The sequence below is a fragment of the Capra hircus genome, chromosome 21 (genome assembly GCF_001704415.2).
Source record: "Capra hircus breed San Clemente chromosome 21, ASM170441v1, whole genome shotgun sequence".
NCBI classification, from domain to species: domain Eukaryota; kingdom Metazoa; phylum Chordata; class Mammalia; order Artiodactyla; family Bovidae; genus Capra; species Capra hircus.
The window spans coordinates 32622610-32691777 of NC_030828.1; the positions used below are offsets into that span (position 1 = coordinate 32622610).

At 57.8% G+C, this 69168-nt stretch overlaps 3 protein-coding genes across 3 annotated transcripts in view; 2 read left to right on the forward strand and 1 right to left on the reverse strand.

Moving 5' to 3' along the window:
* On the forward strand, positions 4021 to 39537 carry CSPG4 (chondroitin sulfate proteoglycan 4). The gene is made up of 10 exons (XM_018066268.1): positions 4021 to 4226; positions 23037 to 23200; positions 24867 to 28394; positions 29532 to 30014; positions 30336 to 30512; positions 32107 to 32305; positions 32385 to 32519; positions 32619 to 32785; positions 36328 to 36511; positions 36781 to 39537. The coding sequence occupies exons 1-10, from the start codon at positions 4139 to 4141 to the stop codon at positions 38613 to 38615; spliced, it is 6960 nt and encodes a 2319-aa protein (XP_017921757.1). The 5' UTR covers positions 4021 to 4138; the 3' UTR covers positions 38616 to 39537.
* SNX33 (sorting nexin 33) lies at positions 50247 to 63178 on the reverse strand. Its single transcript, XM_005695119.3, has 2 exons — positions 61470 to 63178; positions 50247 to 54984 (listed from the first exon to the last, which is right to left on the reverse strand). The coding sequence occupies exons 1-2, from the start codon at positions 62929 to 62931 to the stop codon at positions 54731 to 54733; spliced, it is 1716 nt and encodes a 571-aa protein (XP_005695176.1). The 5' UTR covers positions 62932 to 63178; the 3' UTR covers positions 50247 to 54730.
* SNUPN (snurportin 1) overlaps positions 63760 to 69168 on the forward strand; it is a 43361-nt gene continuing 37952 nt past the window's right edge. The window contains exon 1 of the mRNA XM_018066122.1: positions 63760 to 63840. The gene's annotated coding sequence lies outside the window, so the exon portion shown is untranslated. The remainder of the gene's footprint in view (positions 63841 to 69168) is intronic.

The following is a 69168-nucleotide window of genomic DNA, read 5'->3' on the forward strand; positions in this document are numbered from 1 at the left end:
TATTTAGAAATAGCACAACCCCAGGAGGAGTCAGCTGCGGCCAGCTGGTCACAGCCACTGAAGCCACAAGCCTCTGTGGACGTGGTGCGGAAGATGAGTGCCGCTCCTGGGAACAGAGGCCCTGAGAGGGTCCTCGACCTCCCCCAACCCCCATCTCCCCAGGACAGCTTGGACCCGGGGAGAGCCTGCGCCTGGCCAGGAGAAACCCTGCCACAGGCCTCCCATCCACAGCCCACAGCCAGCTCCCAAGGGCAGCAAACAACTTTTCAGCTCCTGAACTGTGTAATTGTTGGGAATAGCAGGCCCCACCCCTCCCGTCCTGGCTGCCTTGCGCTTGGAGGAGCCCCATGGATGCCTCCAGCCAGGAGCGGGAGCAAGGCCACTCCTAGCCGAGGCCCCGGGTCAGGGGCCCAGGCCTGGGGCCCACCATCATGGAGCTTCTGGCCACGTGACTGCAGGGTCACGGAATTGAGGGCAAAAGCCCCGACTGCACAGTAGTGCCCTGGGTTCTAGATCCTTCATGGTGGAAGGCAACTTCCCTGAGGTGAGGATCTGGGCAACGGGAGCTGAGGCTCTGCCCCACTGGGGCACAAGCACCCGCCATTTACCCCCAATCTGGCTTTGGCCACAGGCTCCCTGGGTGGGGCCCAGGCAGTCAGGGTACAAAACACAGAGGCACCCAGAGTGCCAAGCCCCACCCAAGGCATGGAATGGCCACGGCCCCGGCCACAGCCAGAGCGGGCACTCTTCATCCAAGCAGCCTAAGGATGGGAGTGACCGGGAGGACCTGGCCAGCACGCCTGACTGAACTCTGCAGTGGAGAAGCCCGTGATGCGAGGCTCTATCGTCTGTCCTCCCGGAGGCCCATCATTTGGAGAAACTAAGGCAGCAGTTTGACTTCTTCAGCCCTCAGCCGTGGGCATCCTTCTTCATTCAAGTGTGTCCTAGGTCTTCCTCTTCCCCCCATCCTGGGTGTCCTGTCCTGTGCTTTGCTGGGAAGAAATCTACTGAGAAGATGGGAAGTATTGTCTCAACTCGGCGTGCCCCGGGGAGGAGGCGGGGAGGCCGCGGCACTAGGAGAATACAGAGGGCGTCTGTGAAAAGGGAGGTCAGGGTGGGAAGGAAGGCTGGGAGGACTTCCTGGAGGATGGTGAGATATGGCCAGAGAGGCAGGGGCGGTCAGGGATGGCCACCAGGGACACCTGGCGAACACAAGCCAGAGAAAAGTCAGAAGGCAGAGGAAGAAGTTTGAGGATGCTAGGGAGGTCCTAGTGGGCTCTACTCAAGATGAGGATGTAGGGGCCTTAGTGGGGGGCACGCTGAGGAGGCTGGCGGGGAGGGGGGGACAATTGAGGAGCAGGCACTGCTCAACAATGGCCTTTGTTCTGAGATGATAAGAGGCAGTCAGGGATCAGTTTCAAGACAAAAGGCCTCAACTTTCCGCCAGTCTCCCTGGTATGATGCTGCTCAGCACCAATCCGGGGCTCAAGTCCCAGGCTACAGGGTAAACAAAAGCCCGGCAGGTATGCTCCAGTGCCCCAGCATCCCTTTACCGCTAAAGCCTCAGTTGTCTCATCAGTGAAAAGGGAACACTGTCCCCCAACACACACATTTCCCAGGGTTGTCAAGAGACCAGGTGAATGTTTTGTAAACTGAGACGCCCGAGCAGGGAAGTGACAGTGGGTTATTACTGCCCTGCCAGTTGCCATTATTTTTCCAGGCCTGTGTTTCTCTCCCCAGCTAGCAACCAGGCAGGGGGAGGCTGCAAGCTAATCCCGACTTGAATCTAAGATGTGGGTGGGAGGCTCCACAGACAGACTAATAATTCCTGGTAGTTGTGGGTAAATCTGAGTGGGTGGGGATTGGGGAGGAAATGGGAGAAGATGGGGAGGGGGAAGGATGGGCAGATGGGGTGGCTGGAAATCTCCACCCATAATTTTGATTCATAAAGAAGCAAAAGTCTTCTCCTCCTTTCTTTTTTTTCATTCCTAAGAAGAAAGCTCTTTTCCTCCAAATGTTGTCTTCTCAGCAGCCCCGGCAACTTGGGGCCCACACTCGGCCAGTAATTAGTCCCTAACAAGGACCAGGTGCCTTGCTGACTTGGAGAGAAGGAAAAACAAGGGACAAGTATGGAACTGATGGCTTTACTGCCACCAAGACCAGCTGAGAACAGCCCGACCACCCCAGGCCTCCAAGGGTAAACTGGAGGGGAGTTGTTAGGTTTGCCAAAATTCCCCCAGAACAGCAGCAACTGGCTTCTAAGTCAATCCCAGCGTGCATTTTTTGGGTACCTACTGTGTACAGCTGCCTCTGGAAGTTATATGCAAACTGTGAGACCCAGGGAGGATGTGCAGCAGGCCTACAGGGCAAGGAGGGAAAAAAAGACAAGCATTCGTTGAGCACCTGCTGTATACCCCAGGCTAGGCACTTGAGGTACGTTAAAGCCTTTAATCCTCACAAAGCCAGTTTTACAAAGAAGTAAACCACAGAGAAGTGAAGTGATTTGCTCAAGTTGGACAGCTAAGCAGGAGAGCTTGGATTTGAACCCAGAGCCCCAGTTACCACTGTGCTGTGGGCGTGGGGCCAAAGACCTGGCTCTACCTCCTAGCAGCTGTGTTTCAGTTAAAGTGTTTATCACTCAGCTGTGTTCAACTCTTTGTGACCCCATGGACTGTAGCCCACCAGGCTCCTCTAGCCATGGTATTCTTCAGGCAAGAATACTGGAGTGGGTTGCCATGTCCTTCTATAGGGAACCCTCCCAACCCAGGAATGAAAACTGGGTCTGAGCCACCAGGGAAGCTGTGTAGACTTGCTCAAGTCCCTTAACCTCCCTCAGCCTCAGTTTCTTCATTTGCAGAATGCGGCACAATTTTGTTGCAAACTTTGAAGGGCCATACACACATGGTAGGACTGTCACTGGGCAAGGGGAGGGGTTGAGGACAGAGTGAGTGGTGGAATGGGGTTGGGGTGGGCTAAAGCAGGCAAGGGTAACAGATTCTGATGGAGGAAGAGAGGGGAGACACTCCAGGGGTTCTCTTCCACCCATTTGCTGGACAAAGAAACCGAGGCCAGGCGATGCCAATGCTGGGATTAGACAGAGGGCAAGCAGAGCCTCTTGATGCCAGAAGCTCTACAGTAACATTGCCCTTTCTCCTGTTTGGGACAAGGCTGAGATTGTTGCCTGGGAGGGAGCCAAGAGGAGCAGGGCCCCAGCCTGAAACTGTTAGGTAGGTGCTAAATCCAGGGCCAGATTTCCAGGAGGCAGCCCCAGAGAAAGTTGAAACACCAGATTCAGGAGCCCTTGGGTTCTGGTCCCATAAGACCAGGTATCTACTATCCATCTGGGGGCCTCTCGAGAACCACTTCCAGCTCTGAGCCAGTCTCCTCCTCCATGAAATGAGGGCAGGAGTGGTTGACAGCCACTTGGCAGGGTCCATTTGAGGCAAATGATCCCACGGAGTTGAGAATCCCTCCTGCCTTGTGGGAGAATCTAAAACATCTCTCCTCTACAGTCTCAGTCATTGAGGCAGAAAAGGTCAAAGAGGCAATGCCAGTGGGCACAGAGCTGTACAGAACCTCAGGCTGGTGCTTGGAAATGGCCAAAAGGCATTCTGAAGACCCCTCAGAGGCAAAGCAGCCCCAGAGCAGTCCGTGCAGTGGAGAGCGTCTGTCCTTCCTTCCGGGCCTGGCGTGAGGACGCCCCCCACCCACAGTCCTTGCAAGAGCAGAGGGCAGAGAAGCGAGGGGACCAGCCCAGCTCACATCTCCTCCCAGAGGAGTTCTCCCGGGAGCCCTTGAGTCGGAGCCCTGGGGAATCCGGGCTCCTCTGGGATTTCGTTCTGAATCTTTAAGCTGGAGCCTGGGTCTGACCGAGCTGTAAGGATCCTCTCACCCTCGACGGGGAGGAGAACCTGCACGGGCCCTTTAAGACGGCTGGGGGTGGGGGGGCCGCCGGGAGAGCCCCAGCGTGAAACTGGAGCGCTGGTCGGCGCCTGCCCCGCCCCGGCGTTAAGTAGGCGGCGGGACGCCCGGGAGCCCCAGCCCGCGCCAGTTCTCTCAACTCGAAGACTCTGGCGTCCAAGCTCCAGGCTCCGGACTCCGCTCCTCGCAAGTTCCCGCTGCCCAGCCCGCCGCCGCGATGCGCTGGGGTCCCCGGGTCCCGCTTCCAGCCCTCGACCTGGCCCTGGCTCTGACCTTCGCTGTGTTGGTGGGACCAGCATCCACAGGTGAGTGAGGGGCCGGAGACCCCGACCCAGACTGGCGGAGTGGTGAAGGGTTTCTTAGGCAGAGAAAAGGGACAGGGGGACCCAGGAGTGGCCTCCAGATGGGGAAACGAGGGGGCTACACTTCTGCCATCCCCGGCTGGGGTCTCTGGCAGCACCACCCCCCACCCAGGGAAGGCAGGATGCCCAGCGACACCTCTCCATCTGGGGGCCAAGTGGACTCTGGTTATCTGAGGTTGGCCCCTGGGTTGCTTGCCTAGGGCGTGGCTCTGTGCAGGCCTGTCCTCTAGACCCAGAGGGGACGCCCCGGTGCCACCTGGGCTCCCCGTGTCGAGCAGGCTCTCTGTGACCGAGTCAGTGCCCAAAGGACACCTGGTGACAGGGCGTCCCCCACCTCCAACACCCAGGCTAAGAACGGGGAGTGCTGCAAGGTGGGTGGCAGGGAGGAAGCCACCCTCCCCACCCTGTGTGGGGCCCCGAATGCACCCCAGCTGCCACCTCCTCCAGCATCCTTGGGTCTCCTCCAGCTGCGCCCCACTCTGCTCCTGCTCCCCTTCGCCGGGTGCATTCTCTGTCTTCACCACCACCCCCTCCTCCCCTCCCTGTCTTCTCTTTCCTCACTGAGAAAGCCTAGCTGGTGACAGACAAGACCACCCACTCTTCAGCCTCCTAGAGGCAGGGCTGGCGCCCCTCAGATAGCCCTGGGCGACCCCCTGCACACCTCTCTGTCCCAGCCATTGGTGCTTGACTCCAGCAGAAATGGAATGCCATCTGAGAGGTGCTAGGACTTATCCAGTCTCTATTCCAATGCCAGAAATCCCACCATTATGGCATTCTTCCCTTAGTGAAGGCATGGTCTAGTTATGCCTTAAGAACTGTGGCCTCAGGGCCCATCAGTCATTAATACCCATGTACGTATGAATCAGTGCTTCAGCCTACATCTTTCGGGACCATTCCCAAGAACAACTTTGAGCCCAAGAAGGGCCTGAGTCTACCTTCCAAGGACCTAGGCCACACCCCTCTCCCCATCAGATGGGGAAGCCGGTTCAAATGGATAGTAATCACATGGTACCCAAAAGGGAAATGAGTCAGGGGAGAGCCCCCCACTGGAGTGAGTCAGAGCTGATCCCCAGGCTCCCTGTTCCCATCCCCAAGGAGCCCATCCTTCAAGGTCTCAGAGGGTGGGTGATAGGCTGAGCCTCTAGAGAGATGGGAAAGGGGCATCTGAGCTGCTAGAGAGATGGGTACACACCCAGCCCCCAGCCTCTAGCCAAAGGAGCAACTCCAGGACCCACCTCCTTGGGCTTCAACTGAGAGCCGTTCCCAAATACCTTCCCAGCATCAACAACGTGCAGACATCGTGCTGGGCAGTCGGGAGTGCACAGTAATACAGACTGGACTTGGACTCATTCAGAAGGCAGAAAAGCAAATTAAAACTCAAACAGCAACTCCTACCGTGTCTGCAAAGATCCAGACGAGGAGTGTGGTGAAAAGAAATTCAGAGGCAAACTAAGGCGGGACAGAGGGTGATCCTTGAGCTAAACCTTGGAGGATGGGAAGGGGGTCAGTGAGCTCAGGCTTTGAGATGGGTATGAGCGGAGATAAGGAGGCCAGTAGCCTGGATGGAAGGCATGTATATTTTGAGCACAAGCCAGTAAGAGCCACTGGGGTGGGGCACAGAAACCTGAAATGGCAAAATGCAGCTCACAGCCTAAGCCCTGCTGGCAGTAGGGAGCCAGTGCAGGTTTTAGAGAGGAGAGCAGCCAGTGGGGCTAAAAACATCCAGCAACCCCTTCCTTTAGGAGGGATTTGGAAGTGGTGAGGGGGTGGGTGAGCTAGTACCCTGGCCTCCTCCCAGTCTGAGCTCCCCTCCAGCAGCCCACCTCTGTCCCCAGGCCTGGCTTAGCTCCCTGTCCTGGTCTCTGCAATAGGGGCAGCCCCTAAGCGCGGAATGTATCACTCCCACCCATCTTGGACACCAGAAGCCTACCCCAAAAGCCTGAGTCTCAGGTACCAGAGTGAGGCACACTGGGATGCGTTCCCCACACTCGTCAACATTCCAGAGCATCCAGGTCATGGGGCCTGAGAGTCAAGCACCTTTGGAGACCACCTGGGCCAACCTTCCAGTTGTACACACAGGGAAACTGAGGGCCCAGGGAGAAAGCAAAGTGGTCTAACCCGCAGAGAAGCCCAGCTGCCCAGGAGGAACCCCCCAGTCACACTTTGTGGGAGCTCCCCACCTGCGTAGTCAGCTAGGCTTGGGCCCCTATGCCGGTGCGCATGTAAGTGTGGTCTCCATTCCCTTCTAAGCCCTGTGGGAGTCCCGGCAGAGCCACAAGCATCGGGGAGATTGAGTTGGAGCTGATGTGGTTCCAGGAGGCGGGTGTAGCAGAAGCAAAACTGGGAGGTCCGAGTGGCTACAGAGCGTACGGGCTAGCGGCTCTGCACCTCTTGCCTGCCTCGCATGACTTTGAAAGGCAGAAGAGGAGGGGCACAAGTGGGACTCAGGAGGGAGTGCCAGGTGGAGAGGGTTCTTGTGTCATCTGGATGGGGGCCCTGAACTGATGGGGGTGTCTTAGAGAGCAGGGCTAGGGTGGGGGCAGGGGAGCATCAGAAGCACGGAACTGAGCCAGGGTAGACTGTTGCCTCTAAGGATGGTCTGGGGGACCATCTCTGACTGGAGACAGAGACAGCCTCTGAGTCGTGTGTGTGTGTCTGTGTGTGTGTACACTGGGGCTCTAGTGCTCTAGAGCGGGGCAGGGGCCAGTGCCCTCGGCCCAGCCCACCCGGACTCTGAAAGTGCTGTTCCAAAACCAAGTATAACTGAGCCCCCCTTCCCAACATTCACCCTCCTGCCTGCCCAGCCAAGACAAGAAGAGCCTTTCAGTGCTGCCCGCCTGGGGGGCCCAAGGAGGGGGCTGCGCCAGGTGGGCCAAGCCGCCAACGAAGGGCGGGAGGGGAGTAGGGTGTGCAGAGCGCTCAGAGGAAGTGTATAGGGAACTGGGCGTGCTGCCCAGGAGGGGGCGGGTGGGGGCGGGGGAACTGGAAACAGCCCTGACACACACTGGCGTACACAGCTGTGGGCCTGCGCAACTGTGTACAAAACCAGCTCCCAGACCTGGGCTGGGTGGAGCTTTCAGGGAAAGAGGTGAGGACAGGATGGGGGGCAGGCGGTGCTGAGCTGCACTGGGGCTCCTATTCAGTGCCAGGAGCAAGTAAACAAGGGGGCCTTTGGGTCTGGGGCCTGAGTCTCCTCCCTTCCAGGTCCCTCAGCATTTTCACTACCTCTCCCCGACTCCCGCCCCATCCAGCTGCCCTTTTGCTTCTAACATGCCCTGACCCAGCATGTGCCCTGTACTATAGAGCCTTTAAGAGTTAAGATTCCTTCTCCAGGGACCTCCCTGGTGGTCCAGTGGTTAGGAGTCTGCACTTGCAATGAAAAAGGCACAGGTTTGATCCCTGGTTGGGGAACTAAGATCCCACATGCTTTGAGATGAGACCAAGAAAATATAATAATAAAAGACTCCTTCTCCAGGTACAGGTTTAGGGTGTGTTTCAAAAGAACTGTAGTACCATTATTACTGAATATATGTGAGTAATTTTTGAATGAACTGAATTCATATGAACAATTTTGAACTTGGATTCTCCCTAGGGTAGGGCTTCGTGGCTCTTTCTGCTTCTCAGAAGGGTCCATAACTCCAAACAGGGTCCATAACTCCAGAGAAAGCCCCGGAATGGGCACTGGCCATGTTGTCCTGCAGCCTTATGGCAGCTCTGCAAGTCACAAAACATTCCCATTTTACAGATATGGAAACAGACTCTGAGAACCTCAGGAACTAGCCTCCGGCCACTCTTTGGGCACACGGGCTGTGGTGTTCTCACTCACCCCAACAACAGCTCAGGCCAGGTGGGCAGCCCCCCACCAGGGGAGAGAGACAGTCCCCTAAGAACCCCAGATCTCTGTGTCCATCTCCGCAGACTCCTCCAACAACTGCCCCTCACCTTTCTAAACCCTCTCCACTTCCTCACGGCCCAAGCAGATCCTCTTCAAGAATGCCTACCACCCCACCCCTAACAGCTAGGATGGCAAATGAAGCCACATTTGCCTCAGATGCAGGGGAGTGCCCTGGGGCTGCCGTCACGGGGGCTTGGTGGCATGGCTCACCCATGTTCTGGACAGCTTTTCTCCTGTTGACCATTCCTTCTTCCCGCTCAGCTCCTGCCCACACCCCTGCCGCTCCCAGCCTGCCAGAGAGCCAGCTCTGCCAGTGCTGATGGGTATCAGCCAGGCGTCCCACCACTGCTCAGGCTAAACTGTTTCAGTGTGTCTCTCATGGTTTAAGTGTCCTGGTGGTCAGTGAGGTGGCTTCCCTTCCCAGACTTCACTGCAGGGACTCCCCAGCCCAGGCCAGCTCCCCCAGGATATTTGTAGGGAAATCAGGACCCAGAGGGGGCTGCTATTTTCTCAGAGTCAGACAGCAAGTCCTTAGCAGGATGGGTGGTAGGCCTCTCGGCTCCTTGTCCTTGTATCCTGGTTTGGGTGTGGCCTCCCCCATATGGCCAGCAGCTTCCAGAGGGCAGACCTCCCCTCTGCTTTTCTCTGAGGTCACCCCAATCTCACGGAGCCCAGGACGGGGCCCACAAGGGGCATAGAGATCACTGAGCCAACCAGGGATTTTCAGACTGTGTCCGAGGTGCTCCAGGACTTTACATTCCCATATCTGGGAATACAGGATGCTTATGCCACCCTGATTCATGCATAGCAGTCCCATGAACATGTGTTTATAGATGGAGGTTTTGATAAAGCATTCTGTGGCTTTGTAAAAAAGGCTTGCTGCTGCTGCTAAGTCACGTCAGTCGTGTCCAACTCTGTGCGACCCATAGATGGCAGCCCACTGGGCTCCCCCATCGCTGGGATTCTCCAGGCAAGAACACTGAAGTGGGTTGCCATTTCCTTCTCCAATGCATGAAAGGGAAAAGTGAAAGCAAAGTCGCTCAGTTGTGTCCGACTCTTAGCGACCCCATGGACTGCAGCCTACCAGGCTCCTCCGTCCATGGGATTTTCCGGGGAAGTATACTGGAGTCGGGTGCCATTTGCCTTCTCCGTAGAAACTAATTAATTGCTTTGAGTTAAAACATTCTGAGAGCAGGGGAGAGCCAGGTCAGATACAAGAGAGGACTTCCTGGCTTACAAAGAATCCAAATCAAGATTACAGCACCCGCTGTGGTGCCACCTGCCTGCAGGACCCAGAGCTGTGGCTGGGCCCTCTCTCTCCCCGGTAGATCAGCTGGGATCCACGTTCAAGGATTATGCTGTGTCCCATCGTCTGGCTGGTGCACTAGACCATCAGATAACAATCCGTAATCCCTGGGACCCTTCCACCACTGCCCACGCTGTTGCCTACAGCTGGTCTCTCTTTTTCTCTCCATCCTTCAAGGTTCAGTTCCAGCACCACCCCCTGCTTGGGCTGCCGTTTCTAGCCACTGATTATTGCGGGCTGCAGTCTGGTCCACCGCCCTGCTGGGGCCCTACCCTCCATCTCTGCCGGGTTACAGGCCTTTCTCCCCCTACTCTTACCTGGACCCTGCCCTTGTTCTGTGACCTCCATCAATGTGACACTTAGTAGGTATGTGTGCACATGTGTGTGTGCATGCTTGCACACACGTGCACACACACACACAGACTGCTTTCAACAGCCTGGCTAAGGAGCTTGTTAGGACACTCTCCTAACAAGGAGAGTGTCCAGCCCCCAAGCAAGAAGGCTGGGAGAAGCCCCCAGCTCAGGATACAGTCCCCAGCTCCACCACCCAGCCAGGGCCCCTAGCCTGGGCCATCCTGCTCTCTGAGAAGATCGAGGGGGCAGAGAGAAGGAGACCAACTTCCGTTCCCACCTAAGAGCAGCCCCTCCTCCCCATATTTCAAGAGGGGGCAGCTATAAATATCAGTGGGCCCAGGATGTTGATTCCCACGACTCCAGCCCCTCCCTGCCCCTTCCCTGTGTACAGCGAGTGGGGCCAGCGCAGCTCTCCTACAGCTGGAGGTCAGCCAGGCCAGCCTCAGGCCCAGACACACTAACACACACACACGCACACACACACACACACACACACACACACTTCTCACCATCGTGAGGGAAGGAACGAATCACCCTTTTTGGGCGTCTTGGGGCAGCTCAGAGTAAGCTTCTTCCCTCCCGCCCCGCATCCTGACTCAGGCCCCACCTCTCCCTCCTCTGAGTCCTCAGCTCTGCAGGGCTGGGGGAGGCAGGAGGCCAGGCTCACCTGGTCAAGAACACGGTAGAAGACAGCTCAGAATTCAGTTCCCACCCAGCCACTCGATGCAAGAGACCAGGCCTTTCTGAGCCTCAGTTTTCTCCTCTCTAAAATAGGATAAATAATTCCTACCTCCTGTGTGTTTAGGATTTGTCTGGAGTAAATACTCAGTAGGTGCCTGCTCCTGAGGTTGCTAATATTCCATTATTACTATCTTCTTCTGGAGGTGGGAAGGCCCATCATGGGAGCAAGGTGGGAGTGCAGGGTTCCTGCTTAGGAATCTTTGAGAAAGTTTCCAAAGCAGGGGACTGGATGAGGTGGCCCTAAAAGACAGTCTGTCTGGAGCAAAGTGATGTGGAAAATGGAGCTGTCAAGCCAGCCTCTGCCTGCCAGCCAGCCCAGGACCCTTCAAAAGGAACAGGGTGGGTGAGGGGAAGGCTACGTTTGATTGACTCACTGGGCTGAGGTCCACACACCTGTCCTGTGTGAGGAGAAGCAGAGTAGCCCCTCCGAGCCCCACCCCAAAGCCTAATGGCCCTTTGGATAGAGACAGTTGAGCCAAGATGCAGCACAACCAATCTGGTGAATGAGTGACCAATGACTCCTGTCCCAGGAGTAGATGGATGGGGATGGAGAGAAGGAGCGGGCAGCAAGACCTTTATAGGGTGGGGAGCCTGGAAGCCTGTCTTCTCCCTGCTCTCTGCCCACCCTTCTCGGGCTCCTGTGATGGTAGGGGCTGGAGGCCAGGGCCCCGTGATGTGAGATGATTCCCCCGGAGCTCCTGTGGGGTTATTACTGCCACTCAGCAAGCAGCAGTGGCTGCATCTGTGTCAAGAGGATCTCGAATGGAGAACTGAGGATTCTCTCTGCCCTGCCTGGGCTGCTTGGACCCACCAGAGGTATAGGTGATGCCTGAGTCTGTGGATGTGTGAGATCAGAGTTGGTAGAGATGAGGGAGGGTCTCAGGAAATGGCTGCAGATGGGGGTGAGCAGCCTAGGGGAGTGCCAACTGGACAGACTCTCTGGGTAAAGAGCCTTGGCCCCACAAGCCATGATCCCAGTGTGGGGGCATCCTCTGCCTTCATCCCCTGAACAGACTGTTGGGCAAAGACTGGCCAGCTCCCTGGTGGTACGTTAATAGAGTCCAGGGTCCTGTCCCCAGCTCAGGTTCCACCTCTGAGCATCTGGCCCTTATGCTTCCAGACGCCCATCTGGAGCCCAGCTTGAACCCTTCCAAGGAGAAGGTACTCGAACAGAGGCCTGCCCCTCCAACTGTTGACAGCCCTGGGATAGGAGAGATGTTGCAGGGACTTGAGCCAAATGTGTAATGTCAGCCCTTGGGATACCTGGCTCTGCTGTGTGGCCTTGAGCAGACCTCTGTCCGTCTGGGTCTCTGGGTCAGATGTCCATTCTCCAAGGTCAGCTCTAAAATTCTGAGCTCAAGCCTCTTCAGAGCAGGAGAAAGATCTCTGCTTCTTTCCAGAGAGAGCCAGCTGCTTGTCTGGGTCCACACAGCAAGGCAGGCTGGGCTTAGAACAGGACTGAGAGGCGGCCCGGGCTGCCAGAGCTCCCTAGCATGGAGAAACCATTTTTCTAAGTTGGCACAGAGCCCTGGGGTTCTCCTGGGATGAGAGCAACGGCTCCTCTCCACCCCCGGTTCCCATCTTCCAGCCCCCTGGCCCTAGCCCCACCCCACCAAAAATAAACCCAGACCACCCCATCGTGTACCAGCTAGACCCACCCAGCCCCTCCAGAGCCAATTGACTCATTGCTCAGAGCTGCTCCTTTTTTAACTGTCTGAGTCACCGGTTGTGGCTATAACTCCATGACACATGACCGGGACTATAGACACCCCTACCCCCCAACGGCCCAACCAAGGCAGGGGCCTGAATAGAAGCCGGCGGCAGGTGTGAGCCCGGGCCACCGCCTCAGCTTGGAACCCCTCCAGGCCCAGGGAACTCCCCACCCAGCACGTCAGAACCCAGACCTGTCCCCAGCAGTCCTGGAACAACCCCGCCCCCCTGTTCAGGACAGCCCTTCAGAGACCTTGGCAACAAAGCCCTTCAACATCAGCTCTGCCCCCACAGCTTTGCTTTGCCTCCAAAGAGGCCCCGGGGCCTCTCAGCCGTGCACTGCCTGGCACACTGCAGCCTTGGGTGTGGTGGGAGCAGGCAGAGGCCTGGCCTTCCGGGGTACAGGCCACAGAGACGCCTGATTCCTGCCCTTCCTCACCTGGAGCCGACATGCACTGGCCAGTCTGCGCAGAGCACCATGAAGACTTTCTGTGGTACAGAACCCCCACTTTCCCCTGCTCCCCCCACTCCCCTCTGTTCACCATGTCAGCTGGGCTGCAGCTCGGCCCCAAACCCCCGCCTCTCCCCATCTCTCCCCAAGGCTGTCTCTCCATCTCTCTCCCCACCGCTGCTGGCCCTCTCTGGCTGTCCCATCTCTCTGGCCCTGGCCTGTTCTCCTTCCATCACCCAGTCGCAATGGCAGATGGCACCCGCACTCTCCACAGGCCCTTCTCCACCTCCTAGACTCCTAGACATCACACACCCTCACCTCCAGCCATTCCCACCATGGACTCTGGGCCCCAGGGACCCATTCTGCGAGAAAATTTCCATCCTCGTCACCCAAGCCCCCTCCTTCCCGCCCCCAGAGCGCAGGCTGCATCCTGTCCCAGGGAACGTTAGGATCCCTCAGACAGTTTGCTTGGAGGCTGAGAAAGGGGGGCAGGGGGCCTGGGAATGGCTCCACCCCCGGCCCCTGCCTGCGCAAGGGCCTGCACAGCCTCAAACGCCATCCATCTCCTGTCTGCGGCTGTGGCCTCCAGCTATAAATAGGGGCTCAGAGTCTATTTTCTTTCAAAACAAGCACCAGACTGTCACCACAGGCCCAGAAAAGCACTCCCCGGCTGGGGCAGTGCCTTGCTGCACCAGCCATTGTGTCCCACCCCTCCCCACCCTGCCCCAACCTGCAGGCACTGGGGCCCCGGAGGGCAGAGGGGGACTGGAAGCAAGCCCGGAGGTAAGACAAGTTGGAGGGGCAGAACTGGGGCAAGCCTGTCAGGTGCAACCCCTCCCGGCTGGGTCAGCCAGGGAACACGGCCCCCTCCTGCCCGGCCAGGCCTTCTCCTCCCTTTCTCGCCACCTCCCATCACCAGTCTTGTCCCTGAGACTCACAGTGTTAACAGAGGTGACAGTCACACAACTCCTCAAGCTGTGGTGGAGTCTCTTTGCACCCCAAATGCGGGAGAAGGAGCCAAGGGCTGGGGAAGGGTGGGGAGCCTGTCTTTCCTGAAGGAGCACGAGGGCATTTCACAGCCAAAAGGGAAAGGAGAGCTTGCTGGGCAGAAGGCCCAGCCTGAGCAAAGGCCGGAGTGCAGACCTGTCAGGTGTGGAGGGAAAACAGCCGAGGTCTGGTGAGCCTGGTACTTTTGGGTGTTTGGAGGAGTGAACAGGAGAGCCTGGCAGGGTGGGAACAGGGTCACCCAGCATCTTCAATGCCACACCAGAAGACTGGGGGCTCGGTGGGAGGCACTGGGGAGCCATAGAAGGCATCCAGGCGAGCAAGGATGATGGAGCGACTCAGTTTAGGCTAACTGTGGCTGCGATTAACAAAGGGAGGCAGGAAATTCATTAAGCCAGGCGAGGGATGGTGACCATCTGTCTTGCGGAATGGCACAGGGAGGCAGGATGGGAGACACATTTGAAGGACTGTGAAGGGGCTGAATGGATGGGAAGTTCATTCAAGGTCAGGAGGAGGGAGAGGGTCAGAGTGACTTTTGGATTTCTGCCCAGCAGTGGGTGCCTATGGGCCCTTCACTGGGTGGTGAGCAAGTTGGAGGATAGATGATGCTGAGTCTGGCTTGAACAAGTGGACTTGGGTTTGGGGGGCTCCCCATGGGTGTTCCTGGTGTAAATGTCCAGAGGGCATTGGCAGGCAGGCCCAGAGCCCTGGAGACTTGGTGCTGGGGACACAGATAGGTGTACCAGAGCAAAGAGTCAGTGCCTGAACCCCGGGGAGAAGTAGGGGGCTGGAGAGAGGGGGCCAGGGATGGGGCACAGCTCAGTGGGTGCTGACAGGCTGGAGGGGTCTACAGAGCTGGCAGGTGAGAGTGCTAGGCTAGGAACTATTCCAAGAGGAGTCAGGCCTGCCCAGCAGTGGGGCAGGGGGTGTCAGTCTGGGGATCTTGGTGGATCCTGGTTAGCACAGAGGCCCCCAGCCAGGGCACTGAGGTTTCCTGGTCCACCCTCTGAGGCCACACACTCCTGTGGGCACAACACCGGCGCCAGGGACTTGCTTCTCGGCCTGTCTGCTGTCAGACAGCAGTGCTGATGGGAAAGCCATGCTGCGGGCACGTCACCATCGTTGTCCCTGCATCCCCTTGGGTGCCGATGTTTCCCTGCTGGCGCATGTGTGTGGGCCTCCAGGATGGCATATGAGCTCACCTGCGGATATAGGCACTGGGTCCTGCCCTCCAGAGCCTCCAGTCTAGCCAGGCCTGTGGCCACTCGGGCCGGAGGCAGCCATGCTCTGCCTGCTGTAGCGATCACACCTCTCCACCAGCCACTTTCTGCTGGCCTGGGCTGGCCAGAGGCCAAGGGTGTGTGTATAGGTTGGTTGGTGATCCCTGATCCAAGCCTCTGCTTCCCCCAGTCTCCTGGATGTGGGACTTTTGTCTGTGGGGTCACCCCACCCCTCTATCGTATATTTCAGGTGGGGGAACTGAGGCACAGATGGTGGTGGCTTCTCTGAGGCACTCAGCCTGTTGAGCACAATCTGAGCCAAATGGGGCCAGGCCTCTGTCCAAACCCACAGTCACTGCTTCCAGTATCCCCATCCCAGCTTGCACACTCACTGTCTCCAAGATCTGCCTGCCAGGCTGGGGGAAGCCCTGAGACATCTCTCCGGCAGCCCTGCCCTCAGCGGTTTCTCAGCCCAGAACGATGGGGAGACTTGGAGATGAGCAACAGGCGTCTGGGCTCTGGCTTCTGGCCACAACAGGGGCTGGCCCGCCAGAGAGCCCCATCTCACCCTGGGCAGAGCCCACACCCCTGCCTCTCCACCCTCTTCTCTGACCTCCAAGACCCCAGTGGGCATGAGTAGCACTTATCACTGGTTTCTGGAACGTGCCGCCTTCAGCCAGCCTTGAAGAAGGTCCTTCCCTGGTCCAGCCGGCCCCAAGCCAGCCACACTGGGAAAGGCCGGCTGCCAAACCACCCATGGCAAGCAGATGCTCCCCCGCCCCGCTCACTCCCTCCCACCTCCACCCCCAACCCTGAGAGAGGGAGCCCCCAAGGACAGGAAGGGAAGGGAAAAATTGTGTCTTGCCCAGGCAGGGGGCCAGCTCTCACACCCTCCTCCTGCTGGGGCCAGAAGCAGATGCTCCACTTCCGATTCACAGACAGTAACTAACCCCACTCCCCTCCGTGCTTCCATGTGCACACACCCCTCCCTGAATCCGCAGCACCCAGCTCTGGAACCACATGCATGGGGGCTTGAATCCCAGCCTGGCCGCAGCCCATCTTGACACCCTAACACAGAGGACTGCCGTCGAGCCTCGGTTTCCTCACCTGTAAAATGGGAGCAACCTCACAAGGACCCTGATGGGGGCTGGGGGCTGCAGGCCCGACGCCAGGCAAGGGTCCTTCCCTATCTTTCTTCTCAGCTCGGGCCCACTGAGATGAGGATCCCACCTTGCTTCTGTGGCCAAGAAAGCCGGAGGGAAGGGGATGTGGAAAAGGGCATGGAAATCCACCCAGCCGCCCTAGAACGAGGCAAATTACAAGGCAAGGAAAAGCCGCTGGGAATTGCTCCGCACCGCGGCCGCCCCACCCCAGGGAGCAGCAGAGTCTCCACAAAGACTTCATTGAGGGCCCTGCTTCCTCCCCACCCCAGCCCTCCAGCCTGGGTGGACGCTGGGCTGCTGCTTCCAGCAAAACCTCTCATTTTCCCTCCCACTTCCTCTGTGCCCCACGTGGCCCCAGGGATGGAACACGTGACTGGGTGCCCAGGGCACCAGCCCTGCCCCTGTTGGTGCCTGTGGACCAGGCTCGGCATCTCCCACCCCCACCCATCCCTCTTCAGGGTGCTCACCTTCCACAGGGGGTCTGTGAATTGGAAATGCTCCCCAGCGTATGCCGCTCAGCACAGGTGGCCTCCGGATGCTTGATTAGATGATAGCCAAGGCCAGCGACCAGGGTCAGAGATCAGCCAATAGCTAAGGAAACTGTTGTCCTGCTTTGGCCTTTTGGGCCTTGCAAGGAGCCAGAAAGGCAACTGAAGAGATTAAGTACCCCAAGAGGGAGTCTCAGAGCTCAAGAGTTCTTGGAGTGAGGAAGGGCGGGGTCGTCTTGACCCCAGTGAGGTCTCTGTTGTGTTGAGATGGGGAGGTGGGCAGGAGGACCCAGCATTCCTGCACTCTGTGGAGACAGCTATTGTCTCCCAAGAAGAAGGCTGCTTTTTTAGCTCCCATGAAAGTGAAAGTGAAAGTTGCTCCATTGTGCCTGACTCTGCCACCCCATAGACTGCAGCCCACCAGGCTCCTCTGTCCATGGGATTCTCGAGGCAAGATTACTGGGAGCAGATAGCCGTTCCCTTCTCCAGGGGATCTTCCCAACCCAGGGACAGCACCCAGGCCTCCCGCATTCCAGGTGGGTTCTTTACCATGAGCCACGAGGGAAGCCACGCAGAAGTTGACTCCCATAAGCTATTGTTCCTACAGCCATGGCTTGCGGGGCAGGAGAGGTGTGGGTGGTTGGCGGGCCACTGGGATGGCTCTGGTCACTCTCTGGTCTGGAATCAGGGCAGCAGAGCCAGTGCCGTGAGCGCTGTGGGTCTGCAGGTGTGTGAGCATCTTCTAGGCGCCAGCCCTGGCAGGTGCTAAGCCACCTAGCCTTGGCTTTACGACCCCAGTGTCATCACCATGGGCAGGTTACACTGTCCTCTTGGTCTGACCTGAAGTCATTGCTCTAACTTTCCTCCTTGTTATCTTCAGTGGAAACAGCCTGGGTGGAAGGTCATAGCTTGGTTTGGGAAGGCTGAGGCTTGGGGGACTATGGGATGTGATGAGGGAAGGTCAGGCACCTGAGTAGATGCGGTGGCAGCTTCCCCCTCACCTGGGGGCCCTGGGAGCAGGTGTAGCCAGGGAGTTATGGTCCAGTGTCCAGAGCCAGACTGGGCCCACGGTGCCGAATCCTCACCTGCCCTCAGCCCGCCGTGATGCATGGCGCTGACGTGCACTCAGGCACACTAATGCCCACATGCAGCCCACTGAGGTCGTTCGGGGGTCTGCTGTGCTTTGTGGGGTCGAGTTCTCATCCCCACACTTTCGCTTTCCCAGCTCCGAAATGGTAGGGGTGAGGGGCGGTGGCGGGAACATGAGCCTCGCTGGCAATCCTGGGGGCGGAAACTCTGGTTCTGAATCAGAGGGAACTTTCCACCCAACCCGGGCCTCCCCAGAGGTTCCCTGGCTTGGGAACAGTGCTGGTAAAGAAAAAATGAGCCCCTTGGAGGTGCGAGAGGAGGGGATGAGGCATGAGGTCCAGGGAGCCTGGGTGACGGGGCAGAGCACCCAGCCCATCCCTGCTCGCACACAGGGCCACATTCAGCCCGCAGGTGGGCCCCACACACACCCCAACGAGGGGAGACAGAGAGCCCTTCAGCCCTGCCTTGGCGCTCTCTGCAGCCCCTCGGATTCCCTCAGAGGGACTCTCCCAGCCTCACCACTGCCTACCCAGGATCTGGTTAGAAACAGGATCTGTCATCCCTGGGGCCAAACCCTGAGAGGCCCTGGAGGAGAAGCCCAGCTTCACCGCAGAGCGGGACCCCTCCTCCCCCAGCTGGCTGGCGGGTCTCCCTGCTCCTGTCCCACATCCTGCCTGCTCGCTCTTGGTTTTTCTTCCTCCATCTCCTACCTCAGGCCTCCGTCTGGATTCCTGAATTCAGTCTTTGTGGAGGAGAGGGGGTCTTTATTTTTTAAGCTCACTTTTACTACCTTTCTCAGGCTTTCTGTGTCTCTCGACTTAGTTCCCCGTTTCCATTCCCATCGCTGCGTTATTATTTTGGTGAATGAATGATGAGCGAGTGAATGTATGGGCTCCCACTTTTCTCCCCGCCCACCTCTCACCTCCTGCTCCATCTCAGCGCCACTAGCTGAACCCCGCCCACATCCCCTGGTCCAGGCCCCCCACCGCTCACCCTTGACTGCAGGGCCAGGCATTCCCCACCGGCCATCCTGCCCAGCAGCTCTGGGCTCCCGAACTTTCTCCCTTATAAAGTCAGGCGGCAGCAGACACCCAGGAATGCTGCTGCTGCCCATGACGCATGCCAGCTGCAGGGCTGCCTGGCTGCCCCCAGGCAACCAGGAATGTGATGGAAGCGGGGCACGCAGAAATTGATTGCCCGGGGTGGGTGGGGTGGGGTGCCTAGCAGGCAGGGCTGTGAAAGGCGGCAAGGCCCGGAGCTATAGGCTTTCAGCTTCTGTCAAATTGCTTCTCCTCTGAAGCCTCAGTTGTCTGTCTGGTAAGTGGAAGCCAAGTGCCTTCCTCCAGGCAAGGGCCACAGAGAGCCTTGATATTGTACAACCATCACCAAGCGATGGGGGTCCCAGGGCTGGGCGGGGGAGCAGGTCTGGCTCTCTGGACTGTCCTAGGGCGAGGGTGGTGCCCTGAGTTACAGCCGGGATGGGAAGGGGAAGAGGGGGCTGAAGACCAAGAGAAGGAGAGAAGTAGATGAGCAGAGGCAGAGGCAAGGGAGTCGTGGGACAGAGACAGGGAGAGACAAACTTTGCCAGCCCCAGGGGTTCCGAGGACCTGGAAGGAGCTGGGTCTGTAGCAGCCCCAGGACTGGAAAGGCACCTTTGCTTGAGCCCCTGGCCCTGGCCTGGGGGGTTATTGGGGAGCCTGAGAGAGACTGAGAGGCCAAAATCCTGCTGCCAAGTAGAGGGCTGAACGCCACGATGCAAGTAAGCCTCATGTTTGGGGTCCCCCAGGGACAGGGACCCGGTCCTCACTCAAACATCCTAGGAGTGGCCCAGGGAGCCAGGAGATGCCAGCATAGCCAATGCTCTGCCAGGGGGTGGCTTGTTGGGGGACCTGGGCCTAGGCTTCATCTCCGTGTGTAAGGAGGGGGTGCGGCGGGGATGGAGACAGACTCCTTCTGTGCCCCCAGCCCTCGTCTCAGGAAGAGGGATGGAGGCACCCGCCCTGAACCCAGACAGCAGCGCCCTGTTCGTGGGCAGGAAGGGCGGGGAGCTGTGGGATTCTCCACCTTCAGCAAACCTCTTGGGCGGATGGGTGCCGGGCGGGAGGGGTGGCATCCCTCCAGGAATACACTGCCCCTTTCATGGAACCCAGAGCAGGAAGGCAGGCAGGCACCGAGGGGCAAGACAGGCCTGGGCACAATCATTGCTCTGTCCTGGCAGCTCCCGGCCCACACGCGCACACATGCACAAACACACAGCCTTACGCAAACCCAAAACATACTCCCAGCAGCCACCCACACACTCACATACACAGGCGAGTACACATCTGCGCCGCCCAGGACACCCGCCTGGTGTGCCTTCTTCCAGGCAGAGAAACTCATACCTGGGGCACTCGTCCTGCCCCTCCTGCTTGTCCCTCAGGCCCTCTGAGGCATCCTGATCCCCCCATGCCAAAAGCTTGGAGCTGCCCAAGCAGCCCACACCATTGACCTTCTGCACACTCACCTTTGAGAGCAGACCTCAGGCCAGAAAGGGACTTCCAGGACTAATCCCTACAGACAGGAGTGGGAGAGAGTGGGGAGGGGTGCCATTTTACAGAATGGTGACACTGAGGCCTGAATTGGGCCCCTTCTGGCCCAGAGGAGAGCCCACATAGCTGCTGCATGCCTGAACTGGTGTTTTAATGAATCATGGGCCTTCTTGACCCAGGAGAGTCAAGGCCAGGCCTCCAGGCTGTAATGAGGCCTCCTCTCTCCCCCGCGCTGCCCTAGCATCCCTATCAGGCTGCCGAGCCTGGTGTGGCCCCTGCTGCTTTCCTCTCTACTCCTCTGTCTTCAGCATTTCCAGAACCTGTACATCCCCGCCAGCCTCTTGGCCTTGCTTCCCTCTGAGATTGCCCATTTCCCCCCTTCTCCGCTCCTGTACATAACCCTCACCTCCCCCAGGAAGCCCTCCAGGATTGATTCCTAGCTCATGCCATCTTTATCCTGCCTGCCTTCTCCATTTGAAGGCCCTCTCCAACTGTTCCCCCGGCCTACCGCCCAGGACAGGGACTCTTGGTTCTTACCACTGCCACCCATCAGAGACAGAGAGGCGGCAGAAGACCAGGGGATGGGGGGGAATGGCACTATCAGAGTTTCCAAAACCCCAGCCAGCAAGGCCTCAGAGGCCTCTGTTGGGGTGAGGGGGCTTCCCAGCCTGTGTGCTCCCGGCTGCACAAGGCAGCCTGTGTGAGCCCTTCCTGCGTGGCCCCACAGGAAACAGCAGGGCCCAGCCCCTCAATGGGCCCATTCAGACCCCAGCTCTCTCTGGAAAGCACCTCTGCTTCCTGTCGCCCTCCCACTCTGGCCTGGAGAACCAGACCAAACAGGCTGGTACTCCCCCGTGCCAGGAGGGCGCTGTAGGCAGGTGGTTCAACGGTTAGAGCCAGCCAGCTGCTTCAGTTCCTGCCTGGTCCCCAGCTGGACCACGCCCTGGCAGGTTGACATCCACCTTTAGTGAAAGGGAGTGTGAGTGAGGGTCTGTGCTCACTCACACACAGTTGGGAAGCAAAGGGACCCCCAGCCAGTGCACGTTAGCCAGTGAGGGTTTAACAACAGGCACTCCGGAAGACAGGGAGCCCTGATCGGTGTGTTTTGCCTCTTTCCATGGTATAAATAAGCTCACTGGGCAGCATCACCTGGCTTACAACATTCCTGAAAATGTGACGGTCATCTCTTGCCAGCCATTCTGAGCTTCGCTGTGATGGTGGCTCCATCCCACGGGGGCCACCTGCCTCCGCTCCTTGCGCTGCGGCTGCCCCCAGCTTAGTCTGCTGCATTTTGTCCCTCGGAATCCGTGACCTTGCAGCTAAAACACCCCTGTAGGTGCCTGCCAGCTGCCAGTCCCCTGGTCTGTCCCTCGTGGACACCGAGATGTGTTGGGCCCACCGGGCTGTGTCCACGTAGATGGCTTTGCACTTTTGCTTTGATTTTTTTTTAGCTTCCTAGAGAAGGCTCTGGTGTGGCCAGCAAGTGCTGGCAAGAGGGGATAAGTAGAAGGGATTTCAGCTCAGCCTGAAGGGGAGAACTTCATCTTTCTTGGGCATCCCTCCATCTCTACAGGCTGTGTTGACTACCCTTAGGGCACACAAGTCTGGGACTCCTCCAGTGGCTGATGCAGCTTCCTCAGGTGCATGTTAGCTGGCTCAGACCCACCCCCCCCACCCCCACCCCCCCAGGGAACAACGTGTAGAAGGCTGGTTTCAGATCATCCCTAATGAGGCCAACAGCCTTCACTGACTCACAGAGGATTTAAGAGAAGATCAAGGAGGATGAATCATCTTTTTAACCCCCTCCTGTCTCCCCTTACCCCACCCCAGCCCTGGACATCAAGGAGGCAGAGTCAGTATTATATTTGGCACTAGTCTCCATGAAAGGAATGGACCAGAAATTGTGGCAGCAGGCTAGAGGCCAAGGGAAGCTCATTTGGAGAAATTTCCTGGAGGGGGTGACAACTTAAAAAGAGGAGGTGTCCCAGTGTAGGGCCTACACAGTGACCCTGGGAAACCCCAAATATGACCTCCTGTCTTGGGAGGCCCATCATACTGTCAGCCCCTCCTAGGCCTTGCCTTCAGTCTGAGACCCAGGCTTGGAGAACTCAGCTGAACCCTGGCTTCCGGGCCGCGGTGGAAATAATGGGGCCGGATCTGACAGCTCACCAGGAACCATTAATAGCTAAGCAGCAGGAAGCAATACAGGGTGATGGAGGAAGCTTTGGCCCCTCTTGGGTCTGGCATCACACATGCTCTCCATCTGGGCTCAGAGCCTTTGCTCTTCAGTGGACTCACCGCCACCAGGGCTCAGCCGTGGCCAGCCAATCCAGGAGCTAAACCAAATGGGCACCTCGGAGAAAGAATCTGAGCAGGCATCAGTCTGGGTAGCAGGGGTTCTCCTAGCGCTTCATCCCTGGGGGTTGTGGCCATTGGGCCACTTGATTAGGCCAGTGATGGTTTCCCTTTGAGCCAGGAAGGAGCCAGACCCAGGATGGGGATTCCTCTAGGGCCCAGGGGAAGAGAGCCGGAGCTGGCAGAAGCCTCTGGCCCCAGAAACCCCCAAGGAGGAGACATCGATGCTTGGGATTGCTGGGTCTGACCTCCTTCAGAGCCAGGGTCCGGGCTGGACATGAGGCAAGGCCGTGCCTTCTGGCGCCAGGACCAGCTGAGGCCACAAGGGGCACCGTGGAGAACCAAGGGGGAGCCCCGGCCTGAAGCGCCCTCCCTACCGCCAGCCTCCACCTCCTTTCCTCCTCCAAGCACAGGGCCACGCTTCACCACAGCTCTCTCCTCCGCACAGCCTCCTTCTTCGGAGAGAACCACTTGGAGGTGCCTGTAGCCACGGCTCTGACCAGCATACACCTACAGCTGGAGTTTTCCACGGCACAGCCCGAGGCCCTGCTTCTCCTGGCCGCAGGCCCGGCTGACTACCTGCTCCTGCAGCTCTACTCCGGACGCCTGCAGGTCAGTGATGTCGCCCTGCTGGACTCCTTCTCTAGCTTCCAGTGCACACCCCCACCGGCCAGCTGTGACCTTGAGCGTGTCACTTCACTGCCCCCCGCCGCCCCGCTCTGAGATGGACAGTCGTGTGAGCGCCCTCAGGAACCGGCTCTGCCCGTTTGCTCTCCAGCCACGCTTCTCACCACGACCCCTCGCCGGTCCTCGGTGTTCTGAGCACCCCGCCTGCTCTCCATTCTCTGCCATCCCGTGGCCTCTTGCTCTTGCCAGGCCTTTGCTCAGTACTCTGCCTGATGCAAGCTTCATTCATTCCCTACACGAAGTCTCAGCATGGGCACCCCTTCCTCACCTGGGCGGATTCCCCTCTCCTGGGTCCCAGCACCCTTGTGCATGCCTCTGGCAAAGCCCTGGCCACCCTCTATCCCCACTGTGACAGTATCACCACTGTCTGTCGGTGATGGAACAACCAAGAATGCTACTGCTATTGTTCAGACACTAAGTCATGTCCAGCTTTTTTGTGAGCCCATGGATTGTAGCCTGCCAGGCTCCTCTGTCCATGGGGTTCTCCAGGCAAGAATACTGGAACAGGTAGCCATTTCCTTCTCCAGGGGATCTTCCTGACCCAGGGATTGAACCCATGTCTTCTGCATTAGCAGGAGGATTCTTTACCACTGAGCCACCTGGGAAGCCCCACAGCTTCCTTAATTTTATTTCATTGTTCAAGTCACCACAAGTTTTATTTGCAAAGAGTCTTCTGGCTGTCTCTAGAGGCTTTCCCCTAACCATGAAGAGTTTGAGGACATGAGGTCTTAGTCTGTCTTTGGGGGAGCCATCTGTTTCCACACTCCAGTGGGGAGAGGACTCTGGTCCCCTCTGTCCATCTGATGCTGCCATTGCTTCTCACTGCCACAAGGTGTCACTGTTGAACATGGCCTGGTACAACCTTGCACTGATGTTCTTTCTTCCTGCCAGGTATATTGATGCCACACTCCTAGAAAGGTGCTCCATACTCGGACTCCTAAGGCCATAAGTTCGTAGGGTTCTGCTCTTTCAGTTTCCATACTCTGCCACCACCCATCCTACCATCTGGCTGTGGGAGCCCCGCACCAGAGCCAGTTCTGTGTCAATGTCCTAGAGACAGAACCTTCTCTCCCCAAGGACCACCCCTCTTGGACAGGGCAAAACACAGAGCATCTGGTTGGGTGCCCCATCCCTGAGCAATGAGCCTATCTGCCTCAGTGACTCCAAGGTGTTTTGCTCTACTTGGGGGACACAGCAAGGGATTCTCAGGTGCCCATTATTCCAGGGGAGGAATCCTCTGTATTCCAAGGTGGTTTTTCTGGCACCTCTCACCTAAGGAAAGAGGGGAGACATACAAGAATTTAGGCTGAATCTCTAGGAAAGCATCTTGCCATGTGACAGGTCTGCGTGGGCAGGGACCACATCTGATTCACATCAGGGTCCCCTGAGCCCATCCAGGCCTGGTTCAGAAATCACTTTGGGGAGGGTTTGGGGGATGAGTAAAGAGCTGGCAGGAAAGAGAGGGGAGTGGTCTGAGAAGCGCTTGTCCTAGGCCCTCAGCTCGGGGGACCCCAAGTGTGGGGAGCCAGTTACGCTTTTACCGCAGAAGTACTGGTTGCAATCTGCTTCCTTTCCCACCGTGTCTCCTCAGGTCCGACTTCTCCTGGGCCAGGAGGAGGTGAGGGTGCAGACCCCGGCAGAGACGCTGCTGAGCGACTCTGTCCCGCACATCGCGGAGCTGACCGTGTCAGACGGCTGGGCCTTGCTGTCAGTCGACGGGCTCCTGAATGCCTCAGCCCCAGTCCAGGGCGCTACCCTGGAGGTCCCCTATGGGCTCTTCCTGGGGGGCACGGGGAGCCTTGACCTACCCTACCTGACGAGAGCCAGCCGATCCCTGCGGGGTTGCCTCCACACGGCCACCCTCAATGGCCGCAGCCTCCTTCGGCCGCTGACGGCGGATGTGCCTGAGGGCTGTGCCGAGGAGTTCTCTGCTGGTGACGACGTGGCCATGGGCTTCTCTGGGCCCTACTCGCTGGCTGCCTTCCCTGCCTGGGGCACTCGGGATGAAGGCACCCTGGAGTTTACACTCACTACACGGAGCCAGAAGGCGCCCCTGGCCTTCCAAGCTGGGGGCCGGCAGGGGGACTTCATCTATGTGGACATATTTGAGGGCCACTTGCGGGCTGTGGTGGAGAAGGGCCAGGGCACTGTGCTGCTCCACAACAGCGTGCCTGTGGCCGACGGGCAGCCCCACGAGGTCAGCGTCCACGTGGATGCTCACCAGCTGGAAATCTCTGTGGACCAGTACCCCACACGGACTTCCAACCGTGGGGTCCTCAGCTACCTGGAGCCACGAGGCAATCTCCTCCTTGGGGGGCTGGATGCTGAGGCCTCTCGCCACCTCCAGGAGCACCGCCTGGGCCTGGCTGTCAACGTCTCCCTCCTGGGCTGCATGGAGGATCTCAGTATCAACAGTCAGAGGCAGGGGCTCCGGGAAGCCTGGCTGACCCGCAACATGGCAGCCGGCTGCAGGCTGGAGGAAGATGAGTACGAGGAGGACGCCTACGGCCCATACGAAGCTTTCTCCACCCTGGCGCCTGAGGTGTGGTCGGCCATGGAGCTGCCCGAGCCCTGCGTGCCAGAACAGGGGCTGCCTCCAGTCTTTGCCAATTTCACCCAGCTGCTGACCGTCAGCCCGCTGGTGGTGGCTGAGGGCGGTACAGCCTGGCTGGAGTGGCGGCACGTGCAGCCCACACTGGACCTGAATGAGGCTGAGCTGCGCAAGTCCCAGGTACTGTTCAGCGTGAGCCGCGGGGCCCGCCACGGCGAGCTGGAGCTCGACATTCCGGGCGCCCAGGCACGGAAGATGTTCACCCTTCTGGACGTGGTGAACCGCAAGGCCCGCTTCATCCATGATGGCTCTGAGGACCCCTCCGACCAGCTGGTCCTTGAGGTGTCAGTGACAACTCGGGGGGCCGTGCCTTCCTGCCTTCGCAGGGGCCAAACGTACATCCTGCCCATTCAGGTGAACCCTGTCAATGACCCACCTCGCGTCATCTTCCCGCACGGCAGCCTCATGGTGATCCTGGAGCACACTCAGAAGCCCCTGGGGCCAGAGGTCTTCCAGGCCTACGACCCAGACTCCGTCTGTGAGGGCCTCACCTTCCAGCTCCTCGGTGCCCCTGCCAGCCTACCCGTGGAGCGCCAAGACCAGCCCGGGGAGCCAGCAACCGAGTTTTCCTGCCGGGAGCTGGAGGCAGGCAGCCTAGTCTACGTCCATCGCGGCGGGCCCGCCCCAGACCTGACATTCCGGGTCAGCGATGGGCTGCAAGCCAGCCCCCCAGTCACGCTGAAGGTGGTGGCCGTCAGGCCAGCCATTCAAGTCCTCCACAACACGGGGCTGCACCTGGCCCAGGGCTCCGCTGCACCTATCTTGCCCGCCAACCTGTCGGTGGAGACCAATGCCGTGGGGCAGGATGTGAGCGTGCTGTTCCGAGTCACCGGGGCCCTGCAGTCGGGGGAGCTGCAGAAGCAGGGGGCAGGCGGGGCAGAGGGCACCGAGTGGCGATCTACACGGGCCTTCCACCAGCGGGACGTGGAGCAGGGCCGCATAAGGTACCTGAGCACCGACCCGCAGCACCACGCCGAGGACACAGTGGAGAGCGTGGCCCTAGAGGTGCAGGTGGGCCAGGAGGCCCTGAGCAATCTGACCTTCCCAGTGACGGTCCAGAGAGCCACAGTGCGGCTGCTGCGACTGGAGCCGCTGCACACCCAGAACACCCAGCAGGAGGCCCTCACCACAGCCCACCTGGAAGCCACCCTGGAGGAGGCAGGCCCGAGCCCCACCACTTTCCACTATGAGGTGGTCCAGGCCCCCAGGAAGGGCAATCTTCAACTTCAGGGCACGCGGCTGTCAGATGGCCAGAGCTTCACCCAGGACGACCTGCGGGCTGGCCGGGTGACTTATGGGGCCACAGCTCGTGCCTCAGAGGCAGTCGAGGACGCCTTCCGTTTCCGCGTCACAGCCCCGCCGCACTTCTCCCCGCTGTACACCTTCCCCATCCACATTGGCGGTGACCCGGATGCCCCCGTCCTCACCAATGTCCTCCTCTCGGTGCCCGAGGGCGGGGAGGGCATCCTCTCTGCTGACCATCTCTTCGTCAAGAGTCTCAACAGCGCCAGCTACCTCTATGAGGTCATGGAGCGACCCCGCCATGGCAGGTTGGTGTGGCGAGATGCACAGGACGAGGCCACCGTGGTGACCTCCTTCACCAACGAGGACCTGCTGCACGGCCGGCTGGTCTACCAGCACGACAACTCCGAGACCACGGAAGATGACATCCCCTTTGTGGCTACCCGCCAGGGCGAGGGCAGCAGTGACATGGCCTGGGAGGAGGTACGGGGTGTCTTCCGCGTGGCCATCCAGCCCGTGAACGATCATGCTCCTGTGCAGACCATCAGCCGCATCTTCCACGTGGCTCGTGGCGGGCAGCGGCTGCTGACCACGGACGATGTGGCCTTCAGCGACGCCGACTCTGGCTTTGCAGATGCTCAGCTGGTGCTGACCCGCAAGGACCTCCTCTTCGGCAGTATCGTGGCTGTGGACGAGCCCTCTCGGCCCATATACCGCTTCACCCAGGAGGATCTCAGGAACCGGCGGGTCCTGTTTGTGCACTCGGGGGCCGACCGCGGCTGGATCCAGCTGCAGGTGTCCGACGGGCAGCACCAGGCCACCGCGCTGCTCGAAGTGCAGGCCTCGGAGCCCTACCTCCGCGTGGCCAATGGCTCCAGCCTGGTGGTCCCTCAAGGAGGCCAGGGCACCATTGACACAGACGTGCTCCCCCTGGACACCAATCTAGATATCCGCAGTGGAGAGGAGGTCCACTACCAGGTCACAGCCGGTCCACGCTGGGGGCAGCTGCTCCGGGCCGGCCAGCCTGTCACCAGCTTCACCCAGCAGGACCTGCTGGAGAAGGCCATTCTCTACAACCACAATGGCAGCCTCAGTCCCCGTGATACCCTGGCCTTTTCTGTGGAGGCAGGGCCTGTGCACACGGAAGCCACCCTGCAAGTGGCCATTGCCGTCGAGGGGCCAGTGGCCCCCCTGCACCTGGTCCGGCACAAGAAGATCTATGTCTTCCAGGGAGAGGCAGCTGAGATCAGAAGGGACCTGCTGGAGGTAAAGGGCTGGGGGCCTGAGCAGGGGTCTGGGCCGGGTAAATGGGGCCCCTAACCTGAGCAGTCATGCCAGGCATGCTTGCTTGGATGGTTTGGGGTGTGACCAGGTGTGTGTATGTGCCTTGGGTGTGCACCTGTGCATCTGTATGTTGTGTGCCTGAGGGTTTCTGGGCAGTGTTTTGTATGCACGGCTGCCTGTGGGTTGCATATTCCTCCACATGTCACATGCACACATGTACACGCTGTGGCCGACATGCAGATTCCTGGGCTCTACCCAGACCACAGACCCTGATTTGGAGCCTGAGAATATGCACTCTAATAGGAGTGGGCTGTCTGAAGGGTTTTGATGGGTGCGGACTTTGAGGATTACAGGCCTTAGAGGCAGGTTTGGCTCCCCCCTACACCCACCCCGTCAGCCAGATCCTGCATCCTCAGTTCTTTTCCTGGACCTCAGACCAGGCCTTGAGGGCTGCTGACCACCCAGGAACCTCACTGAGCAACCACAGGCCATCCGGTAGGTCCACTGCCTTGCTGTGTGATCTCACACCAGTCACTTGCCCTCTCTGGGCTTATTCTTCTACTGAGAGTAAGCTGCTAGCTTCTGAGCCTCTTGTGGTTGTTGAAGCTGTTGAGACTTCGGGGCAGATGGTGACTAAACATGTCTGGTGGCTGGAAGTCTTTGCCCAGGAGAAGGCAGCTTTGAAGAGCTAGGCTTTGAAGAGTCTGGGGTTTAACAGCAGAGAGCAGGGGGACAATCTTCCAGGCAGAAGGACAGAATAAGACATGTGAGCTTGGGGTGGTGTGTAGCCTGTTGTGGCTGGGTCATCAGATGAGGGAGCATCTTCCCTCCAGGCCCTGGACTGGCCTCGGGTCTGCCAGCTCCATAGAGCCCCGTAGTATAGGAATCCAGGTCGCTCAGAAGGATGGGGCGCCCTCTGGTGGCATCAGCATGTTACGGGTAGTCAGTGTGTGTGTCCGTGTGTGACATACATGTGTCTGGGTGCACACATTGGCGTGTGGTAAGACTGTATGTCCGTGTCAGTGAACCTGAGGCCGTGTGGTTGTATAATCTCGGCGAGAGTGTGTGTGTGTTTCAGAGGCCTCAACAGGCTCCCCCTGTGACTCCTCTGATAACCAGGCAGCCCAGGAGGCTGTGCCACCAGCGGACATTGTGTTCTCAGTGAAGACCCCGCCGAGCGCCGGCTACCTGGTGATGCTGTCCCCCGGCGCCGTGGCAGCTGAGCCGCCCAGCCTGGACCCCGTGCACCGTTTCTCCCAGGAGGCAGTGGATGCGGGCAGGGTCCTGTACCTGCACTCCCGCCCTGAGGTCTGGAGCGACACCTTCTCCCTGGATGTGTCCTCAGGCCTGGGTGCTCCCCTCGAGGGCGTCCGCCTGGAGCTGGAGGTGCTGCCGTCCGCCATCCCCCTGGAGGCACAGAACTTCAGTGTCCCGGAGGGCGGAGCCCGAACCCTGGCCCCGCCCCTGCTCCGCATCGCTGGGCCCTACTTCCCCACGCTGCCGGCCCTCCACCTGCAGGTGCTGGAGCCGCCCCGGCATGGGGCCCTGCAGAGAGAGGAGGGACCTCAAGATGGGAGCCTCAGCGCCTTCTCCTGGAGAGAGGTATGGTCAGGAAGGCCCAGGATGCTGCCCAGCTCTGGGGGCCAAGTCTGGGGGTGTGCAGGGAGAGGAGGCAGGAGCCCGCATTTACGGAGCACCTCATCTCACCCTCCTTCACCAGCAGAGAGAAATGAGTGTCCCCATTTCCATCATTCTTTCACTCTGGGAGAAATGACGGTCCCCTTTGCCGCCCGCAGAAACAGAGGCTCTGAAGGAGTCAGTCTCCCATACCCAAAGGCAGGGCATGAAGGGTGCTGGGCCTGAGACCCACCAGGGGACTCAGGCCTGCCGGGGCCTGACCTCCGGCCCGGGGCCTGCCCGCAGGTGGAACAGCAGCTGATCCGCTACGTGCATGATGGGAGTGAGACGCTGGCAGACAGTTTTGTCCTGGTGGCCAACGCCTCAGAGATGGACCGCCAGAGCCACCCCGTGGTCCTCACCATCACCATCCTGCCTGTCAACGACCAGCCCCCCATCCTCACCACAAACACAGGCCTGCAGGTGAGAGCGTCTAGGACCGCCTCCCGCTGTCCCTGTCCCCACCAGAGGGGCCCAGCACCAAGCTCCCCTGCTGTGAGCCTCACTTTCCTCCTCTGTAATATGGGGATCCTGCCCCATGCCGCCCTAGGTTATTGGGAGGAGAGAAGAGCTACTGCACCGGAAGTAGAACACAGGTGTGAGGCTCTGTAATTGGCCACTTACAAGTGCAGCAGACAGCCTTGTGAATGGACATGCTTCCCATTGCTCCCTGGACTCACCCTCAGCAGGAAGCTTTTGCTCTGGCTCAGCACCAGGACTCCTGAAGAAAACTGTTTCAGACCCTTAGGGGTGGACTCCAACTGCTCCCCACTTCCACCCCCAGCAAGTGCAGGCCACAGCTGGACCCCCCAATCCCCTGACTCTTACACTACTGCAGGGTAGTGGGGTCCCCATCTAGCAGAGGTGAAGGCTGAGGCCCAGACAGGTGACAGGACTTCTCCAGGGTCACAGGGGAAGTGACCCTGATGGAAAAGAGTGTGGCTTGACCAGGGCCACACAGCAGGATAGTGAACGGGCAGGGCGCTGAAAGCTGACCTCTAGGGTATAGCCTCTGGCTCAGCAGCAGCTATGGAAGGTTTCAGAAGAGGGCTGATGTGGGCTGTCTGTGGCATGAGAATCTTTGGTGTATAGGATGTGCCTGTGGGGAACAGCCTGGTGCCGGGGAGGCCTGCAGAGGGTAGGTTTCAGGCAGAGGGCTGCCAGACCACAGTCAGATGGTGCTGTGTGCCATTTCGCCACCAGGTGGTGCTGTCCACTGTGTTTGTACCAGGAGCCCTGTGCTAAGGCAAGGTCTATACATTATGGCCCTCCTTCCAGACCTCTGGCTGAGGTCAGCCTTGGGCTGGGAGAGGGAATCCCAGAGTGCTTGGTTTTCTAGGAACCCCCTCTCCAATACTGCTTATAAGTTGCTGACCCAATAGGACCTTCGGAATGGGATCCTGTTGTGCTGACAGGAGAGAGGCTTGTGGGTTCTCCCCTCCCCTCTGAGCGTGGGGAGGGGCTGCCTGCTCCCAGGAAGCCTTCGCCCACCTGGCTGGGGCCTCGTGATTGCACTGGGAGCACCTGGGCCCCCATCAGGTGCTGCAAGGCAGCGGCCTGGCACCAGCCTCTCCAGCTCACCAAGCCTCCCTCCCCATCCCTCACCCGGAAGAGGAGCCTAATCCTAAGTATCCTGATCTGATTCCCATCTTGTGCCCCTGCCCAGATTCACCATGGAGGGTCTGAAGGGAGACCCCTGCCCTGCCAGTGAACCACAGAGGCGGCACTGTGGGTCAGGGTTGGGAGACTCTGAGGGGTGAAAGCTGGGGGCTTCCTGGGGTAGGGGTACATGAGCTGGCCTTGAGGTACAAGCTGGACTAGGGCAGATGGAGCCCTAGGGAGCCTGGGCGTGGGAACCTTGGGCCCACAGGGGAAAGTGAATGGGGTGGAGGGCCCCTTTGTGTGGGGGAGCCCCGGATGGCAGTGCGGTTGGAGCCCTGATGATGCCCCCAGGCCAGGGGGGAATGAAGTGGGTAGGCTTGGTGGGATCATATCCCTCACAGGCCTGTATCCCCAGATGTGGGAGGGGGCCACGGTGCCCATCCCAGCGGAGGCCCTTAGGGGCACAGACAGAGACTCTGGACCCGAGGACCTGGTCTACACCCTGGAGCAGCCCAGCAACGGCCGGGTGGTGCTGAGTACGGCGCCGGGCATCGAAACCCACAGCTTCACCCAGGCCCAGCTCGACGGCGGGCTCGTGCTGTTCTCACACAGAGGTGGGCGCCAAGGGGTGGGGGTGCCCTGAGGCTGGGTGCCGGTGCGGGCCGGCGAGGCTCAAGTCCCCTCCTGTCCCAGGAGCCCTGGACGGAGGCTTCCGCTTCAGCCTGTCTGACGGCGAGCACAGCTCCGCGGGACACTTCTTCCGGGTGATGGCCCAGAAGCAGCTGCTCCTCTCCCTGGAGGGCAGCCGGACGCTGACCGTCTGCCCAGGTGGGTGAGCCACGCCAGGGCCCTTCTGCCTCCCCTGCGGCCGCGGGTCTGGCCCTGGCTCCTGGTCAGAGTCCAACAGTCCCCCTTGGCCTCTCGCAGGGTCCGTCCAGCCGCTCAGCAGCCAGAGCCTGAGAGCCAGTTCCAGTTCGGGCACTGACCCCCACCACCTGCTCTACCGGGTGTTGCGGGGCCCCCAGCTTGGCCGGCTCTTCCACACCCAGCAGGGCAGCACCGGGGAGGCCCTGGAGAACTTCACTCAGGCAGAGGTAAGGGCCACTCTCTTCAGCCACTCAAGCCTTAGACTCCATCCAGTCTAAGGCCCACTGTCCCCTTGGACACACTTGTGGACACGGGTACCAGCTCCAGCCTCCCTGGGCCCGCCATAGTCCAGGCCCTGCATGCCCCACCCTCCAGAAGCCGCCAGGCTGGGGGATGGGGGAGGGATGGGGCTTAGTGTTCCAGGAAAAGGAAGAAGGATGCAAGAGACCAGGGCTCTAGGGGCCCAGAGCAGGGATCAGGTTCTCAGACTTGGCTTCCAGGAGGAACTGCACTTGGACCCTAGGGGATAAGGGGACACTAGACACCCCAGTGGCTGGTGGGGGACAGTGTTTGGTTTAGGGGGGGATAGAGTTTGGGATGAAGGCAGCTGGTTGGCTTGTGGGCAGAGATGTGAGCCTGGGACTCAGGTGAAGAGCCAGAAAGAAGCAGGGTGGGTCCTGAAGCAGACGAGTGGACACAAGCAGCTGAGTAAGTCGAGCTGGGGGTGAAGCTGCCATCCATGCTTCAGGGCAGCTTCAGGACACAACTGCCCCCGAGCAGAGGCCCCCAGTGAAAGCTAGGACTCTCAGCCACGGGAAGAGGCAGACCACCAGGCTGCTTCTGTTGGGGTCCCAGAGTGCTCTGTGCTACCTGGGCCAATGGGGCCAGCAGCCATCGTTTTAATTTAGGTCCCTGTAAGTGCATTAGGCGCCCAGCATTCCAGGGCAGCCTTGGCTCGCCCTGAAGGCTCTCCCTGTGGTGGCAGGGGGTGGTGGGGGGAATGTCTTCCATGTGAGGGCAGGAAGGAACTTTTATGAGGGTGGGAAGAGGTTCTCAGTTCTCTCACATCACCGTCCCCCAGGCTGGAGTTCTCTGTGCTCCCAGCATCTGCTGTGGCCCCGCTTCCCAGCCCTCCCCACAATTAAATATTCAGCAGGCCAGCTGTGCACCCTGAATCCCTGGGATGCTGAGGGAGGAGGGTGGAGCAGGAGGAGGACTTCAGGCCCCTCCCCAACCCTGCGGACTAGATTGAATGGCCACCAGGGGGCCAGGCTGGCAGCGCCACCCAGGGAAGCTGGAGGAGGCCTTGAGGCAGACACACCCTTCCCTTGGTGAAGGGGGCAGGGCAGAACTGGGTGGGATCCGACAGCGCCATGGTGGCACAGGACTCTGAGCTGGGGGCGGTGGAGAGGAGACAGGGACCAGGTGTCTCCATTCTGCAGATAAGGAAACTGAGGCTTATAGAGGTCAAGGGACTTTATTCAGATCCCGTGGCTAGTGAGAAGCCATCCCGGGGCTGTGCCTTCAGATTGCTAGTCCTAGATTCTTTCAGCAAAGGACGCTGCTGGTTCCCAGAGGTCAGGGACCCCTTCCTACCTCGCCTGTGACTTGCCTCATCCCCAGCTGGACAGCCCCCCGACCCACAAGCACCTCGTGTACCCAGACTCCAGCTCCTGAGGGTCTCTGTTTCCTTCCTGCTCATTGGTCAGCCCCGGGCCAGAGGTCACAGCTGGCAGTCCTTGTGGACCACAGCTGGCCCACAGATGTGTTTTATTTGGCTTGCGCATGCATTTAATGGTTTTAGATTAGTGGTCAAGATATAACCTTTGGGGTATTTCACCCACATGCAACCTGATTTCCAGTTTCTTAAAAAGCTTCTGTTCCCCTCTCCCGGCCAGCCTCTGAAGAGCACCTCCAGCTCTGCTCCCCCTCCTGACCGGGCAGGGTGCCCCACTTCACCACAACCCTGGTGCAACAGTGAGATGGAAGCCTAGACCCTCCCACACTGTGACCCCAGTCGGCTTCCTTCTCATTATTGCACAAGTCCTGTTTTTCCACGAGAAGGAAAATAGTTCCCTGTGTCTCCTAAAAGGGGAAAACAAAAGATAAGCCAAGAGGACACATTGGGATTAGAAGAGGAGGGAGTGGATTTCTTGATGGAAGTGGAGACTATTCCTTGGTGTTTAACACGCAGCTGGCCCTAGAGAATAGCAGGCGTGGCTGGAGTGGAGAGGGAGGAGGTGAGGTCGCAGGTAACAGGTCACACAGGGTCTCTGAAGCCAAAGGGTGGTGAGCCATTGCACTGTCTGAGCAAAACTGACAGAACCCAACTTACATTTTTAAAGGCTCACCCTGACTTCTGTGTTAGAACCCACCTGCAAATACAGGAGACCTAAGAGATGCAGGTTCGATCCCTGGGTCAGAAAGATCCCCCGGAGGAGGGCCTGGCAACCCACTCCTGTATCCTTGCCTGGAGAATCCCCGTGGACAGAGGAGCCTGGCGGTCTAGGGTCATAAGGTTGCAAAGAGTTGGACACAATTGAAGTGACTTAGCACGCATGTGTGGGGGCCAGAGAGAGAGCCAGTACACAGTTAGGAGGCTCCAGCAATGATCCAGGCCAGAGATGACACTGTAAGAGAGGCAGCGAGGAATCAGGGGTGACTCAGGGTCTGGGGACCCGAGCCACAGGACGAACAGAGACATGCCCTCCGCAGTGGGAAGGCTGGGAGAGGCAGAGCAGGTCAGAGGTCGTCTTGGATACACTGAGTTTGAGATGTCCTGCAGACATCCCAGTGGAGCTGCCAAGGAAGCAGGTAGCTATGAGCCTGGAGTTCAGGAGAGTGAAGCCTGGGGTTGGAGAGACAAATAAAGGGGTCGTCTCATGGCTGGTGTCTGAGGATGTGAGACCCAGTGAGAGCGCATGGGTAGTGCCTGTAGGCAGAGTGTCAAGGCCAAACCACAGACATGGGGCGGGCGGGTGGGGAAGGGGTGGGCCCAGTAGAAGAGTCTGTGAAGAAGCAGCTAGTGAGGCTGGAGGTCAACTGAGGGAGCAGAACCGCTCGGAAGCCATCGGGTGGGCCGGAGGAAGGAGCGCTCACTTGTGTCCAGTGCTGCTGAGAACTGGCCTCTGGATTCAGTGACATGGAGGCCATGGTCCCCTTGGCAACAGCAGGAACCAAAGTCTGGGGAGAGTGTGCTCAAGGCTGCATCGGGGAAGAGTATAGACTATTCCTTCTGGCTTTTTGCTGCAAAGAGCCTAAAAGGAGGAAGAACATCTGTTGGTGTAAAAAGTAAAGTCGGGAGAAGTTTATTCTTTAAGATGGGTGGATAGCATAGTTACCTAACGATGGGACTGATCCGTTTGGGGGGACACTGACGCCGTGGGAAAAAGATGGGCATTGGTAGAAGCGGTGGCTTCAGCAGGGAAGAGGGACAGGGATTTCATGCAAAAGAGGACCACGCTGCTGTGGAGAGAAGCACAGATCGAGTACTGCCTTCCCAGGGGCTCCGAGAGATGAGGTGGCAGAGCTGGGATTTGACAGAGGCGTCCGGATCCAGAGCCTAGCTCTTCACTGTCGTGTGACTGTTTTATGGCGACGCCCTGAGCTGATGAAGGAGACATAGAGCGAGGCACACTGGGGAGAGCCGCGAGGGTGGCCGGGCTCTGGGCGTCTGCCAGGGAGACCCCAGTCCCCGGTACCGGTGCCAGCCTCGGAGGGGGTCCCAGGCCCTGCAGGATCTCATCCAACCAGTGGGGTGTCCCTGCAGGTATATGCTGGGAACGTTCTATATGAGCACGAGATGCCCTCCGAGCCCTTCTGGGAGGCCCATGATGCCCTGGAGCTCCAGCTGTCCTCACCCCCTGCCCCCGACATGGTCGCCACCCTTGCCGTGACCGTGACTTTCGAGGCTGCCTGTCCCCAGCGCCCCAGCCGCCTCTGGAGGAACAAAGGTAAACAGCATGATGGGCTGGCAAATTTGGGGGTGGGGGGCACATGGCCAAAGGTCAGCAGCTCATGTCAGCTCTGAGGACCTGGTACATTACAGGGAGGATGGGCAGGTGGGGTCAGCAGGGGGCGTATCCCCCTGGGACCCAGAGCCCTGGGCTGGGGTGCCTGGTCTGAGTGGGGAGGGACAACCTGGCCTTGAAGACTCTGGTCTGAAGGTCCTCAGCTCTCCCTTCGGTGGACGGGACCTTCACAGCCTGTGTCCCGTCCCCAGGTCTCTGGGTCTCCGAAGGCCAGAGGGCCGAGATCACCACTGCAGCCCTTGACGCTGCCAACCTGCTGGCCAGCGTCCCATCGCCCCGACGCCTGGAGCATGACGTGCTTTTCCAGATCACGCAGTTCCCCACGCGGGGCCAGCTGTTGGTGTCCGAGGAGCCCCTCCACGCCGGGCAGCCCCACTTCCTGCAGTCTGAACTGGCCGCAGGGCAGCTGGTGTACGCCCACGGCGGCGGGGGCACCCAGCAGGATGGCTTCCGCTTCCGTGCCCACCTCCAGGGGCCGGCGGCGGCCTCCGTGGCGGGACCCCAGACCTCAGAGGCCTTCGCCATCACGGTGCGCGATGTGAATGAGCGGCCACCGCAGCCTCAGGCCTCCGTCCCGCTCCGGCTCACCCGGGGCTCCCGTAGCCCTGTCTCCCGGGCCCAGCTGAGCGTGGTGGACCCAGACTCCGCTCCCGGGGAGATTGAGTATGAGGTGCAGCGGGCCCCCCACAATGGCTTCCTGAGCCTGGCAGGGGCCAGCCCGGGTCCGGTGACCCGCTTCACGCAGGCTGACGTGGATGCAGGACGCCTGGTATTCGTGGCCAACGGGAGCAGCGTGGTGGGCGTGTTCCAGCTGAGCATGTCCGACGGGGCCAGCCCGCCCCTGCTCATGTCCCTTGCGGTGGACGTCCTTCCCTCAGCCATTGAGGTGCAGCTGCGGGCACCCCTGGAGGTGCCCCAAGCTTTAGGGCGCTCCTCCCTGAGCCGGCAGCAGCTCCGAGTGGTTTCCGATCGGGAAGAGCCAGACGCAGCCTACCGCCTCACCCAGGGGCCCCGTTACGGGCATCTGCTGGTGGGCGGGCAGCCTGCCACAGCCTTCAGCCAGCTCCAGGTAGACCAGGGAGACGTGGTCTTTGCCTTCACCAACTTCTCCTCCTCTCACGATCAGTTCAGCATCCTGGCACTGGCGAGGGGTGCCAACGCATCCGCCACGGTGAACGTCACTGTGAGGGCTCTGCTGCACGTGTGGACAGGTGGGCCGTGGCCCCAGGGTGCCACCCTGCGCCTGGACCCCACTGTCTTAGATGCGGGAGAGCTGGCCAACCGCACGGGCAGCGTGCCGCGTTTCCGGCTCTTGGCGGGACCCCGGCACGGCCGCGTGGTACGAGTGCCCCGGGCCAGGACAGAGCCGCGGGGCGGCCAGCTTGTGGAGCAGTTCACCCAGCAGGACCTTGAGGATGGCCGGCTAGGGCTGGAGGTGGGCAGGCCAGAGGGTGGCTCTCCTGGCCCCATGGGTGACAGTCTCACTCTGGAGCTGTGGGCAAGGGGTGTCCCTCCCGCTGTGGCCTCACTGGACTTTGCCACGGAGCCTTTCAATGCAGCCCGGACCTACAGAGTGGCTCTGCTCAGTCTGCCTGAAGCTGCTCGGACCGAAGCCGGGGAGCCAGAGAGCGGCAACCCCACGGGCGGGCCAAGCCCAGCAACCTCCAGCCCTGTGCCCCCCGAGGCCAGCAGGGGCTTCCTGGGCTTCCTAGAGGCCAACATGTTCAGCGTCATCATCCCCATCTGCCTGGTCCTCCTGCTCCTGGTGCTGATCGTGCCCCTGCTCTGCTACCTCCGCAAACGCAACAAGACAGGCAAGCACCACGTCCAGGTGCTGACCACCAAGCCCCGAAATGGCCTGGCCAGTGACGCCGAGACCTTCCGCAAGGTGGAGCCAGGGCAGGCCATCCCACTGACAGCGGTGCCTGGCCAGGGGCCCCCACCAGGGGGCCAGCCTGACCCCGAGCTACTGCAGTTCTGCCGGACAGCCAACCCTGCCCTCAAGAATGGCCAGTACTGGGTGTGAGGCCTGGCCTGGGCCCAGATGCTGATTGGGCCAGGGACAGGCTTGCTCGGGCCCCGGCCCCATTGCTCCCATACCCTGGTGCTGTCTGAGTCTCCCCAGGGCCAGAGAGTCCTGGGGATACCAGGGTGTGGAGGGTGCTGGGAGAAAGGCCCAGGGATCCAGGACCAAGTGGAGTCGAGCTGGAACCTCTCCAGCTCACTTCTGGCCAAGAGAACTGCAAGGGGCTGAGAACAGAGGCAGGCTCGGAGTCAGTCCCCTGCCCTGGAGCTAGAGTGGGTGATCAAAACTAGAGTGACCTCCTAGATGAACAGGACTCTGAGTCCTGGGTCTGTGACCTTGGGTAAGTCACACTTGACCCAGGCTGCTAAGAGGGCAAGGAGCAGAGAGGGATGGCGGGGACAGATGGGGATTCCTGGATTTTCCACTCCGTGCCAGGCCTCCCCTCATCTCTGCCCCAGGATGGGGAGGAAAACTTCTTCCCCTGGTTTTTCAGGGAGATGCTATTCCCTGGAGCAGAGGGCAGGAGGAGAGGGTCCCCCCTACTCTCTCAAAAGCATAAGCAGTGGAATCATATATCCAGGGTGCCAGGTGGGTGGGTTGCTCTGGGATGGTTTTATTTAAGGGGGATTGCAAGGAAGCTATTTAACATGGTGCTGAGCCAGCCCAGACTGATGGAGCCCCTGGAGTAAGGGATGGAGAAAGGTCTGAGGCCAGCTCACTCCCAAGGCCCCAGCTTGATGGGTGATGGCTAGGCGAGAGTGGGTCTGTGGCCCTGAAGAGGGCTGAGCTGGGGAGCATACAGGGTCTCAGGCCCTGGAGTGCTGCAATGCCTGTGCCCCTTGAGGACTGTTGGGGGTGGGGGGGTACTTGGGGGCACTGGGCTCTGTGAGGCCTGGATAAAAGGTGCTTCAGAGGTTCTGGACAGCTGTGTGTTGTTTGTCTGACCATGCACTGGGCCCCCGTCCACACTAGCCTGCACTCCCCCAGGCCTGTCACCAGGATAGATGGGACCTGAATTTCCACCTTCTGGAGCCTTTCAGATCTCCTCTGCCTCCACCTGTGTGGGCAGGTGGGCCAGTCTTTGTGGGATGGGGCGATGGTTCAGTAGAGATAAGCTAGGCCCTCTCCAAGGAGCTTGAAGAAAAGAAAGACAAAAACAAGAAACATTCAGAGCCTCAGCTGTAGATGTCTTAGCCTGAGTTTGGGGCTCCACAGCCTTGTTTCTCTGTCCACCTCTCAAGAGGTTGGAACAGCAAAGATGGGGAGAGGGGGACTTGGGGATCCCAAGGCTGGGGCACAGGGCCAGGGGCAGAGGGGGACTTGGGGATCCCAAGGCTGGGGCATGGGGAGAGGGATAGAGAAGGACCATCACAGGTGCTTCTGCTCGGTTCCCTGGAGATTTTCCCATGGAAGGTTTCTGCTGGTCTCTGCCCTTCCAACAGGGTTTCCCTAGTGGCTCAAGGGTAAAGAACCCATCTGTCAATGCAGGAGACAAGGATTCAATCCCTGGGTGGGAAGATCCCCTGGAGAAGGAAATGGCATCCTACTCCAGTATATTATTGCCTAAGCAGTCCCATCGACAGGAGCCTGGCAGGCTGCAGAGGACCTAACGAGAGGACCGAGAGTGCTTCTTTTCAAAGGCAGAGCAAGCGGCAAGTGTTCCAAAAAGTCGTCTGTCCCTGTAGCCAGAGAGAGATCTGAGACAAAGCATCCTCAGACGGTCTTTCATGAGTTGCCGAGGAGCCACCACTCTCTGGTCCTTTCCCTTCAGAGGGTCTCCCAGGGTCGTGGGCAATGGAGACAGATTCAAGGTCCCAGAGAAGAGCCCAGACCCTGGGAGCAGGTTGAAGTCCTCAGGAGAAAAACAGCGGGAAAGTGGTCTGAGCTCTGGGGGCACGTGCGAGGGCAGAGGAGGGGAGGGTAAAGGGAGGGGCATCTGGGACCTGAGCACAGCTGCACTGGGGGTGAAGGCCCTAGCCAGCCTCTGGCAGCTCAGCAGCATCACCTCTCTGCTATTCTTCACATCTGTAGCATCTGAACCAGGAATTAGGGCAAGAGAGGAGATTCCTTCCCCGCCACGCTGCTGTCCCTGGACCACCCCTCCCCACGATGCCCTTCACATCTCAGCATCCAGCCTCCTAGGACTTCCCCTACTCTCAGAAGTTTGGGGAAGGAAACCTGGAATCCTGGTAGGTCACTGCAGGAAGGGCCCCCAGAGGACCCAGGGGGACTAAGAGGGCAAGAGGCTTGTCTAGAGTCTCGCACAGCAGGCAGCCATGTGTGCGTATTAAGTCACTTCATTCTTTCTGACTCTGCGACCTTACAGACTGTAGCCCACCAGGCTCCTCTGTCCATGGGGATTCTCCAGGCAAGAATTCTGGAGTGGGTTGCCATTTCCTACTCCAGGGGATCTTTCCAACCCAGAGCTCAAACCTGTGTCTCATGTCTCCTGCATTGGGTAGACCAGAACCCTGAGCACAGCCAACTCCTCTTGCCACATTGAAAGCCTCCCCCTCATGTAAGGTGGCCAGGACCCATAAGTAGCGGCTCTGCAGAGATCCCTCTGTACCCGGAGCTCAAAGTCCTGGCTCTAGCTTCCTTTTCAAGCCTGGCCTCTCCAATCCACCCCACACCAGCCTCACCCAGGGGCCCTGCCAAGGGCGTCTCCATGCCACGCCCCTCTCTCTGGTCCGCTTCTCTCCGGAGTTCAAGGCTGCATCCTCGGGGCCCTGATATCTGGGGCCAGCCTCCACCCAGAGCAGCCAGTTTCCCTGGGAGTGTAAGTTGAGATGAAGGTGACGGACTTGCCAGGCAGGATCTGGCTCGGCTCAGGTTCCCCCTGGAGGCCTGACGACACCCTCTCTGTTCACGTGGCCCAGCCTGCCCTGCCCCCAGCGAGCTGGCACAGGCCGATACTGCTCTTGCTCCTTCAAGCCTGGGCTGGACAGTGGGCTGCCACCCAGGCGTTGTGCCAGCGGCTCTGCCGGGACCTGGGAGAGGGTCTTTGACTGGCACACCATCTTCAGAGTCCATTCTAAACGCGGGGCCTCAGTTTATTAGGTAAACCCCCTTGCAGATTTCAGATAAGCACCCCCAACTTAAGGAGGTTGCTACCCACTTTACAAAATAACTCACCATTCCTTCATTTAAGGAGCTGGTTCCTCCCAGGCACTGAGAATAGTAGCCAGCCTGTGTACAAGCACTCAGGAATGTCCGGGAGCCTCTGACCCTGTTAGACACACACACACAATGTGGGCTTGTGCTCACAGCTGTGCACCTTCAGACCTTCAGAAACACAACACAGAGATACACACTTGCCTATGTACCCCCTACACACACACACAAACACGCACTTACACGTACGCAAACTCCAGAGTTGAATGCCCCTTGCCTATAGTCCTCCCACAGTCCCAGAAGCTGGCCACATGGGACCCGGGATATGCGGCCCATCACCAGGTCCAAACTCACTTCCACACTGTGGGGAAGATGGTGGAAAAGGGTGTGGGGAGCAGGGTAGGGCTTACCAGAGGGGCCCAGGTCCCCAGCTTGGAAGAAGCCTTGCCCACCACCCTCAGTGGTTTAGCCTCTTAGATGCTAAAAAAAGGGGGGGCTTCCTTTGAGCCCCTCTCCTCTTTCTATGAGCTGGTCCTTTAAGTTGAGTTGCTGGGGTGGCTGTAGAACCCACAGAGCTGGAACCATTGTCCTCCAATAGGAAACAAGAGAAATCGTCCTCCTTCCCCACAACCAATCTCTCCTGACCAATGGGAATGGCTAAGGGTGTTAATATCTTCCTCTGGGCCCTGAAGATTCCAGATCTTAAAGGGCTGGAGGTCCCTGGGCAGCAATGCCTCCCCCAACTTCTCAGGTTGGGTCTGCTGTTCCTGGCTGGCACATGTGAGGGGGCCCTGGCAAGTGAGTGGAACCAAGATGCGGGGACCAACGTGCTGGACCCCTCTCTCTGCACCCCCTGTCCCATCCTAGGTCCCCTCATAGTTAATGTCATCCCTGGGTAGTCACCGCTGGGATTAGGCATTGGCAAGGGCATTTGGTGCCAAAAATCCTGTGGGAGGTGCAAACAGAAATATACCCAGCCCTTCCTGAAGAGCCCCAGACATGCCAGTGAGTAACTACCACACCATGTGTGCCCTAACCTAGTGGCGTGAGCTGGCTGGTGCGGGGAAGCCCAGAGTGGGAGGGCCTCTGGCTCTGGCTGCTTCATTTCTCCTTACAGAGTGCCGGGTCTTTCCATGGCAGGAGTAGGCACGCAGTGCTAATGCCGAGCATGCCCAACCCACCTCCTGCTCACATGTCCATTCTCAGTGCAATGAGGTACAGTATTTAACTGACAGCTGTTGTCGTCATAAAAGGTGCCAACTCCTCGGAGAGCCCCCTGTGGCCACCAGGATAACTGGTGGGTGGTACTGTGTTCCTTCACACTTCAGATGTCCTGGGAGTCCCTAAAGACAGAAGCAGCCCTTGTGTAAATCAACCAGTGGCCCAGAAGTGACTTTTCTACCTTAACATGGCTCCCCTGGCCCCCAACCTAGGAACTGCCAGCTCAGGTAGCCCTTAGCCTGAAGCTAAACCCAAGGCTTCCTTCTGAAGCTTTGTGAGGTCACGAAGGGCTCAGGTGTCAGTCCTGAAGTCCAAATTAGCTAGGTTGTCTAAGTCCCTGAAGCAAGGGAGGGTGAGGCCGGCAGGGAGGTCTGATCCAGCGAAGAGAGTCGGCAAGGAGTTGCCCACTCCCACTCTTACCTCCCAGCGACAGACAGGTCCCTGGACAGTGCAGCAGCTCGCGCACCAAGCCGTCTGCGATCTAGCCCGTCCTTCCCTCCCTGGCCTCTCCCCACCTGCAGAAGGAGGGACGAAGAAGGGAGGTGTCCAGCCAGGGTTACGGGTCAGTGCATCAGGTCTCCTCCAGGGCGGGACACAGCAGTCAGGAGAAGAGGGAAGAAGCCGCTAGCCGGCTACCTCCCAGCCTAATCAGGAACTGGGGCTGGGCCTCCCCAGAACTCTCCATCCTGTAGAGGGTGGGGAGCAGGAGGGGCTGGATGGAGGCTTCCAAGCTAACTCTTCCGCCCCCACCAAAATAAATGCTGACTCTGACCTCCAGCCTGTGCGCTGCCCTGCTACTGGGACTGTCTTTGGAGCACCCAGGTCCCCTCCCCTCCCAGGTCTCAGAGGCCCCCAGCCTGGGAGAAGGTCCCAGCCTTGCCGCCCCTCCCTGCAGAAGGTCTACACCTTGTAGGAAACAGTTCAATGCTGTGTGCTCCCTCGAGGCAGGGTCATGTCAGCCCAATGCTAGGCTTGCCGAGATGGTCAGGAAACATCTATTGCCAGAATACAGCCCCTCCTCACAGACCCAGAGGTCTCTCACACCAGTCCCACCCAGACCTCCTTTCCCAGCTCCCCTCATCCCCCAGGAGAGCTGATAAGGCTCCCCGCTGCTGCTCCGGCTCCCTCCTCCCCTCTTGAGCCCAGGCAGACCTCGGGTTTCTAAGGGGCAGGTTTGACTCTCTCTCTCCCAGACTTTTCTCTGTCCCTCCACACCCGAACCATGGCTCCCTCCCACCCAGACACCTGGGTTATATCTGCTCAGAATCTCATGCGCAGAACACTTTGACCAAGTTAAATGTGGAAGCCCACCGAAGAGAGTCAAAATGGATTACACAGGGCAGGAGGGGGAGACAAACTAGAACCCCTACACTCAGGCTCCCCTGCTACTCCAGCCCCTTGCCAGAACCTTCCTGGCCCAGCTGGTCTAACCTCTGCGAGACCGCCTGCATTCAGCTTGGAGGCTCAGAGTCCCAACCTTACAGGAGTGCCTTGCCACAGTCACACAGCAATCCGCTGGCAGAGCTGGGCCTCCTCGAGTCTCCAAACCCCTCCAGGTGCCAAGGACGCCTCTCCCAGCAGTGGGATTCCTGGTTCCCACAGAGGCAGCAGAGCAAACGCAGGTGGGCCAGGGCTGCCAGCCATGCTGACCAGGGCAGAGACCGCCAAGAACCAGAGAGCAGCAGGGGGAACCCTGTTGGGTCCTGTTGAGGAAGGTGGAGCCTATTGTAAAGGGCTGTTGAGCAAGCAGGCAGGTGGGCGAGGCTGGCAGAGCCTGGGCACTCCTTGAAGGCGGTGACTCAGGCCGGAAAGGCCCCTTCTGAGTCAACCCAGCTAAAAGGTTGCCTTGTGAGGGTGTCACCTGCACAGATGGCTGGGGCAAGGTCTGAGGACTCCGAGAAGGTTCCAGGCTTCAGGACCTTCGCCCTTCTGCCCCACGGTCTGCCGTGAGGACCTCAGAGTCTGGGGGCAGAATCCATGAACTGAAGGAGGGAGGGTAGAGATGGTGACTGTGCCCGCCCAATAAACTTGTACAAGTCCACCCACCTGTTGTAACTCATGATGGGATCATTGACACTGGAGAGGACAGAGCCAGCTGGGAGGAGCAGGCTGCCCACTTTCTGCCTAGAGCCCCACTGCTTCATTTCTGCCCCATCTCCTATCCCTTCCAATGTGTCCAGCCAGAGGCCCAGGCCAGTTCCCGTTCCTCTGCCTGAGTTAGGACCTAGCAGAGCAACTGACCAAGGCTTTGTTCCAAGGGTCGTGGCTGTTGCAAAGCTCTTAGAAGAGCCCTGGACAGTGAACTCTCAGTACGTGTGTAAACAGTCAGTAAATGTCGACACTGTGATGAGTCTCTGTTGTAACAGCAGTTGTTGTTGGATTGCCTGGCGTGGATCCAGCATGTTGTAGGTGCTTCCAGGTTGGTGTTGCTGTGATCTTTGTCATTTATCACAGCCGTCACAGTGCCTGGTGCACAGTAGGTGCTGAACAAATGTTCGGTCTTCATGGACGGCCAGATGCATGCATCCCCCACCTGAAGAAGATGGACGTGGGAGCGTGTGCTTTGTTGGGCTTGGGCAGGGAGAGTGAGGTGTGCAGCAAGGGGCCAGGTTCTGGGTAAGAGAAGCCAGCAGCCCCACTCTGACCTCCCGCCTCCCCATTGAGTCAGAGGACTTACCTGAGGTTAAGTCAGAGCATTAAGAGGGAGGAAGATGATGCAGAGCTTGAGCAAGGAGGACACAGGCCCTGGAGCAGACAGAGCTCTGGGAGCAGACTGAGAGACGCTCCTGTGGAAGCCAGGTCTGAGCAGAAGCAGCCCCCAAGAGTAAGCCCAGTACTGGGCTGGAAGCACTCCTTCCCACTGCCCGTGCCCCCAGGGTCCACCCCTTATGACGCAGAACCAGGGTAGGAAGTTGGGGGCTCTGAGACCTGGACCAGAGCTCTGCACCCAGTCACCCCCAGTGTGAGTGGCCCTGTTTACCCAATTACCCAGGAGTCACCCGAGGAGCCTGAAGAGGTCAGGTTGGAACACCACCACCTGCGTATGTATGCACCCCACACCCCACCCAGCCAAGGCCAACAGGGCAGGGTTGCAGTGCCAGAGAGGGAAGGAGGCTGCACGCTCGGCCGGCTAGGACAGCACAGCCTCCCGCTAACCAGAGAGGAACAGGGAGGGGCTCTCTGCTCTGGCCTTGAACCCAGCCCTCTAAAGCGGGGGCGGGGTGGGGGTGGGGGCAGGGGATAGGATCTGATCTCTCCCACCCATTCGCACCCACACTTTGCTTAGGAAGAGGGAACGACTCCCCAGAGCAAGTCACTGGCTCCTAGGGGGTGTGGGAGATGACATCAGGGGAGAAGAATGCATTCAGCCATCAGCTGCTGCGGCAACACACACGTGTGTGCACACACACACAATTTAAGGGACTGCCACATGAGGCCGTGCATGCAGACATGTGCCGATCCACTCCCTGACAGCAGCCGACCTGTGCAAACCAGAACCCACGCACACCTTCTCCCCAGAGACCCAAGACACAGCCATGTCTGGTCACCAGCTATGAGCCAGGCACCATGCTGGGCACGACAGAGTGACCCCAGGTCCCCTGAAGGCTGTCTTCTAACAAACAGATACATTTAACATCTAACTTGCAGAGGAGATTGTGTGATAGCTTGAGTTTTCTGGAAGCAACAAATGTGGGGGAGTAAGATACTGGCCCAGGGTTGATAACTGTTGAAGCTCAGGTATGGACACACAGCTATCCATGATACTGTATTAGCTTCTCTATTTTGTATATGCTGGAAACTTTCCAAAATAGAAAGTTAAATACATGTACATATATAATTGGCAATTGATAAGTAAAATGAAGGGAGGGGAAAGGCAGGGTAAAGATACAAAGCATTAGAACTAAGAAGTCAAGGAAGGCTTCTCCAAGGAGGTGACGTTTTAAGCAAAGACCTGAATTAACTGAGGTTCAAAATACACATTTGGGAGGAAGAACAATTATCAACCCTGGGCCAGTGTCTTATTCCCAGCATCCCTTGCTTCCAGCAAACTCTAGATATCACACAGTCTCCTCTACAAGTACTTCAAACTGCCCAAGTTAGATGCTTAATATAGCTTTTTGTTAGAAGGCAGAAAAAAGAACATTTCAGACAGAGGGGACCCACAAATGCAAAGGTCCTGAGGTATAACAAGCTTGAGAAATAGCAGCTCGGTAGGTCTGGAATTCTGTGACCAAAATACACAGGATTCCACAGTGAGATCAAAGGGGCCTTGTGGCTGAGATAAGAGTTAGGAATCTCTCTTAAGAACAGTAGGATTCCCTGGAGGTTGAAAGCACGGGACAGATGTGATTTGATTTAGAATATGGTCTTAAAAAGCACTCTGGAGACTTCCATGATGATCCAGTAACTGTTAAGAATCTGCCTCCCAATGCAGGGGACGCGGGGTTCAATCCCTGGTCAGGGAACTGAGATCCCATGTGCCGAGGGGCAAGTAAGCCCACAGACTACAACTAGAGTATTTGTAGTAGCTGCAAGGAGGTGCCCACATGGGGCAGCTACACATATATACACCCAACACAGCCAAACAAATAAATATTAAAAAAAAAAAAAAAAAAAAAAACCAGCTCACTCTGGCTCCTGTTAGATCTTCAGGAGGAGAAACAGAAGTGTTTGGAGACTACTACAGTAGTCTGGGCAAGCATAGCACTGGCTTGGGACTCATGGTGAGATGGTGGGACAGATCCAGTGTGGGATCTCTTTTGAGGAACTTTGCTCACGGGTGGATGTGAAGCGAGAAAAAGAGAGGAGCTAAGCATGATTCCCTGATAGCTCAGTTGGTAAAGAATCTGCCTACAATGCAGGAGACCCTGATTCAATTCCTGGGTCAGGAAGATCCCCTGGAGACGGGAGAGGCTACCCACTCCAGTATTCTTGGGCTTCCCCTGTGGCTTAGTTGGTAAAGAATCTGCCTGAAATGTGGGAGACCTGGGTTCGATCCCCGGGTTGGGAAGATCCCTTGGAAAAGGGAAAGGCTACCCACTCCACTATTCTGGCCTGGAGAATTCCACGGACTGTATAGTCCATGGGGTCGCAAAGAATCGGACATCCCTGAGCGACTTTAACGTTCACTTTCAAGCGTGATTCCAAAGCAGGACCTGAGCTTGGAAGTGAGGGCTGAGGACACAGTGGGGAGCATGTGTAGCTGGTTGACTACAGGCACAGAGCGCCCGGGTGGGGACCTCACACCTAGCGTCAGACCCCAGCAAGCACACAGGGGGTCACCAGGCACAGAGCCCTCACAGCACCCCTGCCAGCCCCACCCTGCCCCACAGAGAAGCCCCAGGACTACAGCCCCCGTGCTCTCCACCTCAGCCTCAGCACCCACAGGGTCCGCAGCCCTAGCATTTCCTTACCAACCCTCACCACCTCCTCCCATGTCGGCCCCTCAAGCAAGGAGCCTCCTGACTCACTTTCTTCCTGGACACCAGAACCCAGCCCCCTGCCCCCGGCCTCATCTGTCCAGTCGCCTCCAGATCCTGCTCCCATACCCCACCCTAAGGCAGATTCTTTTACCTTCGAGCCATCAGAGAAGCCCACAGAAAATTATCACTCAATAAATATTTGCTCAGTGCTCACTGTGGGCCAAGCCCTCTGCCCTTCCACCTGCTGCCTTGAAGGTGCACAGTCACCTCTACCAATCCCCACCACCTCCCCACTGATTCCCCTCGATTCCTAGCACTCCTGCACTCGCTCTACCACAGGACAGTTGCCCACTCACCCCAGCCCACCAACCAGCCTGCCAGCCTTGGAAGGGCACCTAGTGCCGTGGGAAGGGCACGGCTGTGTCCAGGCAGAAGTCAGTCCTGCCTGCCACCAAGCAGCTGCACCGTCTCACGCAGATGACTCGTTGCCTCTGAGTCTCCGTCTGCTGGAGAAGTCCAGAAGTGGTTCTCACCTTCCAGACCATGGTGAGCAAGGAGACAGTTCCCGGGAATACTGAGGCCAGTGCCCAGCACGGAGCAGCACGTGTGAGCCATTCAGTGGCTGCTGTTGTGCACTCAGGCCCAGCCCTGACATCCACCCACTGGGTGGCCTTAGAGGGCTAGTCCAATCAGTTTTCTCACTCATGTAGTGGGGTAATGGTATTCCTGGTCCTGCCTGTCTCTAGGGCTGCTTGGTGGCTGGTAATCCCAGCTTCTCCTTACTGGGCCCTTGGCTATGTGCAGGCACTGTCCGGCTGACGTGTTTGGCTCATAGATCCCTCCTAACAGCCATCTGGAATTCCTGTTATAAATGGAGAAGCGGAAGCATGGCAGCATTAAGTAACATCCCGACGACAAGCAGGTGTGGAGTGGTGTGTACTCAGGCTCAGCCACGTCAGTCCTGCCTCTGAGTGGTGGAGGGAAAGGGCCTTTGTGTCTAGGGGGCAGCAGGGCTGTCTGCCAGAGCCTCATGCTACCCTCACCCAGAGCACTCCTTCCAATGGCAGCCAAGAGACTAAGTCAGCCCAGGAGAGGCCTCAGGTACCTCCAGGCACCAGCCAGCCCCCAGCTCCTACCTCGGGCATCAGTCATTTGCCTCCCCACCAGAGGTAGCCCAGACCCTGGGAACCACTCACACCAGCTCTGCTACTCTGCACCTCCCTCACTGGGCCCTATTTCCCGGTCTGTGAAATGATGCTGATTATCTCTTGCATACTGGGTGGCTGTGAAACACTGGCCATCCATTGTCCACCACGGTACTGCTTGCCCAGGAGATGGTGGATGGCCCACATGCTGGGCGATCCAGGCACAGTGGGGACTTGAACCCCTTCCCAGGCAGAACCAGACCTCAGAAGACAAAGGGTTCCACAGGGTCTTTAAGCAGCTTCCCAGAGCACCTCATGCTTGAATGTGTGGTGGAGGCTGTGGAATGATTTTGCCAGCTGCTTGAGGTTCCCTCAGATCCACAAGGTACAGGGACAATTGAGGGAACCTGGAGTGCCCCAGACTGAAAAAGGGCCAGACACACGGAGGCTTAAGGGTGGGATCAAAGGAGCAGGTGGTGAGAAGGCAGGAGACTGGGGAAGATGAGCCAAAGGTCCAGTGCTAACCTGGGACCACGGTGGGCACACAGGCCCAGTGCCAGGGCCCAGGGGCTCTGCAAAACCCACAACAATGTTTGTAGCCAGGTAGACAAAAAGTAGCAAAACACCAAAAAGCAAAAGAAAATAAAGACAAAATCAAAATGAATAAAATTTAATTAAATATCTACACGACAAGACATTGTCAAGTAATTAACTGAACCCAACTCAAGTAGGTATATATGAATGACCTTTAATGAGGAATGCAGGCAAAATTTCATACGAGTGATAGGATCAGGGATTCAGCTTCTAAAATTCAAAGTGCCAGGGGTCTGCCTCAAGTCTTCAAATGTGCCAGCCCCAAAACTTACATGCCTCCCTGGGGAAAGGAGGGTCCCAGGAGGGTCCCAAGATTGATTTCAGATTACTTTTCTATTGGGTGGGTTAACGAGAAAGCAAAAGGGAAATTCAGGTCATTACAGAAAAATGAAGTGATGTTCCTCGCACATGTTCATTTGTAAATGGAGACCCTGAGTCACTGCAGACCTCGCTGTGCAATGCTGCCCTCAGCCTCTTCACCCCTGGGGGGCTGGCGGGACTCACCCCACCCTCAAAGTCCCTGCACATTTCAGCAGTTAGTTTGCCAGCCTCCCATTCTTTCACACCTTTGGAGCTAAGATCTGCCAACCCCTCTGGAGTTAATCAAGGTGACTTTAGGGAATGAGACCAGAGAGCTGGGTTCAAGTCTATCCCCACCCCTGACCCACTGTGTGACCCTAGCCAGGTCGCATCCTCTCTCGGGCCAGCCTCAGTCTCTTTGTCTGTGAAATGACATAACTGCCTACCAGGGCTGCCATGTGGACCAAGGAGGACTCAACTGTGTGAGACACTGCTTTTTAAACAGACTAGACTGCACTGGGGTTTGACTAACCAAACAAAACCAAAGGGAAAAAGCTTTGCCAAAGCCCGGAGCGGGGTTTCACAATCAGCCCTTCTGAGCTATATCTGGGGGAGGTGAATTTTTATGCTTCCTCATGGTCTTTTTGCCAAGGCTTCACCATCTCCTCTTGCCCCAAGCAGCAGAGAGAGGGAGCAGAGCCACAGTGGTGGGGAAGCAGGTTGGGGTGGGTTGGGGTGGGTGAGGGAGCCAAGCCGGCTTGGCTCCTGGAGGCCTGAGTCAGCGGGCGGGCGGGCAGGGCGGGCCCAGTCCTTGCAGGCTTGGGGAGGAGATGGTGCAGGAATGTTCCTCCCGCCCAGGCCTGGGACTTGCCCACCACATCCTGGCTCTTAGATGTGAGATGCCTGGAGTTTTGTTGAGTGGGTTCAGCCAGGGGCCTTCAGAGGCAGCCTGGCCCCAGGGACTGCCCAGGGGTGGCCAAGGCCAGGCCACAGAGCCCACTGGGAACTGGTCTCTGACCCCAGAGCATGCCCCATCCCCACTGGGTGATATAGCCAGTTTTCCCGTCTGTGCAACGAGGAATTGAACTTGGTGGTGTCAGGATGAAGGACCCGGACGGGTTCCCCCAGGAGGTGGTGCAGGCCGGCTCTAGAGCATCTGTGTGTGTGCACCTTCGCTATGTGCCTGTGTGACTTTGTGGCCGTGCGTGACTTGAGTGTGTGTGCCACTGGATGAGTCCGGCGTGCACAGGACTTTGGTGGGGCTATGAGTGACAGTGACCGAGACAGACAGCACGCATGTGGGTGTGGGCAAGTGTGGACATGGCTGGGAATGTGTGACTGTTGCACTGTGGCTGGGAGTGCAGGTGTGTCAGCGTGTGACCATGCATGTGTGTGTGTGTGGAGCCAGGTGTGACCTGTGTGCCCATGCACCTGTGAGCCCCTGGACCTGGGTACAGGATCACAGAGCCATCCCCATTCTCCAACCCCCATATGAGGCCACAAAGCAGACTCCTTCCCTGGGCTGGGCCAAGACAGGCTCGGGGTCCCTGCCCCCCACCTCCAAGTCCCGGTAGCTGCCCAGGGCAGAAAGAGAGGCCTTGTTTTCCACCCTCCTCCCAAGGGAGGAAACTGGAGGCAGCTGGGTCCAGCTCAGTCTGGAACATCTGCCCGGCATGTGACTGAGGCCAGCCAGTAGGCCCAGCCACTACCAGACTGGCCCCCCACGCACACTGGTCCCCCGGCCCTTGCTGAAAGAGGCTGGCCAGCCCAAATCAATCTCAAATTCCCCCAGCACCCCAACCCACACAGAGAGAAGGGCTGTGACATCCCTGCTTCCACCACACAGACGTCCGTCTCAGCCTAGAGACCTCAGAGGCTTGGCCCGTCCCTCCCTTCCTTTAGCTCACATCTCGATACTTTTCCTACGTACAGCCCCTCCTGAGAAACGTGTCAGACTAAGCCCCCTCACCCTGAGGACGGAAGGTGTGGGAGGTAGCCACCCCTCTTAAGATACACAAGAGGCGACGCTATTCCCAGGGCAGGAAGCATGAACAAGGGGACTCTCCAGGCACTGGTGTTAAGAGCATTCCCATCACTCAACACAGATGAGCCCTGGGAAGCCCACTCCCTCACCCCCACCTCTCCCCATGGTCAGAGAGCTCACTGCAGAAGGCTGCCTAGAGGTTGAAGCTGAGAAGAGGTTAAGGGTGGGAAGGTCCTCAGATGGACTGGAAAATGAAGGAAGGAGGGCAGGGAGGAGAGAGGGGAAAATTCCACAGAAAGTCCCAAATCTGACCTAATTTTGACCCAGGGCCAGGGGCCCATTCCAGAAGTTCCTCTGAGGACGCTCTGCCCCAATCAGGGAGCCTCTGCTGCCTCTACCCGCTGTACCTGCCACCCCTTATTCCATGTCACGGCCGTGAGCTCCCACAGCCCCCAGCCCAGCCAAAGCCTCCCCTGATGCCTGGACCCCAGCCGCTCTCCCTCCACCCAGTCTCCACTGCCCCCAAGAGAACCTCAGCCCCCCAGCCCTCCTCTTTCCTATGTTGAAACAGATTCCTGTCCATCCTGCCTAGGACATACCCAAGGGAACAGCTTGGGGGTCCACCTCAGTTTCCAACCAGGAAGCCAGTGCAGGGCTAGGCACCCTGGACTGGACGGCCCGGGGAAGGACACACCCACCCCCTCTCCTGGACTGGGCTTTCCTGGGGGCAAGGCTGGGATATGCTCTCCTGGAGAGACGAACCCCCTGTCTAGACTGTCCCTTCCTCATGCGACCCTCAGTCCTGGATCACGGAGCAGCAGAGCCAAACCCCTGGCAGGACTCCACCTGTTTGAGAAAAGACGAGAGTGAGGTCTCGGAAGGGTCTGCATTGAGCTGGGGTCCATGGCCACCCAGAGGTCCCCAGCTAGCCCCGACCACCAGCACGGCCCTCCCCCCACCAACTTTTGAGGTTCTGGAGTGAATGCTGTGCCCATCACGACCTCAGAATCTGGTCCAGCTGCTCCCAGGGACAACCAGGGCTCCACCCTTCCCTCCACCCTCATCCCCCACCCCGGGATCCAAATAAGGAGTCATACTTTTGTTATCTTAATTGGAAAAGGTTTATCAAGAAAACAAGGAAGAATGAAGATTGAAGCAGCAGCAGCCAGAAATAGCCATGACCTCCTGGGAAGGCCAGCAGTGGCATCTGTCAGTTTCTGACCATACTCCGACCTGGGGGTGTGGGAAGAGCCCCCTTGAGGATGTAAACGTGAGTGGGAGACAGCACAATCCCACCAGGACCTGGATGGCATCACAGTGAGCCTGGTGATGGGCAGGTGGGCCTGGGATCCCTGGGGTGACAGGTAAGCTGGCCCCTGGGAGCTGGAGGTCCAAGCCTGCCAGGAGTGTGACAGCTATGGCTGGTGAACTCAAATACCCAGTAACCTGCGGATGTCCCCTCCAGGCAGGTACCACCAAAATCCTGGGGTCTGTGGCTTGTCTCAGCACCTTGAGCCCAGGGCAAAGGTGGTACCCTAGCCAGGGGGTGACGGGGCTCAGCTGGTGAAGGGGGAGTCGGGAGGGAGTTGGCCTGCAGCCCCTCCTGTGGGGTGGGGAGGAGCGGGGCAGGGACAGGGGCATGGGAGCCAGGCAGATCCCCACCCTCTGTCACACAAGGGGACACACCAAGGTGCCCAAACTTGCTGGGGAAAGACAAAGGAGAGGAGAAGAGGTGTTTCTAGGCCTCCACAGCTTGTCCAGGCTGTTCTCCTCTGAATGCCTTCCCCGTCCACTGTCCCCACTCACTGCCTGGCAGGTCCTTGTCATCTTTCAAGACATACTGCTCACATGTCACCTGCTCCATGGAGTTATCCCTGAACGGCAGAACAAGTGGTCCCTTCGGCAAGCTTCCAGAAGCCCATTCCTTACCATCGATCATTCTGTATTGCCCCCGCCTGTTTCTGTGTCTGACCCCTACCTCAACTGGGGACAAGAGCAGGCGTGTCGCAGCCCTGGATGCCCAGTGTCTGACCGCAGCAGGCCCGCGTGTCTACTGAACAAATGAGGGGGAAGTGGCCAGGTGAGCATGTGCTATAGGCTCCAGGGGAAGCTAAGACGCTGGCCTGGCCTCAAGTGACTGACCAGCAGCCCAGGCCTGGGCCTGGAGGGCTCCTGGCCCAGCTCTCATCCCTGCTGTGCCCCTAGCTCTAAGGGGTGAGGGACTTTCCCAGGGATATTCATGACTCCTCCAAAGGCCACCCCCAACTCCCCGCCCTCCAGGCACTGCTGGTGTGGGAAGGCCCCGGGGGCAGGGCGAGGGCCTGGGCCACGCGGTCAGAGGCTGTCATACATGCGCAGCGTCTTCTCCAGCTGCTGGCCGACCCGCTGGTAGAACAGGATCTGCTGGCGCAGGTAGTTTTGCATCATGTGCTTGAAGTCGAGCTCGCGGCGCTGGTGGAAGTGGTTCATCTCGGCCTGCAGGGCAAAGCCCACCACGCGGCAGCGCCGGCGAATGCCGTCAGCCTCCTCCTGCGCCATGCGGCCCTCGTCACTCATGCGCTGGCTCTCCTTCACCTTGGCGAAGGCGCCTGGCACAGGCAGAGTGGAGGTCAAGGGCGGTTAGGGCTCTGGTCTCTCCCATTAGCTCCCTAACCCCGCCCTGAGACCCTTAGAGGGCAGACAGTAGCCTCATTGGCTCAACTCGGCCTCCCTCCTGGACTCCAGACCCATGGTCCGCGGATGTCCCCCGAACCCTCACCTTCAGCATGTCCTAAGCCAGATGTACCATCTTCCCTCCAAACCTGAGGCTACGCCAGCAGCACACACCTGACTGGTCACAGCCCTGCTAGCTGTACTGACTTCTACAACCAGGCTGTCCCCATCCACCACAGGCCTCATCAGCCCTCATGCTGGTTCCCCATTCAGCTCAGATATCACCTTCTCCAGGAAGCCTTCTGGGCAGTCCCACTGCATCAGGCGCCTTGCCTGCTCCCAGGTGTCCTGGGCTTCCCTCTACCACAGCTCTTACCTCTCTGTGGTTTTTCTGACTGCATCCCTCCAGGTATGAGCTCAATGTCTCTAGCACCTAGAACAAAGCCTAGCCCACGCAGATTCTGACATGTGTCTGATAAACTGATTCAATCTCACCGGACTGCTGCAACAGGCCCCCCATGGATCTCCCCACTTCAGTCCCAACCTCTGAGAGGTTCTCCATAGCACCTGAAGAGCAGCCAAGCTGACTCCAGGTCTCCCCTGGCTTCCTTCTGGCCTGCAGAGCAAGGTCCCCAGTTCTCCTGGCCTGGGAGGCCCTCTGGGAGTTGACCCCTGCACCTGTTCCGCACTGACCCCATATTCATCAAATGCACCCTTTCTCTCCTACCTCCCTATCTCTGCCTCCCGGATCCTTTTGCATAATTCAAGGCTCTGATCAGGTGCCACTCCCACAGGGAGCATCCTTCTTCCTGCCCCCATCACACTGATGATTCTAAAACAGAGGCTGAAAGGCCACCTGGAGTTTTCCTTTGTGTGTGTCTCTCACATATAGGCTCTGCTCCCTCCTCACCCCAGTCCCCAGGTGACTAGAGGAGGCCATTGTCATAACCAGGTGACAGATGGGGAGTCAGGGGATGAACCTACAGAAGGGACCCAATTTGGAAGAACCTGAGTGAATCAACAAGCAATTGGTGAAAGGATTTCAGTTCTGAATTAACAAGCACTTGACTGATTCTGCGCTGAAGCCAGTGGGCAGTTGCTGAGCCAGGGAGGCAGTGTGCCTGTGCCTGGCAGGCATTCCTCACAGGGCTGTAGGGAATCCACAGTGTGAAGAGTATGGAGGTGGGCAGGCTTGGCACAGAGGACAGCATGCTCCTGGAGCACTTCAAAAGCACCCATTGCACATGAGTAACAGGCTTGTTTTCAATGCTTCCCACCTCTTCCTTAAGGGGGAGCCTCTCAGGGACCTTTGAAACGTAATCTGTTTACTCTCAAGTTGTTCAGTGCATTCAGGACGCATTTACTGAGCATTTACTATGTGCTGGAAATAACCCTGCCCTTAGAAGCAGTATCCACGGAAGATGGCAAGTGTGTGGCTAATCGGCAAATAGTGGCATTTCGGGCAGGCCGACTCACATTTGCAACACTTCCAGGACTGCTCACACAGCACCCAAAAGAACTCCACAGTGCCCAGCTCCCAGCCCACTCAGTCCTTTCAGCACCTTCCTTGAACCACCTCTTCTTGCCTCTTGTTCCATCCTTATTGATTCATTCAGATTCTTCCAAATTGGGTCCCTTCCCCAGGTTGATCACCCGGACCTGGGCAGAAGGAGAGGGATTGACTGTGGGACCAAGATGAGACACGCCCTGAGAGGCTTCAGAACTGGAGCAACCTTTGAGGACAGCTGTCCAGCCCCTACCCCCATGGCCACCTTCACCTCCACCACCACGCCGGTACTCTTCAGAGGAAACTCAGGCCCTGGTGGGAAAGGACTTGTCCAGGGGTTCCCAGCCTCCTTCCTGCCCACAATGTGCGGGATATCTGGCCCCGAGGGAGCCCTGCAGAGCAGGAGTGGACACCACTTCTACTGCAGGGAGCCCAGGCCAAGTCCTCCAGGCACATACATGAGGCGTCCAGACAACAAACTCAGGAATCGGAGAAGGTCCCAAGGGGTAGAAAGAACCAGAAGAAGAAAGGTAGAAAATAGCTGGACAAAGAAACTAGAGTTAGGCTTCAGCAAAGGAAACATACCAGCCTGGATTCCACCTTCCTGAGAAAGTCTGGGTGTAGTGGGGATGGACCTGCATTTAAGAAGCTATTGAAAGCCTTAAATAGCCCATGGACCTGGGCTTCCCTGGTGGTTCAAATGATAAAGAATCCACCTGCAACGCGGGAGGCCTAGGTTTGATCCCTGGGTTGGGAAGATCCCCTGGAGAAGGGAATGGTTACCCACTCCAGTATTCTTGCCTGGAGAATCCCATGGACAGAGGAGTCTGGTGGGTTACAAAGTCCATGAGGTCACAAAGTGTCAGACCTGACTGAGCGACTAAGCACAATCCCATGGCCTTAGAGGAAGGAAACTGAGGCCCAGATAATAGGAATGAATCTATTGCAATTGCCAGGTATCTACAGACAGGCAGGGAGCCAGGGATTGGGGGGCAAAGCCTATGGGGGCCAGAGGAGGCCCCACCCTGCTCTCTGTCACCCTCCACCCTGTGACTCAGATGTGGGACTGGTACCAGCTAACACTAACGCATCCCAGAGACAAACCGGGAGTCAGGGCTTGGGCCAGTCCCCCCTCACCCCACCACATTCCACCTAGGACTCACCCTGAGCTGAGGACCCTGGGCACCTCCTGCCCTGGCAGTTGTCCTATAGACCAGATCCAAGAAACAGGGACGGGAAGGTTGGAGTTTCAGATCCCCAGGGTCTCAGGCATATTCCCTAAACTCCCCCATGAATCCATCTTGTCCCTACCCTAGGTTGAGGGCAGGAGGTCTGGGTCCTAGTCCACTGTGTCATCCAACAAGGACTGCACGTCTCCTCACTGTCAAACGGGACAGGTTGGGCTACATATGATGCTGCTGACAGCTGCTCAGGGTAGTATAGCACTTTCGAGTTTCCACATCAGTAAAATGGGATAATGATGGTCCCTGCCTTCTAGTCAGAGCAGAGGTTTAATTGAACTAATCCGTTTAAAGTACTTGGGATGGAACTCCAGGAGCTCCAGGATAAGAGCTCCAGAAGCTTTGTGCAGCTAGGTGCGAACTGCTTTTCAGTCACAGCCAAGACCCAGCTGGTGGTGGCTCGGGGCCATACGATTCTTTGTTCATGGGAGCCTAGGAGGGGAGGCAGAAGGGGAGCTTGGTGATGGCCCAGAGCACAGAGGCTAGACCCACCTATTCCCCCAGGGTAGAACTTGGTCCTGCAAGGGCCACTTTGCCTTGGCCAACCTGTGAGCACCATGACCCCTCCATGCATGCTGTGTGGTCCAGGGCCTGCCTCCAGGCCACAGAGGATGCCAGCTGAGTTGGTGCGAGAACACCCAACTCCCTCCCTGGTCTTTCCCCTTCTGGCTCGTCTACCCCAGGCACCCACCCCTTAGGGAGCCCCCTCTCCCATCTGTCTGACACAGTGGCTACAATCTGGCTGTGGAGTTAGAGACAGTGGGGCTCCAATTCCTGCTCTGATCATCAGCCCACCTCACTGCCCCTCATCTGGGAATGGAGGGACCCACACTGACGTCTGTGGTTTGTGATGAGTCTTAGGACAGAATCCTGCCCTGGCTGTCTCTCAGGCAGGGGCCCTGGACAGTCACTGCTTCCCCTCGCTGTCCCAGATTAGCTATTATCAAGGCTCACTTTTCCCCCCACAAGATTGCCCTGGTTTGGATGATAAATCACATGGTTACCCTTCTCCCTATAAGAGAAACCCCTGGACTGAGCTCCAGGGACTGGGCTGGTGGGCCAACAAGGCTGGTGGGCTTCACCTCTGCACCAAATGGGTTCCATGGCCCATTTTCCTAAGCTTTTTCAGGGGAGGAAACTCAATCGGGGTCACCTCAAAGACAACATTTGTCCAAATTCTGGTCTCCTAAACCCTACCAGGCCTCCTGTCTCCTTCCTCCCAAAGCCTCTCCCACATGCTCACCGTGTTTTAGAGTGTATGAACAGGCTGACAGCATCCTGGGCACCCAGGGCCCACTTTCCTGCTCCTCCCTCTGTGAAAGGTCTCTTTCCACAGGGCCACCATGGGACTTCTCCCCCCAGCAGGCTGTGGCTCCCCAAAGCCTGCCCAATTCTGTCTCAGCCAGAGTCAAGCCCCACTCCCTAACCACTGTAGTAGCTGCCTCACACAGGGCTGGGAGTGGTGATACAGAGCCTAGAAAGAAGAATAGTAAGCCCCAAAGCCCTTGGCCGAATGGGGAGGGGTCCTCTGGTTAAGGGAAGGTAGGTGTGGCCTCTGTCTGAGGTTGAATACATCACCGGCAGAGGGCCACTGGCCCCTCATCTTAGCCTCCAGTGGAAGCTCAGAAGTGGCCTCTCTCAGCTCTGTGCCCCTGATCCAGGGCCAGAAAGGCCAGACTGACTTTATCCCTCCTGCTCTGATGGGAGCCTGGGAGCCCTGAGTCCAGGGTTGCCTTCCTGTTCTCAGCTCAGCCCTGGGTGGAGGGTCCCTAGCCATGCACATGAGCAGCTGTTTCATCACTGCCCCTGCTCACCTTTCTCCTGCTGCCCACACAGGAACACGCCATCGGAGGAGCTGGTTGAACCAGCTTTCCCAGGCCCTAGTGCAGCAGTAAGCATGGCTCTACTTCCGCACAAGGCGACACCTGCCCCAGTGGGCCAGCCGGCCCCAGCCACCACCCCTGCCCTGTCCCTCCCCAGAACTCAGAGCCGAAACTAAGGCATCGTTCTGTCCTCAACCAGACATTCTCCAGGACTCTCTCCCCCACCCCACCCCCTTGAAGGCCTGAGAGCTCACAGTGTCCACTCTGTGTTACAGACTGAGGAACTAATGCCCAGAGAGAGGAAGGCACTGCCCAGGGACACACAGCAAATTGGGGGCAGAGCCAGGACCAGAACTCAGGTCATGTCTCCTGAAGCTGAAAGAAGGGAAGGAGGAAGAGAGGAATGTGGAGAAGGAAAAAAAAAAAAGCAGAGAGGAGAAGGAGGAAGAAGAGACAGTAAGGGGAAAAAAGAGTCTGGAAGCTGGAAAAATTCTAGAAGTGAACCTCTTATAGATGGTTGGATGGCATCACTGACTCAATGGACATGAGTCTGAGCAAACTCGGGGAGATAGAGGACAGGCAAGCCCGGCGTGCTGCAGTCCATGGGGTGGCGAAGAATCGGACACGACTTAGTGACTAAACAACAACAAAGGGGAACAAGGCTGGTTTACTACCAGCGACCAAGGCAGGGCGTTGATGTTTGCTGTCCCCCAGGCTCAGCGCAGAGCCGGCTTCCTGGCCCCGCCCAGAGGAAACCTCTCCACCAAGCCAGGCCTGACCTCAGGGCTCAGGGGCCTGGGAGCCAGCCCCACGCCCTGCAGACGTTCTTCCTGAGTTACCAAGCAGCCCTAGGGAGGACCACACCTCCCTCCTGCCCTGCCTGTAGTCCATAAGACTCAGCCACCTGCCGGGTCAGCTCCTGACTCAGTGCTCAGGCAAGAAGAGAAGCCAGGCTCATGAAGGGGGAATCGGATGGACCATGTGGGCAGTGACCTGGACCCCCGGTTTCTCCCTCAGCCCAGTCCGGGTGCCCCTCGGTGACCCGGGTATGAGTCACTTCCCTAGCAGTTCCTTGACAGCCCCACAGTAACAGGGACCCATCCTGTCCCTCCCCTAGGGAGGAGACCGTGAGAACTGAACACACGGCTGAGCTTGGGAGGTGGCCAAAATGCATGTGTCCTTGGGGAGGTGCAAAAGGAAGGGACAGTCCCAGCTGGCCAAGGACTCCTTGTGCAGCCACCCTTCTGTGGACCTAGCTTCTTCATCTGCAAAATGGGGACAGCCAACCCTCCTGAACACAGATAGGGAGGAAGCTCACAGATAGGATGTACAGCCATGAGAACAGTCTCTGAAGTTGCAAAGGCAGGGAGGTGAGCTGGTAACAAGCGGGAAGACAGGCTACGCTCTGTGCTCTCATTATCTGGGTCTGTGCCCATGTCCCCCACAAGCCTGTGGGCTCCTCAAGGGCAAGGCCTGGGCCCTGGTCAGCTCCGTGTTCCCAGAACCCAGCCTAATAACTTGGAGGACTCAATGTATAATGGGTAGACGAGTAAATGAGACAAAAACAGAGAAAATAAATGAATGAATGAGTGAGTGAGTGAATGAATGAACAGACAAGAAGGTAAACAGTGAATTCCATGAGGACAGGGACCAGACCTGCCCGTAAATATCCCTGTACCTAGAATAGTGCCTGTCGTCTGCTAGGTGCTCAACACCCTTGCTGAATGAGCAGATGAGATAGCGACTGAAAGACTAGCTGAGCAGCTCTGCTCCATCTGGGCATCCTCATAGCCCCTGTGCCCTGCAGAGCGCAGACGCCGTCAGGGTCTCCAGCCCACACTGGCTCTTACCTTTCTGCAGGTGGATGATGTCGGGGAAGTTGGAGAGCAAGCCCTGGTAGAGAGACAGTGTGTCGAGCATCCGGAAGAGGTCATTCTTGGGCTGCTCGGCGAACATTTCACCAACCATTTCATAGGTTCGGCCCGTGTGAGAGATGGCGCTGTTGAGGGCCTCAGAGCTGAAGGGGGGGTCCATCTGGAAGGCATGGCTGATGGCCTGGAAGGCATTGCCCAGCTTCTGGAATTCCTTGCGGAAGCCCCCCACATGCTTGCGCACCAGCTCCGAAGCCACCGTGCTGAGCTGCAGGACACTGTCGTCCATCTTCTTGCTGAAGGCTTTGAAGGTGTCTACGCGGTCCTCCACGTCCTGCAGGTCCTGGTGCTCTGTGGGGATCTGGAAGGTGAGCAGGAAGCTGGCACCCACCATCTCATCCTTCTCGGCCCGGCGCTTGCCCATCTTCCACTGCTTGTCATCCAGGCAGCTGAGGAAATGCTGGAAACCCTCGTACTGGGACAGCACAGGGTGGCTGGTCATGTGGTCCATCCAGAGGATGAGCCGCCGCTTTCGCTTCTCAATAAAGTCCTCCTCAAAGCGACCTGTGGCCTGCTTCTCCGGGAGATGGGGCACCGAGATGACAGTGAATTTGTGCAGCAGGCGGTTGTAGAGCCAGTCGAAGTGTTTGTAGCGCCGGTAGACAGGTGAGCTGGCGTGGGTGGGTGTGAGCTTGTAGGAGATGTAGCTTTTGATGCCCTTGAATTTGGTCTGTTTGGTGGGGTCCTCCACGGAGCACGAAAATGGATGGGGGTTGGCCTTCCACTGGGGGCCATGAGGGCCCATCTCAATGGAGTATGTCTCAGCGATCTTGGCCATCATGGGCACGTCACCCAGGATGAAGGCCTCCACGCCAGAGCGCACGAAGCACGAGAAGCGGTTGAGGTTGCGCCCCACCACGCTGCCTCGCTTGGCAGATGCCAGGCTGTCCTGCCGCTCCAGGGGTGGCTTGGGCCGGAAGGCCATGTGTTGGCTGGGGTAGGCACCAGGGTAGGAGAGGTTGAGCGGAGGATGCCCGTTGGTGCCCAGCCCACCGGCCCGTGGCTCCTCCACCACCGTACATCCATCATCCCAGTCATCCCAGTCATCGTCATCGTCCTCCTCGAAACTACCCTGGTTTGACAGAAAGCCACTGCCGCCGCCACTCCTGGAAGTGTTGGAGCTGTCATACAAGCTAACCTGGGTGCCCAGAGAGCCTGCGGGGCTGCTGAAGTAGTCGGCATGGTTGGAGCCGGTGTCAGAACGGAGGATCTCCACGTAAGAGGCAGGGAAGAGCCCGGTCTCCCCACGGCTGTTCTGGCCCTGCAGCCAGCCATCCAGCGAGGTCTCACTGAAGATGACCAAGTCCTCGTCCTGCCAGATGCTGATCTCCTCCTTGTTCTCGCTGCGGAAGTCATAGAGGGCTCGCCCTTTGAGTGCCATGTCTGGGCCAGTGGTAGAGAATGCTGAGGAGAGTCCTGCCCAGAACTGAGGACCCTTGTTAGGGTGTCCGAGGATGCACGAGCAACTCAAGGCTGGCCACAGCCCTCGGTCTCTCAGCCCTTACTGCGGGGTCTGAGCACCCACAGAAGGTATCCAGCCTCCTCTCTTCAAAGCAATGTCCATGGCCCAGAATCGGCCCTACCAGGTCTGCCCGCACATGCCTGTGAGTCGAGAGGGCTCATGTCCCTGGTCTTCCTCCCTTCCTTCCGCAGCCCCTGCAGGAGAGAGTCTCTCCTCCTCCCACTCCTAGAAGAAAAGTCAAGTGACTCGGAGAAAACCAGCCCTGAGCAGGCAAGAATTCGACACTCTCCGCTGGAACAATGTTCTAAAATAGAAGAGAATCACTTGGAAACCACCGTCCCAGAAACTCCGGTAGCTCTGGCTCCCAGCTCCTTCTGGCTCCTCCAGCCTGGGCCTCGGGAGGCTCTCACATTCCTCTGCAGATCTCCTTCCTCCTTCCTCCTCCTCTTCCTGGGCCACTGGGTTTTCAAAAATCCAGAAAATCCAAGAGGGGCAAGGAGAAAAGCGGCAGCCTCCTGAATCGAATCCAGGGGTGGATGTGTCCGGCTTCACAACAAGCCAGGCCAGGAAAACAAGGACTGAGGCTTACACAACAGGCCGGCCAACTCTGCGACCCGGCGGCCCGGCCCGGCCCCCAGCCCTCAGCCGGCTCGGGTGCCCTCTCCCCGCCCCCAAGCGGCCAGCCCCAACCCGGGGGAAAGGAGGGGACGCGACGAGGCGCTCGGGCGACTCCTGGCCACTAGCTGAGTGGCCTCTTTTGTCTAATTCCTCAGCAGTTTCTGAGCCTGAAGATGACCCTGATCTGAGTCCAAGGACCCTCGTCCAAAGGTAATCCCCTTGGTAACCGGCCCCGGAGCGCTGGACGTAGACCCCCTCCTCCCCCTCTCGCGTGCACGCACACACTCAACAGGAGTTTGGAGAGTGAGCTTGGAGAGCTGATGGTGCGGCCGGCCGTCTGTCCGGCCGTCTGTCCGGCCGTCCTCCGCTCTGCCCTGCGGGATCTCGCCGGTGGGCGGCGGCCTGAGCCCCGAGCCCGCGTTCTTCTCTAGCGTTCGCGGCTCCTCGGCGCCGCCAGCGAGAAGCCAGATCCAAAACAACAGAAAAAAAAGGCGATTCCGGGAGGCGGCGTCCCGAGGAAGGAGGGAATAGCCGGCGGGGGGACGGGGAGGGGGGGGTCGAGGGGTGGGGAGAGGGAGGGAGAAGGAAAAGCAGGCTGGGGAATTGGGCAAACTCCGCGGCGCTTCCTTGCGTCCTGGCTGGCCAGGGACGGCCCGGCTCCGCCCTCCCGCTGGCCTGGGACGCAGCAGCCTGGCTCCCGCCTACTCCTCTCTTTTCTCTTGTGGCGGGCGCCTTTACTCACTCGCGGGGAGATCGGGATGCGAGAGCAAGACGATCGGTTGCGGACGAGGCAGCCTCCGGGGCCAGACCCTGGGGCAGCCGCACCCCCGCAGCCTGTCCGCGCTCTCAGCGAGACACCTCACGCCCCGAGGGGCTCAAGCGCCGCGCGGGGGAGCTCTCCAGCCGCCGCCTCGCCTCCCGGGCTCCGTCACCCTCTTGCCTTTTCCGTGACGCAAGTGAGGAAAACTCTGAAAGTTTGCCACGTGCAAGGCTACAAGGAGAACGCCAGAGCCGGGACCCGGGAGGTGGAGGAAGGGTGCGCGGAAACCCGCAGACCCCCGCTCTCTCTTCTCCGCCCCGCCACCGCTCCGGCCGGACGCCGCCGTGGCGCCGCCTGGGGATTGTTTTCTGGAGGGGGCCCCAGAGCCAGCGGTGCCCTCATGGAAAAAGCTTGAGCTGGCTGGGATACAGGCCGCTGCGGGTCCTAGTACCCTAGACAGACAGGGCCAGGAGAACCCCTGTCCTGGGCGACTCCCTCCGGGGAGAAAGACAAGACTACATCTGCAGTGACGGGTAACAAGAGTAGGCAAGACCAGGTTCCGCCGTGCTTTGAGCGGCGGCTGGCGGGGACCGGTGTCTCGTCTTTGCTAACACCACGGGACGAGAGGAATGGTCGGGCTGGGGCTCTGGGAAGAGGTAAAGGGTTCTTGACCCTGGTCATTGATTCTGCCAGACATTGTGCTGGGCACTGGGGATCAGGGTACCAAAAGGTAGTGGGGGTGCCTGCCTTGGAGAGTTTACAATCTACCCTCTTGTCTTATAAGAATAGCTGGCACATTGAAAGAGACCCTGATGCTGGGAAAGACTGAGGGCAGGAGGACAATGAGACGGTTTGATGACATCACCAACTCAATGAACATGAGTTTGAGCAAACTCCAGGAGATAGTGAAGGACAGGGAAGCCTGGCATTCTGCAGTTCATGGTGTACCAAAGAGTTGAACACGCCTGAGCGACCTAACAACTCTTGTCCTCTGTTCATTCATTGTCTTTGTCTCATTCATTTGATCATGTACTCAAGGAAACATTAACTGAGTATTCTGTACCAGGCCTCCTGGGCTACAAAGAGGAATAAGGCATTGTCCTCACCTACCGGAAGTTCAGATGGATCAGGAAAATAAATCGATGTGCCACGAAATGTGACTGGAAGGGCACCTATCCCAGCCTGGGTTGAGCAAGGATCAAGGAACGCTTCCTGGAGGAGGAATGTCGACTACAAATTGGCACTTGCCATCTACCTATCTAACTCTGCTAAGTCACTTCAGTCGTGTCCAACTCTGTGTGACCCCATAAACGGCAGCACACCAGGCTCCCCCATCCCTGGGATTCTCCAGGCAAGAACACTGGAGTGGGTTGCCATTTCCTTCTCCAATGCATGAAAGTGAAAAGTGAAAGTGAAGTCGCTCAGTCGTGTCCGACCCTCAGCAACCCCATGGACTGCAGCCTTCCAGGCTCCTCCGCCCATGGGATTCTCCAGGCAAGAGGACTGGCGTGGGTGCCATTGCCTTCTCCGTATCTAACTCTATAAGGATTAAAGCATGTGCTGCTGCAGCACTGACCTTCAACACCCCTGAAGGAGTTCAGGGTGGAAAGCAGAAATGATGCACTCTGTGCTCAGGGAAAAACTGGCAGGACAGGTCTTCAGATAGATATTCTCAGGAGCTGATTTTATGACCCCAATTCTTGTATCTCCTCATATTAAGAAAAGCACTAAAACTAAAATCCTTAATGCTGATTAACAGAAGCTTCACAAGACTAGCAGAAACTTCTACAAAAAATATTTGCTTGATTACAATGTACTCCCCCTTTACCAAAATCACGCATATACTGTCCTCCCCCCAACCCCTACCTCTGTGGAACAGTTTCTCAGAGCTGTCTGAGGTGCTGTCTCCCAGGCTACAATCTGCGTTTTGCCCCAGATAAAACTTAACTTGCAACTCTCATTTTGTGCAATTTTTTTAAGTCAACAGGAGGTACCTAAGATGAACAAAGACTTCAGCCCCTACTGCCCTTCCTGGCTATGCCCTGAGCCTTGTCTACCTCCTCTAACTAGAACCTCCTTACCCCTCATGCTCATACTTCCCACTTGTTGTAGATTAACTCGCACAAGGTGGTGCTGTAAAGGTGGGCACCTTGGGCTGTTGTTTTATTTTGTTTTTTTTTTTTCTTTTGGCGGCTTAGCATGCAGGATCTTAGTTCCCCAACTAGGAATAGAGCCCATGCCCCCTGCACTAGAAACACAGAGCCCTAACCCCTAAACTGCCAGGGAATTCCCCACCTTGAGTTGTTTGGAAGGGTGTAATTTGCAGGCTTCTGGCTCCAAAAGCCAGTTTCACTGGTTCAGTGAGTAGATCCAATGCCCCACGCAGAGCTGGCATTTGACCAGAATAAAGGTTTATGTGCAAACCCCAAAAGCCCAGGTATTACTTTGCAAAGAGAAATTCAACTGTCCAGGCACACCTGAATTTACGCATCAATAGACCAAGGGAATTTGAGCTGCTCCCTGGGAAACCCAGTTACCAGAAGTGGGTAACTTCTGGTTACCCACTTGAGTCCGGTGAAACTGAATGCCCCAGGATGGGAAGAACCAATGGTTCTCTCAGCCAAGAAACCTTGAGGTCTGGTCCCCTCAGCCATAGGTGCAGCCTTGATTCTGAGGACTCAGTTCAGCCTAGGATCGCCAGGACCAGAGCCTGAATGTTTCCCACAACTGCTTTTGGGACACCCCTTTTCTGTGATCTCTCTTCCATTTGCAGAACCTCTCTCCAAACTTGGTTTAACAGAAGCAGCTACTCCCTTAGTGCTTGTTGAGTGTTGCTGCTGCTACTGCTAAGTCGCTTCAGTGGTGTCTGACTCTGCGCGACCCCATAGACGGCAGCCCACCAGGCTCCCCCATCCCTGGGATTCTCCAGGCAAGAACACTGGAGTGGGTTGCCATTTCCTTCTCCAATGTATGAAAGGGAAAAGTGAAAGTGAAGTTGCTCAGTCGTGTCCAACACTTAGCGACCCCTTGGACTACAGCCTACCAGGCTCCTCCGTCCATGGGGTTTTCCAGGCAAGAGTACTGGAGTGGGGTGCCATCACCTTCTCCGATGTACTCTGCATATAAGTTAAATAAGCAGGGTGACAATATACAGTTCTGACATACTCCTTTTCCTATTTGGAACCAGTCTGTTGTTCCATGTCCAGTTCTAACTGTTGCTTCCTGACAATCGATGGGATTTCTACTCACCCTACTAGTTGTTGTTCAGTCGCTCAGTTGTGTCCAACTCTTTGTGACCCCATCGACTGCAGCATGCCAGGCTTCCCTGTCCTTCACTGTCTCCCAGCATTTGCTCAAACTCATGTCCATTGAGTCGATGATGCCACCCAACCATCTCGTCCTCTGTCACTCCCTTCTCCTCCTGCCCTCAATCTTCCCCAGCATCAGGGTCTTTTCCAATGAGTTGGCTCTTTACATCAGGTGGCCAAAGCATTGGAGCTTCAGTATCAGTCCTTCCAGTGAATATTCAGGGTTAATTTCCTATAGGATTGACTGGTTTCATCACCTCGCTGTCCAAGGGATTCTCAAGAATCTTCTCCAACACCACCATTTGAAAGTATCTCCGGCGCTCAGTCTAACCCCACCCCTCAGAGGGACCCCCAGCAACCACCTTGATGGTCTTTAGTTGGTTCCCAAATGCTTCAGTCACATCTTGATAATTTTATTTATTTTGGCTGTGCTGGGTCTTTGTTGCTGCACGCAGGCTTTCTCTAGCTGCAGCCAGTGGGGCTACTCTCTCGTTGTGGTGCAGAAGCTTCTAGAGTGGTTGCAGTGGATTCTCTTGTGGAGTACCAGCTTAGAGCACAGGCTTATTAGTTGTGGCACATGGGCTTAGTTGCTCCATGGAATGGGGGATCTTCCCAGATTAGGGATCAAACCCGTAACTCCTGCATTGGCAGGTGGATTCTTTACCACTGAGCCACCAGGGAAGCCCAAGTCACATATGTATACACATTTACACCTTAGATTTACTTCCATATGTTGAGGGAGGAGGTGGTTTCTGTCTCACAGTGGCCACCCTATTTTCAGGTTCATGAGGAAAGCTCACTCTTAAGCTTCACAGAGATTTCCAGAACCTATATTTTGTATTCTCAACTCTCTTCAAACCTATGGGTAACAGGACCCACAGTTACTACTCTCAGGCAACTGCACTAACCTTTGTGGTTTCCCCACACCCTGCCCATTCCTTTGGGAAATTTTTTATTAAATTCTCCTCGTGTTATTCTAATTGGAGTGTATTCTCTCTTTCCTGCTGGGACCCTGACTCAGACACAGGAAACAGCATCCATCTCCCATCCCAGCTTTCCTCCTTTAGAAAAGGAATCAGCAAGGGAGAACTATGGCCAGTGGTTTCCAGGCTGATTCCGCTGGCGGCTAGCATGGTAGACACATTGGACTATTACTACAGAAATGCATTCAAGAGATGATGAAGGCCTGAGGTAATGGTCTGGGGAGAAGCAAATTTGGGATTTTATGGGGGTAGAACAGACTGGAATGACAACCAACGGGATGTCGGTATTGAGGGAAGAGTCAATGCACACCTTAAAAAAATAGATTCTTGACTCCACTTCCCTCCCAACAACTACTCCTCCCCCCCGCCCCCCGCACCCCACCTCTGCTTTTTTTTTTTTTTGGCTGCATCAGGTCTTACTTGTTCTTTGTTATGGCATGTTATGGGCTCCAGAGAGCAAGGGCTCTGAAGTTGCTGCTTGTGGCCT

Bases quoted from the DNA above. Each gene is read 5' to 3' on its own strand.
- CSPG4 (XM_018066268.1), top strand. From the start codon at position 4,139: ATGCGCTGGGGTCCCCGGGTCCCGCTTCCAGCCCTCGACCTGGCCCTG. The intron at 28,395-29,531 runs GTAAAGGGCTGG...TCTGATAACCAG, and splicing joins TCAGAAGGGACCTGCTGGAG to GCAGCCCAGGAGGCTGTGCC. The intron at 32,306-32,384 runs GTGGGCGCCAAG...CTCCTGTCCCAG, and splicing joins CGTGCTGTTCTCACACAGAG to GAGCCCTGGACGGAGGCTTC.
- SNX33 (XM_005695119.3), bottom strand. From the start codon at position 62,931: ATGGCACTCAAAGGGCGAGCCCTCTATGACTTCCGCAGCGAGAACAAG. The intron at 54,985-61,469 runs GTAAGAGCCAGT...TGCCTGTGCCAG, and splicing joins CATCATCCACCTGCAGAAAG to GCGCCTTCGCCAAGGTGAAG.